Source organism: Microcaecilia unicolor, chromosome 1 (genome assembly GCF_901765095.1).
Source record: "Microcaecilia unicolor chromosome 1, aMicUni1.1, whole genome shotgun sequence".
Lineage (NCBI taxonomy): Eukaryota > Metazoa > Chordata > Amphibia > Gymnophiona > Siphonopidae > Microcaecilia > Microcaecilia unicolor.
In genome coordinates, this window is record NC_044031.1 from 542,557,180 (window position 1) to 542,629,268 (window position 72,089).

General features: G+C 42.6%; 1 pseudogene; it reads right to left on the minus strand.

The window, feature by feature from the left end:
- Positions 1–1,522: 1,522 nt before the first annotated feature.
- Positions 1,523–50,342, minus strand: LOC115459924 (annotated as a pseudogene).
- Positions 50,343–72,089: the final 21,747 nt, after the last annotated feature.

The following is a 72,089-nucleotide window of genomic DNA, read 5'->3' on the forward strand; positions in this document are numbered from 1 at the left end:
CCCCACTAACTACCCTTCTCCATTGAGAATTCTGACCATTTAACCCTACTCTCTGTTTTCTATCTTTGAACCAGTTTTTAATCCACAGTAGAACACTAGCTCCTTATCTATTTTTGTAGCACCAATGCTAGCACTGCCCATTTACCACCCGGTTAGCGCAGGAGCCCTTACCGCCACCTCAATGGGAGGTGGTAAGTGCTCTTCCCTGAAATGGCCGCGCGGCAAGTGATTCACTTACCGCATGGTCATTTCTTTTCCAGAAAAAAAGACAGCGTTTTACCCGCTGCGGTAAAAGGGGGCCTCTTCGCACATCAAAAACACATGTTGATGCTAGCGCAGGCCCCCTTTTATCACAGCTTAATAAAAGGACCCCCTGATTAGCTGAGATGTTAGTTTTTATTTTTGTCAAAATTGTTTGGTAGGATTTATTTGATGTATATATTGTTTTTCATGACTGTGTATGTATTTTTGTAACCTGTTCTGGGTGTTATTGGTGGAGCAGGCTAAATACATGAATAACTAACTTAATAAATATTCATAGTAATTACATCTTTTACTAAAGTAAACAATTGATAATTGTCTTGTTACCATGCCGCCTTACTCTTATTGTTGAAAAACACACCTCTGTTTACTGCATTGTATTATTCCCATGAATCTTTAAAAGTGTATTTCAGTTGTAAATTACTTTTTACAAATGTTTCTTGAATGTAAGCCACATTGAACCCGAACCTGTTTGGGATAATGTGGGATACAAATGTTATGAATAAACATTAGTCTGCTATTGAGATAGACATGGGGAAAGCCACTGCTTGTCCCTGGGATCAGTGCTACTATTTGGGATTCTGGCAGGTACTTGTGACCTGAATTGGCCACTGTTGGAAGCATTGATCCTCAGGAGCTTAGCCAAGATTGGATAACAGAGCCGGTAGTGGGAGGCGAGGCTGGTGGTTGGGAGGCGGGGATAGTGCTGGGCAGACTTGTACGGTCAGTGCCCTGAAAAAGACAGGTACAAATAAGGTAACGTATACACAAAAAAGTGGCACATTTTTTGGGCAGACTGGATGGACCGTGCAGGTCTTTTTCTGCCATCATCTACTATGTTATTATACTGGGCTAAATGGACCATTGGTCTGACCCTGGGGCGGAATAGCATGCCTCTTGCGCATGTTTTTGAATAGAAATCTTTTGTTTCCAAGCTGGTGTCTCCATAGACATAATTTTTCTTTTGTATGACTCACACTGCTTCTCCAAAGTCTGCAATCTCTCAAAGTGCATCTTACAATGTTTATCTCTTTCAGGGAGCTCTTTTTTGACTGTCTCCAGCTGGCATAGCAGCTCTTCCTTGCCCTGACATATTTTCTGCTCTTTTGTGGTGTGTAGCTGACCCAAGGGACACCTGGGTTCTGATAGTTGCTAATGTGTCCAGTAAGCTTAAACACGGGCTTGATATTTGCAAGAAGCTTTGTAAGCCGAGACGTCAACACTTCCACTAGTATAGAACATTTTTAAACAATCAAGAGGCTCATAAGATGAAGGAAAAGAAATCAGCTTTGTGGGTAGTATGTCTGGAGCAGGTTTTGCTGGGCTTTCCATTTTGCATCACCACCACCTTCTCTACTTCCTTTAATATTTCTGGGGATACAGTTTGTCACTTCTTGCTGCTTCTTACACTTCTTGGCTGCTTTCAACACACCAGGATGATTTTGTGCAGCAGCCCTTCCAGTAGATCCTTGATTTGATTTTAACGTTGGCATTGAAACAACCTTCATCATAACCTTCTTGGTTTTGGTGATGTTATGTTGCCAGTTGTTTTCCTGACGTTTAAAAAGGTTGGTAAATATTTTGTCTACATCATTGTTCTGAAAGCTGATCATATCCCAAAATTGATCAAAGTCTGTGCAAGTTGTCTCCAAATCACTTTTTAATTTACAATTATTCAGCAGCCCTTCAAACTGTTTAAACCTTCCCATCATTAGAAGTCTTGTTTGACCAACATTTGTGCATTCTCTGGAATATCCTCTTCAGTTCTCCCCTTCCACTAAATAAACAGTGATGTCAGTCTCTGAACACTGAATGTCTCGGAAGTAAGGCACATTGTAGCTTAACTCCTCTAACATCAATAATTTTTTTTCTTATATTGAGGGCTTTTAAATCATTTCAGGCACAGAAAGCTCTGAACATATAGGTACACTTGAACTTTCCCCAATGCTGGCTTTTACTTCTTCAGGGCAGTCTTTTTCTGGCACTGACAAAGAATCTGTATCCTTTTTCAGTTCCTGGTTGTCAAAGTCTGCATTTTCTTCATCTGTAAAAAAAGATGAATATGGACTCAATTTATGTCTTCACTGGGCTTGCAGTTTCTTCAACAGGATTAACTGCAATTTTTACAGGACTCCAGATAAAACAAGATGGCAGGAATATATTAGAACTATGAGGTGTCATATGTTTGTCTCTGTAAAGATGACAGACTATTCAATGGTTGAAATATAAAACTGGGGGGGGGGGGGGGGGGGGGGGGGGAGCCTTTATTTTCACCAGTAGGAAGTGGGTCATGTTTTTGACAGGAAAATGCTCCTTTGCATTGTTGCAGCAGATTTTTTTCATTCGATTCTTTTCTGCTTAGTGGGATCAAAGTATTTTCAGAGGGTTTATGGGAAAATTTCTGAACATTTTCCCATTTTTCCTGTGCTTGCTTTTTGTTGTTTTTTCTTTTAGAATAGCCTTTCTTTGTGCCTGGATACTTGCTATTGTTAACATCTAAAAAGTTCACTTATAGGAGAGTGAATGGATATACAATAAAGAAATAAAGGGGTGCTTTTACTAAGCTGCGATAAAAAAGGCCATGAGGAGGAGAGCATTTACTGCCACCCATTAAGGTGGTGGTAAGGGTCCCTGCGCTACCGTGGCAGTAACCCCCTACTACTACTACTTATCATTTCTATAGTGCTACTAGACGTACGCAGCGCTGTACACTTGAACATGAAGAGACAGTCCCTGCTCAACAGAGTTTATAATCTAATTAGGACAGACAAACAGGACAAATAAGAGATAAGGGAATTACTAAGGTATGGGGTGATAAAATAAGGGTACTGAACAAGTGAGTAAAGGTTAGGAGTTAAAAGCAGCATCAAAAAGGTGGGCTTTTAGCCTAGATTTGAAGACGACCAGAGATGGAGCTTGATGTATTTGCTCAGGAAGTCTATTCCAGGCATATGGTGCAGCAAGATAAAAGGAGTGGAGTCTGGAGTTAGTGGTAGAGGAGAAGGCTACAGATAAGAGATTTACCCAGTGAACAGAGTTTCCAGGGAGGAGTGTAGGGAGAGATGAGAGTGGAGAGGTACTGAGGAGCTGCAGAGTGAATGCACTTGTAAGTCAATAAGAGGAGTTTGAACTGTATGCGGAAACGGATAGGGAGCCACGTTGGGCCAGCAGTAGTTCCTGGTTGCCACATGGCAACTCTTTAGTAAAAGGGCTCCAAAATTATGAAATCAAGAAAGGGAAAGAAACACCCTTCCAGCCAGTCAGCTCCATTTAAAGAACTTCACAGATCTAAATAAATCAGCTTTAGAGCCTTTTTATGAATCTGTCTTCCTTTCTAAATGGAACCATTCCAGCTGCAAAGGTTCTATAAATGCATAATTAACCCCTTTAAGAATAATCATGCATTTACATGGAAAATTCAGGAAGAAGGCGATACCCAAAGAAGGAATTTCAGTTTTTAAAGTTCAAAAAGGTTTCCTGCCTGTCTGAATTAGATGTGCGACAAACACAGAAGAAAACAATCCTCCGCACTGGTCAAACCAAAGAACGAAGTCACAGCGAAGTAGACAGAATGGATGATGTCAAAAAGCTTCAACTGGACTCAACGAAGTTCACAGCAAAAGATTTATTCCTAAAGAATGTGGACTCTTTAAGGATAAATCTTTTGCTGCAAACTTTGTTGAGTCCAGTTGAAGCTTTTTGACATCATCCATTCTGTCTCCTTCGCTGTGACTTCGTTCTTTGGGTTACATGTGCCACATCAACAAATATTATTTGTACACAATACCCACAAGGCAAAGATTTATTTTCCTAAAATATTTTTTCATAATCTCTTTCTCCTCCTCCAAAGAAAAAGTAATAAGGAGGGTAGCTCTAGTCAATATAATATCCTGAGAGCTTTGCAAAATCCAGTTAATCAAAACTGTTTGCAGAAACCAAAACATCACACCCCTCTTCACTCGAGACCCCCTCATAGACCTTATTAGGAATATAGTATCAATTTGACCATGGCAAACTATCAAGATGAGGAAATACTTAGCACTTCTTTGAAATACTTCCTGAGAAGTATTTCCACAGATAATGAAGGAATAGAAAATGCAAAAGGCACAAATTTATATTTCCATAAATTCCAATTTAAAATGTATTGAATAGAGAAGCTCTAATTGTACTGTCTGTAGTGAAGTAAGTTATAGCTTCATCCCTGAGACACGCTTATGCAACATAGCAATTGTATCTATATCTTTAAATTTAGTCACTGACTCCAGGGTGAAATTTCTTAATTGAGAAATAGATCCCTGGAACATATTCTCCATCCTAGTCATTACTTGTCTTTCAAGGAAACTCCTTAACTATGGAAACTGAGTTCAAAGGCATAATCACATTCGGTAATAAAACCACCTTAGGCATACAAAGCTCAGCCTTAGCTAAAGACTTCACCATCACTACCAGGCGAGTCAATACCACAGGTGTTGAAGCATTAGCAAGGAAGTTCAAAATGATATTCAGTGAGACAATAGGAGGAGGAGGAGGAGCTCTTTCAGCAGAACTTAGAGGGACCTTCCTAAGGAGGACACAGAAAGCACAATCCTTGCTTAACTCTGTCCTAAAGTCACATGTTTATCCGCCAGGCCTTAAATCTTCCCCAGATGTCTCTTGCCAAATCTCACCAGCGCTCCAAAGGGGCATTCCCCTTTGGGCATGCACCAGCAGAGTCAGCATTAACATTTCCAGGCTTCCCTTGGTACCTGCAAAATCTCAGCACAGGGCTTGCTCACTGCCAAATTGTAAAAGCCTCTAGCTTCATGCTTCTAAGCTGCCCAAAATCAGCCACTCTCTGCAACAGGGTTAAAACCTTTGTCTTTGGAAGTATTTTTTATTATGTGCTTGAAATATACTTTAACAATGAGAATAAATCCTAAATCTTAATAATAATAAATGGAAGCTGTTTTGATGACAACAGAGAAGCCATAGATGAAGCATGAAGCTATCCAGTCAGCTTTTTTCTATTTTTTTTCTTTTGCCACTGTTTTTCTTTGTGCAAAATCTATCTTTTTTTTCTGGTAGAGCTGTTCTATGAATCATTATCCCTTGCCACAAGTCTTCAGTGCCAACTAAGGAGAGTCTCTGGGTGAGTCATTAACCTTTTCAGTTGAGTACAATCTTTTTCTCTCGCTCTCTCTTTAAGGAGAGAGTTCTAGTTCTAGTCTTTGGCTTACAGATATCCACATTATCCCCTACACAGGGACCCAAAGCAGTTTATATTATATAAGTTAAAATATATCAATACACTCTAGTATAATGCATAATAAAAATAATTTAAACAATGCTTAATACCTGCTTTGTTTATGGAAATTTCCTGTGGCAGATTTTTCCATATTCAGTGGCAAATATATAGCAAATTATTATTAATTTGTATATATTTACATACTAAGGGGTATGTTTACTAAGGTGCATTAATGTTTCTAATGCACCCTGAAATGTAAGGCTCATTAAATGCTAACGCGCCTATACATTTATATGGGCGCGTTAGTATTTAACACACGTAAACCATTTACGTGCATTAAAAACGCTAACTCGACCATAGCACACCTTAGTAAACATAGGTGTAAATTAGATTTATTTCTTTTAACTTTATTTTTAAAAGTTTTTTTTTCTGTCATTGTTTGTGTCCAGTTACGTTTTTTTTTGGACACTTTATGGTTGTGTATTGGGTAAGGGAGAGGGGAAGAGAAAAAGGGATTTTAGTGATCAGTGTTTGAAATTGAGGAAGGGAGGGGGGGGGCGGGATGGGGAAAGAGGGTTAAATCTAAGACGAGAGAAATGGAAAAGAGGTTTTGGGCAAGAGGGATAGAGACATGAGAAGATGGGGAGAATCAAGGAGTAATGGAAGGGTAGAGAACATGGGGGGGGGGGGAGAGGAAGGAAGAGGTACTGGAGGTGGAAGAATAAATAGACGAACTAGGATCAGGGAGGGAGATCCAGGATCTGGATAGGGGGAGACATTCTATTTACAATCTTCGTCCCTACACTGGTTCCTTTGTTTAAAAAAAAAAAAAATCTTTATTGCCGCTAGAAATTGACTGAATTTTGGTTTCAGATTCAACATTGAAACCAGACCAAAATCCGGATTCATGTTTCAGATGAAAATGCCTGTGCAGATTCTACTATATTCTACCACGCATTTCCCAGACAGGCTACAACACGACCATGGCAAGATTCTTCCATCTAGTTTATATATTCTTTTCCAGCTCTAATCTACAATGGTATTCTAATTATGAGGTTATTCCACCTAGGGCCCTGGTCAGCAACACACCCAACTTACAGACCAGGATACATTTGGTGTCTAGTCAGAACACTTCATATTTATTTATTGGGATTTATTAAGTGCCTTTATAAAGAGATTCACCCAACCACATTGCCTTCTGTCACTAGCCCATAATACTGACTGTTTCTACAGTCCTTAAACCAGGAATAGCATTCCACTTCCTATCTTATTTCAGGTTCTGACCATTAAGCCTGGAACATTCCTCATCTATGGGATCCCTCCCAAACTTTTCTTCTGGCTGGATGACTGGCTAAAGCACCCCTAGCTTGAGATCCTCTCCCCTTTGTCTCCCTCTTTAAAAAGGTTTCCTCTGTTTACCAACAACACAGTTAACTGGCCCCAAGTGTACCACATGGTTTAGAGCATGACAGTCTGACTTGGAAAAGAGGGAAAGAACATGTTTTAAAGCACAGGATTCTAGCTGACACTTCCCTTGGTGATGGTATTCAGTTTGTCTTGGTGATTCTGTAGGGAACAAAACTGCAGGAAGGGCTGGATTTTACAGCTTTCCTGTGGCCAAGGAATTGCAATGAACTGGGGTACTGGCTGTGATGATATACTATATGTAGGATGACAAAATACACACTGAAAAACTATATTAAAATTAAGCAGTTTCTTTACTGTACTCTGTCTCTGTGCTTCAGTATAATTTGGCTCATCTTTGGTTACATGGATAACTCTAAATGCACAAATGACGCTCTTTCAGAAAGTATGTTTGAATCATCTTTATTAGCACACTCAAACAAAGTTAAACAATGCGTGTGAACTATGAACAAGTGGCAATAGTACATAGATACAATTATTGAGGAATGTTAACAACCTTACCCTCCACCTACCTTCTCATACCCTCCCTCCCTCCTCGCCCCCCTGTATATCTCAAATTCTAAGCACAAAATGAATCACCACGAGGAGTAGTTGGATCACTAAAAAAACAAAACAAAAAAACAACAACAACTTGTACCTTTTAAGGCTGATTAAGAATTCTGCTACATGCCATTGGTTGCAATGTGGCCCAAAAATGCTCCCATATCTTTTGAAAGAGATATCTTTGACCCCACAATGCTCCAATTTAAGTAAATCTGTCATATGGGTGTGCCACATTCCAACCGTAGGCACACGCAGCTCTCGCCAACACAATAAAATAACTTTTTTCCAATTAAGATGGGTTGCTGAAGGAAATTACTACATTCTGGGTGAGTCGGTTTTGAATATTGATATATATCAAACAGTATCAAAGGATGCAATGCAACTCGACATCCCCAGTGTGCATATATTACAGATAATATCTGTGACGAGAATTTGGTAATCAAGGGGCATGTCCAAAACGTATGACTTAGAGTAGCACAATCTTGATTACATTTTGGGCACGCCCCTGTGGAGCCAAATGCAGCTTGATATGTTCGAATGGGGGATATATACAGATGTAGAGCAAATGTGAATTGCAGCTCCCAGAAGCTTACAAGAGGAGAACAATATTGTGTGCCCAGGATATAAGCCTTCAACTGCTCATCAGTCAACCCCACCGCTAACTCTGGAGTCCAGGGTTTTTGCGAGCTTCTTGTAATCAAGATCCTCTGTGGAGTCTAACAAATATCTGTGTTGATATTGCAAAGGTACCACATTACGTGATCCCAATGTGAATGCTGTGTTCAGAGTGTCCTGTATGTCTTCACAAAGATTAGTCCATCCTAGTGCGGTGACATAATGATGCAGTTGTACGTACGCCCAAAATTCCGAGGATGGCAGTGTATATTCCAGCTGTAGGTCTGTAAACAATTTTAGCTTACCTTCCTCGTTCAAAAGTTGAAAGAAATAATGTATTCCCAGTCTCCTCCAGTGGGCAAAAACAGGAGAGGTCGTGCCCACTGTGAACTCAGGGTTGTGAAAAATAGCCAAATAAGGTGTCGCTGCAGCCAAAACATAGTGATGTCTGCACAACCACCTCCAGGCCACTCTCGCTGAAAGAAAAAGTGGATTATGATGCAACACAGGGTCCGATCTACCTGGAATAGTGTGTAAGAGCCAACTGATATGTATTGTGGGGGAGAATGTAGATTCTAGGGGAGTAGCCGAAAATGTATGCATCTCTGTGAGCCAATCAAGTATGTGTCTCATGGAACAGGATACGGTTAAGAACCCCCCCCCCCCCCCCCCCCAGTTAAGAAGTCCCAAACCCCCATGGGCCTTAGGCTTCTACAATGTAGATACAGAGAGTCTTGGGCACCTTCCCCTCCAAAGAAAACTATGAACTGCTCTATTCAACAGACGTTTCTCCTGCTTTTTCAGAAATAGAGGTAACATCTGAAACACATAAAGCCAATGGGGAACTAACATCATGCTGAACATTGAGATGTGTCCCATCAGGGAAAGAGGACAGGCACCCCAGAGTTGCAACAACGCCTGGTGTCAGCCAATAGGGGGAGTACATTCCTGACATAAAGCCTCGACAGGTCAGCTGGAATGTGAACTGCCAGATATTTAATCTGCTCAGAAACTTACTGCAAGGGGAATTGTCCTTTCCGTTCATTATGAATAGATAAAGATAAGGAAAGTGCCAGAGATTTGGTCAATTGAAAGTGCCCCATAACAAACATTACCTGAAGTAGATGTGAAAGGGAATGTTGTGGATCATCTAAAATTAAGAGTAGATCATCAGCATAAGATAACACCTTAAAGGAGTGGCCCCGGAAGTGCACACCACGTATGTCATTATTCATCCTTATCCTATGTAATAAAACGCACCTCCAACATTCTGAAGCCAAGAAAGTGAAGCCTTCAAGCCTTGAAGCATTCCTGCAACGTTCCAGAACTACGTGTCATCCATTGAGGAGATGGAGCCTTACAGAGCGCACAAATGCTTCAAGGCTTGAAGGCTTCACTTTCTCACACACACACACTCACTCTCTGTCTCTCACATACACTTTCTCTCTCATACACACAGACTCACACACACACTCTGTCTCTCACACACACTCTCTCTCTGACACAAACACACACACACTCTGTCTCTCTCTCACTCACACACACACACACACTCCATCTCTCACACACACACACACTCTCTCTCAAACATACACACTCCGAGGAAAACCTTGCTAGCGCCCGTTTCATTTGTGTCAGAAACGGGCCTGTTTTACTAGTCATACATGAAAGGGGCTCTAATGAAAGGAGAAATAACAATGGAGATAGTGGGCACTACTGCCAAGTTCCCTGACCAATTGGGAAATCGGCCATTTTGATGCCATTCACCAGTAGGTACCGACCCTGGTGGCCAACCCAGCGCAGGGTAGCAAACAAAAAGGGCCATAGGATGCAGTCAAATGCCCGCTCTGTGTCAAGACTCACCACCATATAGGAGGCCCCTGTCACGTTCCCCTGCAGCATTGCCAATACTAGCTTGTGGACATTAACCACTGATTGGTGTCCCTGCACAAAACCAACCTGATCCTCTGCTATCAACTGGGGTAATAGGGGTGCCAATTGATCTGCCAGAATGCACAATAGCGTTTTCACGTCCACATTTATTAGGGAGATTGGTCGGTAAGAACCAGGCTGGGTAAGCTCTCGTTCAGATTTGGGTAAAAGGCTAATAAGGGCAGTGTTAGCATACAGAAGAAATCTACCAATCTAGGGGGGCCCAGAAGCTGATGCTGCAAAATTTAATAGAACTCCCCTGTAAACTCATCTGAGCTGGGTGCAGAGAAAAGTTTTAATGCATGGAGAACCCGCTGTAATTCTTTTGCCGAGAGTGGTTGATTAAGAAATTCCACTGCGTCTGTGGAGAGACTAGTGTGATAAACACAGGACTGCCCTACCCTGAGGAGGACGCCAGAGGGCGCTGTCCTAGGGAAAAGACTGGAAAATGCCCTGATCTTGTCACTAGAGGGAGCCAAAAGGGGTACACCAGTGGAATGACCTGAAGGGACAGCTAGGGGTGCTCATGGTATAAGACCTGCCCTTTCCTGAAGAGGCCACCAGGGGGAGCTCTCAGAGTAGGTGAGGGAATGGAGAGAGTTCTGAGCCTGGACCTTTCTGGAACCAGGGGGAGGGGCCTAAAGAGGGGGGGAGGATTATTAGCCACCCTATAAAGAGCACCCTCCAAGAAGAGAAAGAGGAGAGGAGAGGAGATGGGGGCCTGGAATGCCTGAAGCCTGCAGGTGGAGATACTGTCAGGTTCTCAGGTTCAGAGCCCGCGGGGCCGGGCTCTGGAGCAAACATGAGCCCTTGGGCTGCTGACGAGGCGTGACAGCAGCAGGCAAAACCCACCAACCAATGCTGGGCAAGCACACCGGCACCGGCAGGGACTGCAGGCACCGCCCAGCAACCAGAACACACGGACTGGAATCCCCCGGACTGGAGGACACTGGACTGAAACATTGGACTGGAATCCCCCGGACTGGAGGACACAGGACTGGAACACACTGGACTGGAGCACACTGGACTGGTCCGAACAGCTTCACCTGCACTTAGCTACTAAGCCCCCCAGGAGTTGAGCTCCTGGGTTCGAGTAGCCGGCAGGACTTACTGGATACCGGATGACACAGGGACCAGGACTGGAAACAGAAGTACTCCTAAACCTAAACTGATCTACGTGCTCCCAAGCCCTAAACCAGCAGGAGTGTTCCTAACAGTAAACTGCCAAAAGGACTTCCTAAGCGCTATACTAACCAGGAGCTCCTAAGCCCTGCTCAAGAAGGGGACTTCCTAAGCCCTAAACTAACCGAGCAGGGAACTAAATACACAAGCTAACACAGGTGCTACTAAGCACCAAGCTACAAGCAGTGCTCTACAACTCCAAACAACCAAAAGAGCTCTTAGCACTAAAAGGGAAGACAGGGAAGGCACAAGGAAAAAGCAGGAAAGCAAACACATGCTAGCAAAGGAGCTTCCTAAGCCCCCACGCTACAGCAGTGCACCACCGCACTAACCTAACCCAGGTTCCACTAAGCACCAAGCTACTGACGTACTTCTCACAGCGAACTGAAGTGCCTCTAACAGCACCAAACCCAGAAGTACTTCTAACAGCAAACTGAAGTGCTTTCTACAGCACCCAAAACCCAAACAGCAAAGACTGCAATGCTCCCAATAGCACAAACACCAGAAGTACTTCTAACAGCAAAATCTGTAGTGTTCCTAACAACACCAAACCCTGAAGTACTTCTAACAGCAACAGAGCTTCCAAAGCCCTACACACAGCAATGATTCCAAAACAAGAGGGAAAAGCAGGGGAACCACAAGGGAAAAGCAGGAAAGCTAAACACACAGTCACCAGTGCACACTGCACTACACTAACCTGGACCTTAGCAAAAGCAAGCAGGGAAACTAGACACAAAGTCAAAAGTGCACACTGCACCCCACCCTACCTAAAGCAAACACCACCGTTGCAAAGGCTCTGAAGGAAACAACACCACTTCCTTATCAAGGCCCTCCCTGATGATGTCACACTCCCTAGACCTAGGCAAAAGCACACTGACCCAGAGAGGCCCAACCCACACCAATGCAACACCGTGAAGCACTTGAAGCCAGTACACCCAAAGAGAGGTAGAGCTGACTCAGTCCACCCACACAGCTGTAGTAAAGTAAAACAATTAACCCCATGCTGCTGGAAGCTGCCAGCACAGAGAGACAGAGCCAGCTCAGAAAGGACAGAGAAAAGAAACAGAAGCCAGCTAAGAAGCTGACCCCCAGGAAAGAGGTAAGTTTGAGAGGGGTTCTGACCCCAATCATAACAGATACCCTGGAAGTTGAGAGAGAAGGATCCCTCTAAAAAAACCAAGAAGGAACTTACCTGGTATGGGCATGGTAGTAATGGAACTGTGTATTACTGGAAGTTGAATGATATGCTGGAAAGAAGTTGTTCCCCACAAGACTGGAGCAGGGTGCTAATAAAGTGGATTTGCATCTGGTATAGAGTGAATTTGTATATTGATGAAAGCTGAGAAACCGGGGTTATATTCCCAAGAAGGGTGACAGAGGGCCCATCAGGGGTACCGGAAAAGTGACCTGTTACCAGAGGATACAGCAGGGAGGCATGTCCACAAACTGGTGGTAAATGACAGAGTCAACCTGAGTTTACATTGAGACTGAGTTTACAGGTTACCATAGAGGAGCCTTGTCTCTGAGCCTTTCTCAGAAGCAAAGCACTAGTGAGCCCTGGCTGAGGACCTGTGAGGCTGGACAGGAGCCACAAGAGGGCCCTCAGCACATGAGAGTACCCATGGGGGATTACACTAGTAGGCATGCAAGCAGTCTGCAAGTATTTTTGTATTTTTGCTTCATCTTTTAGGCCTGGTGCTTCTGAGGTATAGAGTAGCAAAATGCTGACAAAAAATCTCTCCTATTTCCTCATGCTTATTGAAATAGACCTTTTCTGATTACACAATGCTGGTATAAAATGGAATTTTTGACTCTGTTTCATGATACATGCCAGTAACTCCGCCAGTAACTCCCCTGCTTTTTCCCTACGTTTGCTAAAATTTAAACTTGCGATACAGGAGCATTCTTGCTGTCTGTTCATGCAACAAACTATTAAGGGCCATCCTAGTAGCCTTAAGAGTCTCATACCATAAAGGGGTCAGTTGTCGGGCATAATGACATTTAATTGCCTGCAACTTTTGTTCCAAATCTACTATCCCTTGAGCAATGCTTTGATTTTGCGTGCTAACATGCAATTATCAGGCTTATTTTCGAAAGTGAATGGTGCCCATCTTTCGACACAAATCGGGAGCTGGGCTTCCTACTCCTATGGTCGCCCAAATCCATAATCGAAAGCTGATTTTGGGCGTCCTCAACTGCTTTCTATCGTGGGGACGACCAAAGTTCATGGGGGCATGTCGGAAACACAGTGAAGGCGGGACTGGGGCATGCCTAACACATGGGCGTCCTCGACCGATAATGGAAAAAAGAAGGGCGTTTAAGGGTCCATTGATGTAAATATTCTGATATTCTTCATATGTTGTATTGTTAGATGTAAGGTTTAGGAGGGGCTGCACATTTATTTATTTTATTTATTTGAGATATTTATGTCCCACATTATCCCAAACAAATTCAGGTTCAATGTGGCTAACAGGAAACAATTATTATAGTACAATGCAAGCAATGTGAACATTTAGGCTATTTATTGATATTTTGGATGCAGTGGGTATGGCTAGTGTTTCTATCCCATTTTTTATATTTTACAGAAGAAAACTGGGAGGAAAGCAGAGGCAGATTGACAGTGATCTGGGCCCCCAGGCAGAAGGGGCCATTGGGCATCCACCGCCCCCACCTTTGTTTCTAGCATCCTCCTGCACACTGCAGTCCCTCGGGCCTACCTTGAAGAGACCTGGTGGTCTTTCCTGCCCGCCACCGCTGCTCTGCCCGGCACTGCTACTTCTTCTTAATGGCTGCTGAGACTATCTGCGGCAGTCTCATGAGTCTCAGCAGCCATTTTGAAGACACATCGATGCCGAACAGAGCATCACAGTGGGCAGGGAAGAGTGGGGTTCTTTCCTGCTCCTGAAGAGGCCAGTAGATCACCAGGGCCCTTCAAAATAGGCCTGGGGAGGGCCCACTGAGGCTCAGAGGGCTGTAATGTGCGGGGGGGGGGGGGGAGAGAGAGGCATTGGGCCCTCTAGACTCTCTGGGCCCTCAGGCATTGCCCGGTTGCCCATATGGTCAGTCTGCCCCTGCAGGGAGGAAGCAGTAGGTACAAAGTTATGTACGCTAACTCCTACTGCTGATTGGAAGACAATGCACAGGAAGTGGGAAGAACAGACAGACCTTTGTGGCAATGGTGACCGGGACAAATTGTAGAAAATATCGGCCTGTGGGATGATTTTTTTCCCATACTGGCCCATAGAGTATCCAAATACATTGAAATTGAACTAAAATATTTATTTCTATACATTTCTAGACTTTTTTTTGTGTACCAGCTGATTGGTGTGCAACATTTAATATAATAGAAATAACAATAAAAAGTATGTGTACTTAAATGAAAGTAAACTAGTACTGTTCTTACAGCACATTCCCAGCCTCATTTCCCTTCTCTCTTTTCCTTCACAGACTTATCCCTTCCCCTCTCATTCCTCCATAGCACTTTGAATGTCCTTTCCCCAGTCCCAGAGGTGTAGCTGGGGGGGGGGGGGGGCACCAGGGGAGAGTGGCCGCTCCCTCAAACAGACTTGTGCCGGCGCCTATTTTTTATGCGATACGTTGCATTTAAAACATGCGCCGTCAGCGGTCAGCTCCCCCCATGCCTTCAACTTGGCTATGCTTCTGCTCAGCCCTCCAGATAATTCACATTACCAACCCTCTTCAGCCCCATTGTTTTGACCCCCATCTCACACCTTCACTCATAGCCTGTAGTCCATCTAATACTCCCCACTCACATTCACTTAATTGCCAAGCTTTCACTTCCCCCTTTGATCATTTTCAGAATCTAGGTCCCCTCATCTCCAGGTTTCTGATCTGTTCTGTTATGCTGCCTCTGAGTTTCCACTGTACTCTCAATCCTCGAGCCCCCATTCGTCCTCTGCTTTTCTCCTCAGTCCCATATTCCTGCTGATCCCTCAATTCTCACTGACTCCTGAGTTTTTTTATTCTTTTCCTCTGCTCACCCCCACAAAACATCCTCAAGTCTTTCTTTTAACTTGGCAATACTTTAGTCCCAGAGTCCCCCTATTCCTCAACTCCTAACTTTCATTCTCTCTCCTGTCCTTCCTCTAAGGCACTCCAAAATGGCTACTGCTATTGTTGATTCACTGTTGATTCCCAGGCATCACCATTTACCTTGCTGATCCTCCTCCTCCTACTGAGCACTGGTGATTTTGGTCCGTTCAGTGCTTCTTCGGGCCTTGGCAGCAGTCTCTTCCCGCCAGCTCTGGTGTTTTCAGTTAGTTTAAAGACCCTTCAGTAACAGTGCAGGTTGTTTTTCCAAACCCCCTACAATGTACTTATGCCATTCAAATGTCATCTGTTTAACCCACGTGGCACTCTGTATCTGCAAAATCCCATGAGGATAAAACAGCTGACATTTCAATTGTTTCCATAAGAGGCTCAGAGAAACCATGCTGTTAAACTAACTGATAACACTAGAGCTGGCAGGAAACTACTTCTGAAGGAGCCTTAAATGGATTAAAAACACTGGTCCTTGGTGGGTGCAGGAGACAGGTCATGGAAGCATGCAGCTGGGCCCTACTGATGGTCTCTGTGTTCATGTGACCAGATTTCATAGACCTGACCTTCATCTGATGGACTTCAGTGGTTCTTTTGCTCTATTTTCACTTTGCCAGCTAATCAGTTGTAGAGATATTCTGGGACCTCTTTTTCAGCTTTAAATAAGTAGCAGTCAACCAGCCTGCTTTGCTAGATTTTTATTAAAGAGTTGTAGCCAACAAGGTATTTTTATGACCCCATTCCCTTCATTGCTTGTAAATATACTGAGTGGAGCTGATGAACCATTAACAGAAGGCCATATACTAGCATAATTAATAGTATCTACAGTAATACTACTGATTGTAAAAGCTTCCTTTGATCCCAACCTAATCGACCAGCTATTGACCTGTTGCTAATATCCTTTCTTTGAAAGAGCTGCAGAGACAGTACTTTTTGTTCAAATGATTGAGAGGCTGATGCAATAAGCTGCATTATCCTTTAGCACCACAGTTTACTCAGGATTTGCCCACACTAATATTCATACCTGATGGTAGTAAAGGTTTTAGCATGGAAGCTTCTACTGTGCAGTAAAACCACACTACATTAAAGGATAGCAGGCCATCGTACAAATACATGATATCCAAGCAACATAGCTGAGGTCAGCCTCTGTGGAGTAGATTTGCAGAACTGTATCATGTACATTATTTATTTATTTATTTATTTATTTTATTGCATTTGTATCCCACATTTTCCCACCTATTTGCGGGCTCAGTGTGGCTTACAATACATTGTGTTAATGGAAGTACAACTTGTTACAACTCGGTTATGGTTACATTGTGAGGAGTTAAGTTAAGACAAAGTCTACGTATTGCAAGGGTAATAGAACAATGGAACAGAGCAATGGAACAATGAAAGAACAACAGATATTGATAGGATTACAGAACAATAGCTAGAGAATGTTAGGTTATGACATTTTTAGCTGTAGATTAAGGTTTAGGTGTGTTAGAATTTCGAGGGATGATAGTACTGATGAAAATGTATTGATGCATTTCTAACAGTGTGCGTGGACTTCATGTGCTTTGATCCTTTCCATAGATTTTTTCGAAGAGGTAAGTCTTTAATGATTTGCGGAAGTCGGTCAGCTTGTAGGTCGCCTTCAGGTTGCGTGGCAGTTTGTTCCAGAATTGCATGCTCATGTAAGAGAAGGTTGATGCGTGCAGCACTTTGTATTTTATGCCTTTGCAATTTGGGAAGTGGAGGTTGAGGAAAGTTCGGGATGATTTTTTAGCGTTTCTGGGTGGTAAGTCTATTAAGTCAGACATGTAGGCTGGGGCTTCACCGTGAATGATTTTGTGGACTAGTGTGCATACTTTAAAAGTGATGCGTTCCTTAAGTGGGAGCCAGTGTAGCTTCTCTCGTAATGGTTTCGCACTTTCATACTTTGGTTTCCCAAGGATGAGTCCGGCAGCTGTGTTCTGGGCTGTTTGAAGTTTCCTCAATATTTGTTCTTTACAACCTGCATATAGTGAGTTGCAGTAATCCAGATGGCTGATTACAAGTGATTGCACTAGGCTGCAGAAGATGGATCTTGGGAAGAATGGTCTTACTCTTTTCAGTTTCCACATGCTGTAAAACATCTTTTTGGTTGTGTTGTTTGCGTGAGTTTCTAGTGTTAGGTGTCGGTCAACAGTGACTCCGAGAATTTTTAAGGTGTCTGAAATAGGAAGATTTAGTTTTGGTGTGTTTAAAGCGGTAAATTCATTCGTGTTGTATTGGGAGGTAAGTATCAGGCATTGAGTTTTTTCTGCATTCAGTTTCAATCGAAATGCATCTGCTCAGGTGTTCATGATGTGTAAGCTTTGGTTGATTTCATTGCAGATTTCTTTGATGTCCTGTTTGAAAGGGATGTATATTGTTACATCGTCGGCGTATATATATGGGTTAAGGTTGTGGCTTGATAATAGTTTAGCCAATGGAATCATCATTAGGTTGAAAATAGTTGGTGAGAGGGGTGATCCTTGCGGTACTCCACATTCTGGTGTGCATGCTGCAGACGTAGTTGAGTTTGATGTGACCTGGTATGATCGCAGGGTTAGGAACCCCTTGAACCAGTTTAGGACATTTCCTCCGATGCCAAAATATGCAAGTATGTGTAGGAGGATTTCGTGGTCAACCATATCAAAGGCATTAGTCCTATATATTCACATTTCATAACTGTATGGAATGGGATTACTCACATAACAGTTGGTTTGGTTAATTGGTCATCAAGAATCTCTTAGAGGTAATTTGTTCCCAATGTAAAAAACTATACTAAATTCTGGCACTATTTTTTTATTCTTCACCTCGGAGCTGAATCTTTCTTACAGTCCTGAGTGTATGTCTAGTAGCGCGATTAGTAGCAGTAGTAGCTGTAGTAAAAATTCTAGTGCAGGAGTTAAAAGTAGGGTGTGACATGGTAATGGCTACTGCGTTAATACCGAGGTAATGGGAAATAATTTTAAAAATTACATGGTAATATCACGGTTATGGTAAAGGGTTATGTGGGTGGAGGAAGGAGTTGCCGTAGCATGCTTTGCGGGGACCATGTAAGTATTATTGGTCCAAGGGAATGCCACAGCTCTGGGGGCTCTCTGGCTGAGGGTCATTTTGTGCTGGGTGCCCTCTTTGGTTCAGGAAACCTCCTTAAGAGGGAAGATTTATTTTCTTTCTACTTTCCTGTCAATACATTAGCCAGTTCCCCTTCACTTGTAAATACTGAATGGGGATGGACTCCTGCACTCACGCATAGGAGCCGACTCTGTGGGTGCTATGGGTGCTTGAGCACCCCCAATATTGAGAAAATTCCTTGTATGTGTCCAGGGAGGGGTTATTTCCATTGGGCTTAGCACCCCCAATAATTTTGAAAAGTTGGCTCCTATGAGTAGAAGGACTTCTGTTTAACGCATAAAAAGGTGTATGAAGTTTTTCTGTCTGTGCACACTTTTTAATTCTGCATTAATATGCATGTCATTAGATATTGCATCAGGAGTAAAAGTTCTTATTAGTGCATGCATTAGGAAACTGTACTGCAGCTTATTAAGTTAGCCCCTGAGTCACAGTTTTGGGTCTTTTATAATTTGGTTTCAGTCCAAATCCACGCTGACTACCTCATTGGATGAGCTGCTTTTATTATCACACTTGAATTAACAGCAACATTGGATTGGGTCCTTATGGATACATTGCAGATCACTGAGATCAAGAGAAAAGTCTTGGCTTGGTTACTTTCTTTTTGACAGGACACAATAAGTGATGCTTGATGAGTTTTGCTGCAATTAGTGGCAGCAGAACTGTGGAGTAAACCAGTGCTGATTACTGTCACATCATTATTTAATATTAATTTGGCTCCCTTGGGGATAGTGTTGAAACAAGCATGTTTTCAGTAATATTTCTGTGTGGGTGACCTGTAACTAGTTATTCTATTAAGAACTTATCCAGCTGAAGCCATTACAAAACTTAACTCAGATTGATGAAAATGACCAAATGACTTAGAGCCAATCAGTTTAAATTAAATCCTAAGAAATCCTAATTTATGTGAATAGGTAAACAGGTCCCTACCATCTGTTGTACTGGAAGGCTCTGAAATATGCAGTTTTGATGTGTAACTTGACTCTTTCCTATCCTTAAAATGTAAAAAAGGGGTATATTTGGAGAATTACATTAACCTGCACTGTAAGGTTTAAGGACATGTGCTCAGAACATAAAGATAAGATATTTACCTTCAAATGTTTATTTACAATACAGGTAATGCAATAATGTTAAAAGGCAGCTTTTAGGGATTTTACACAAGGGAAATATGCCACATAATAAATATTGTTAGACAGTCTGAATTATTAATTAGGCTGGATTAATAGTAACTCACTTTGAGGAGGCTGCTGATTGGAGTGGTGAAGGAGGTCCTTGCTGGAAAAGAAATATTTTTGTTGCAGAGTTGTTGCTGGAGCTTGAAGAATGTCTTATCTTAGATGTGTGTGAAATCCATCAAGGTCCAGGGATTCAGTGAAGATCCAGAGAGAGGAGAGGAGAGGAGAGGAGAGGAAGAAGCATCATGGCTGACTGAGAATGTTCCAGGGTTTTATAATTTCTTGTTGGATCATAGGCTGAAGTCAGGTGGGGTCTATTTGATCCAAGCTCAGCTGAAAGCCAGTTCCATCTAGTTTTGAGATGGAGCATGGTGGTTGGTCACATGTTTAAATGACATCATAAGAGTTCATGACTGGCTATCTGCTATGATATACACCCAGAAGGTATTTGACAGGATAAAGAGTCATTGTCTGGAGTAGATGGACTTTCTTTTGTCAGATGGTCTGGGAGTTTTGCTGTCGTTTTTTAAACTCCAGTCTCTGTGATTGCTGTCAATATGCAGACTTTTGTTCTTTGGAGATGTGGTTACACTAGTATCAGTGGTCTTCAGGGGGATAGTGAAGGTCAGGCCCATTTTTCTGATACTGCTCCAAGAATGCTACACATTAAGTTCTGAGTTCTGGGACAATCTAGAGTATAGAACTTGTATCATGCTACAAAAACATATATTTGATTTTGTCATTCAGTCTGTCAGTTGTGTAGCACTTGCCTGATCAAACTCTTTCAGTTCTACTGCTCTCTCTAGCATCATTTATGCTTTGTCAACAGTCAGCTAGGCTACTACAACTCTTTTACCAGTTTTCCTGACAAATATATTAGGAGATTGCAATATGTTCAAAATACAGCAGCTAGGTTGTTGACTGGGAATTCTGCAATAGAATAATACTAGACCTAAACTGGTTACCCACAAAGTTTTAAATTAAGTTCAAAACATTAATGTTATGGCCTGATATTTAAACACGCAGTGGTCAGTGTTTTTTATGGCTGCTGCCAGCGTTATGCCTGAATATTCAATGCTGAATCATGTCCAGGCAGCGGCTTTGAATATCTTGGTTTATTCATCTGGATATCTCTTATCCACTTACGTGCGATATTCAGCACTTAACCACCTAAGTGAAACCAGATAAAGATAGGACTGTGTTATATGCAATCTGAATTGTCCAGTTAGCTTAAGTTAAGTGATGATTATCGGCACTTAACTGCTTAAGTGACGACTCCTCTTCTGAACCATCTACAAAATAGCTGGTTTTCAGTTTAGTGGTTAATGCTGATATTTGGTGGCACTAACTGGTTAAGTGCCACTGAATATTTATTTATTTATGACATATATATATCCCACATTATCTCAAATAAGTTCAAGTACAATGTGGCTTACATTAAAACAGATGTAAAACTGATATTCAGTTCTTGTTACATAGAACAAATAGATACAAATTCAAATAACAAATTAAGAAGTTGAAATGACAAAATAGTTGTAGTATTCAAGATAAGATATGATTAGAGTTGTAGTTATTATCTTCACTAGTTTATTTAGAGGATTTACTGTTTGTTTCTGTCATTAGTGATCAATCTTATCAGGTGTGTCTTTAATAGTTTGTGAAATGTGAAATAGTCTTCAATGTGACGTAGTTGTTTGGGCAATGAATTCCATCTGGTGATACATTGGTAGGAAAATCCAGTAGTTTTATATTTTATTTTATTGAGGAAAGTAATGTAAGAAAGTCTCTGGAGGATTATTTTTTTAGCATTATTTGTTGATAGCACTATAAGGTTCGGCATATGGGATGAAGATGAACCATAAATTATTTGGTGGGCAAATACACATGGTTTGAATGTAATGCATGCATTTATAGGGAGTCAGTGTAATTTAAGTAGAAGCGGGGTTGCTTCAGAATAGCAGGGAGCTCTAAGTACAAGGCGAGCTGCTATATTCTGGGCAGTTTGTAGTTTTATGATTAATGAAGTCTTAAGTCCTCCATAAACAGCGTTGCAATAGTCAAATTTGGATAATATTAAGGATTGGGTTAGGTATCTAAATATTTTGTTTGGAAATTGTGGTCTTTTTAATTTCCATAATGATTTGAATGTTAGGCAGTAGATTGGATACTTGTGGTTCAAATGAAAGATGTAGATCAATTGTTCCCAGGATTTTCAAATTATTCTCCAGTAGATAGATTATCAGGCTCATTTTCAAAAGATGGACGTCCAAAAAGTGACATAAATCGGCACTTGGACGTCCATCTCACAGAGGCATCCAAATCGGTATAATCAAACCCGATTTTGGACGTCTTTCTCAGAAATCCGTTGCAAGGATGTCCAAATCTCAAGGGGGCATATCGGAGGCGTGGTCAAGGCGGGACTTGGGGGTTCCTAAGACTTGGACAACTTTGGGCCATAATGGAACAAAGCAAAGATGTCCAGGAGTAAAACTTGGACATTTTCACCCAGACCTGTGTTTATTTTGAATAAGGCACAAAAAGGTGCCTGAAATGACCAGATGACCACTGGAGGGAATCGGGGATGACCTCCTGTTACTCCCCCAGTGGTCACTAACCCCCTCCCACCCTCAAAAAACATGATTAAAAATATTACTTGCCAGCTTCAGATGTCATGCTCAGGACCATGACAGCGCATGCAGGTCCCTGCAGTAGTTTAGTAGTAGGTGCAGTTCACGTCAGACAGATGGATCCATGGCCACATCCTCCCTACCTGTTACATTTGTGGAGGAAATGGTGAGCCCTCCAAAACCCACCAGAAACCCTCTGTACCCACATATAGGTGGCCCACTTCACCCGTAAGGGCTATGGTAGTGGTGTACAGTTGGGGGTAGTCGGTTTTGGGGGGCTCAACACACAAGGTAAGGGAGTTGTGTACCTGGGAGCATTTTATGAAGTCCACTGCAGTGCCCCCTAGGGTGCCTGATTGCTGTCCTGGCATGTCAGGGGGGATCAGTGTACTAAAAATGCTGACTCCTCCCACGCCAAATGGCTTGCATTTGGATGTTTTAGACTTAGACGTCTTTGGTTTCAAAAAAGGCCGAAAATCCAAGGACGTCCAAATCCAAGGACATCCAAGGTATTTTCGAACACAAAGATGGACGTCCATCTTTTTTTGAAAATGACCTTTTCCCTGCCTCCAAATTTGGACATTCTACAAAGACGGCCAAATTCCAACTTAGACGTTTCTTTCGAAAATGCCCCTCTATGTTGTCAATAGTAAAGGTCTTGGAAGTTTTCAGGTGGTAAGGATTTGTTAATATTAAGAATTTAGTCTTCTTTCTGTTAAGTTTCAGTTTGAAATTGTTTGCCTATGATTCCATTAGGTCTAGACCAGATTTTACATAAGAACATAAGTGTTGCCATACTGAGACAGAGCAAATGTCCATCAAGCCCAGCATCCTGTTTCCAACAGTGGCAAATCTAGGTTAGAAGTAACTGGCAAGATCCCAAAAGAGTACAATGCATTTTATGCTGCTTAACCTAGAAATAAGCAGTAGATTTTCCCCAAGCTCTTCTTAATAATGGCATATGGACTTATCTTTTAGGAAGTTATCCAAACCTTTTTTAAACCCCGCTAAGCTTTTACCATATTCTCTGGCAACGAATTCCAGAGTTTAATTACATGTTGAGTGAAGAAATATTTTCTCCAATTTATTTTAAATTTACTACTTTGTAGCTTGATTGTGTGCCCCCTAGTCCTAGTATTTTTGGAAAAAGTAAACAAGTGATTCATATCTACCAATTCCATTCCACTCATTATTTTATAGACCTCTATCATATCTCCCCTCAGCTGTCTTTTCTCCAAGCTGGAGAGCCCTAGCCACTTTAGCCTTCCTCATAGGGAAGTTGTCCTATCCCCTTTATCATTTTCTTCGCTCTTCTCTGTACCTTTTCTAATTCCACTATATCTTTTTTTTGAGATGCGGTGACCAGAATTGCACACAGTATTCAAGGTGTGGTCATAGCATGGAGCGATATAAAGGCATTATAACCTCCTATCTTATGACTCTCCAATTTCCTCTGGAGTCTTTCATGAGGTACTTTGTCAAATGCCTTTTGAAAATCCAGATACACAATATCGACCGACTCATCTTTATCCACGTTTGTTCACCCCTTCAAAGAAATGTAGAAGACTGGTGAGGCACCCTTCATTAAATCCATGTTGGCTTTGTCTCATTAATCCATGCTTTTGAATGTGCTGTGTAATTTTGATCTTTATAATAGTCTCTAACATTTTGCCAGGCACCGACGGCAGGCTCATCGGTCTATAATTTCCCGGATCTCCTCTGGAACCTTTTTAAAAAATCGGCGTTGCATTGGCCACCCTCCAAACTTCCGGTACCATGCTTGATTTTAAATATAAATTGCATATTACTAACAATAGTTCTGCAAGTTCATTTTTCAATTCTGTTAGTACTCTGGGATGAATTAACTGGTCCAGGTGATTTTCTACTCTTCAGTTTGTCAAATTGCCCCATTACATCCTCCAGGTTTATAGAGATTTCATTTAGTTTCTCTGACTCCTCAGTTTTGGATACCATTTCTGGCACCTGTATCTCTCCCAGATCTTCCTCAGTGAAGACTGAAGCAAAGAATTCATTTAATCTCTCTGCTGTGGCTTTGTCTTTCCTGAGTGTCCCTTTTACTCCTTGGTCATCTAGCAGTTCAACTGATTCTTTGCCAGCTTCTTGCCTCTAATATACCTAAGATTTTTTACTATCAGGCTTATTTTCGAAAGAGAAGGGCGCCCATCTTTAGACAGAAATCGGGAGATGGGCATCCTTCTCTCAGGGTCATCCAAATCGGCGTAATCGAAAGCCGATTTTGGGCGTCCCCAACTGCTTCCCGTTGCGGGGACGACCAAAGTTCCCGGGGGCATGTTGGAGGTGTAGCGAAAGCGGGACTGGGGTGATAATAGAAAAAAGAAGGGCGTCCCTGACGAGCACGTGGCTGACTTTACTTGGTCCATTTTTTTCTTACGACCAAGCCTCAAAGGGATGCCCCAACTGACCAGATGACCACCGGAGGCTGCTTCAACTCTCGGCGGCCATTTTCAAACGCTGAGAGCTGGACTCATCAGGACAGGAGGATGCAGGGCAGCTAGCAGCTCCGGGCAGGAAAGAGGGGGCTCTTTCCTGCCCCAAAGAGGTACCTCTAGACCACCAGGGATTGGGATAGCAGAGTAAGGGGAGGGGAGGGGGAGGAGAGATGACAGGGGGGAGGTGAGGGCGTGGAAGGGGCGGGATGAGAAAGGGGCAGCTCCCCCCCGCAAAACAACACCTCCCCCCCGGTGCATCTTTACCTGCTGGGGGGGGGTGGCAGTGCGCGTCTGTCAGCAACTCTCGTTCCTTGCCGACAGACGCGTGGTACCCCCCAGCGGCATGCACCCGGGGCGCACCGCCCCCCCCTTAGTACGCCACTGCTCAAGAGTAATAAGTAGTCGGAACACTTGGCTTGGATATTCCCAATGTTGCCCAGTGCAGGGTGAACTGCAATTTGAGATGATCAGACCAGGGGGTTATATTCCATCTGATGTTATCCAATTTGAAAATCAAGTCGTCAAGGAATTTATAGGAGAGAAGATCAAGCGAATGACCTCTTGTGTGCGATGGGTACATACTGGGACAAATTAAATCCCAGAGTTGAAGGAATGCCAAAAAATGTTTAGTAGCCAGAGAGGTTGGATCGTCAAGATGCAGATTAAGATCGCCTAGTAATAATATATTTGATTGAGCCAGACATATGGATGAGATGAATTCTAGAAGGTCAGTTTGACAGCTAGACCAGGAGATTGGAGGCCTGTAGAATAAGATACAGGCCAGATGGTTTCGAAGAGTGCAGTGATGAATTTTTACTGCAGCAATTTCGAGGAATGGGGTAATTAGTTCTGTAAAGGCTTCGACAGACAAGTAGGATTGATGTGTTACCGCTATTCTTCCTCCTCTTCTCTCTGTCCTATCCCAATGCATTATCTTATATCCAACTGGACAGAGATCTAACACAATTGGATCATTGGGTATTTGAAGCCAAGTTTCAGTTATGAAGAGGAGATCAAGACCATCTGTTGTAATCCAGTCTGCGATTAATTCAGGCTTATTCTTCACAGAATGGGCATTAAAAAAACCCACTCAAAAGTGACGAGAATAATCTGTTTCACTTCTAATCTGGCAAACGTTTAAAAGGCATCTCGCATTTGCTGTAGTAGGCTCTGTTGAATTCTGAGTGAAAGTATGAGAGAAATGATAGGCTGAAAATCGTCTACTTCTTATGATAATGGGAATGCAATTAGAGGTTGTTTATTCTGTAGTCAGCGTTGAATGTATTAAAATAAAAGTAAAAATGTTTAGAAGAAGGGTTGAGGAGGAGGACATGGTAGATACAACTTAGGGATGTTCACTGTACTTAAGAGTTATGGTTAGAGACAGCAACACAGGAGATAAGACATCTGTCAGGAAACCCAATGGATTAGTGAAGGTGAATGGCAGCAGTTCAAGGAGGAGAAACAGAAACTGTCCTAAATGCAGCAACAAGAGGGCTCCTCCTTCGGGCTGTAGGCAGCTGCAATAGGCTGGTTTCTCAGAAGGGCTGATCATGTAACACACAGTGCTGAACTGAAGTGCTCCTCCCCTAAGGATCCGCAGCCAATCTAGCTCGATGCACCAGGACACATTGAAAAGGGAGAGGCTGTCTGTCGGGGGATGAGTCGGCCCGCCGGAAACCCTGCGATCCGAGGAGAGTTACGAACCAGCCATCCATGTCCCTGTTCTTGTTCTATTGAAATGTTAGAATTTCCAGTTTGTAAAATGGTTGTTCATGCTGGATATGATCTGCACATAGATATCCATTTCTCCTGTATTTTAGAACAGGCTGTACCATTGGCAGATCTTGTTTTAAACTACAAGTGCCACCAGCGAAATATCAACTTGAATGTCCTTTCTAAAATGCTGTTCCACATGTCTCAAATGTACTTGCCCCTTCAGCTTGCTATTAAGATGCTTAATTATTTTGTACTGACATTGTGAGCATCCTATCTGTTTGAATATTCTATTGCATTTCTAGTGAGGTATGTCATTTGTATTGTGCTGACATCAAGACTATTATGTTTTTTATATGAATGTTCTTCCATGCTATCTATTATAGTATATAATTTGTATTCTGCTGACATTTATCATATTTCTGTTATATGAATGTTCTACTGTGCTGTTTTAATAGTTATACTTATCATGTCATTGCTATTACTAGCAATTAATTCGCCTGTTTCCAGATTTACCTCATAATTTGTATTGGTCATTTATAAATGGCACTCAAAAATGGGCACCAGAAAAGACTGGCGCTAAGTGTGATTCTTTAACGGGTGCATGCCTTTATAGAATCGTGCTTAGCGCTGATTCCCCTTCCCTAACTTTAGGTGCCAGACTTATGCCTGCTGAAACCTAGTGTAAATGCTGGTGCCCAAATTTGTGCGCTGACTCGGAATTCTCTAACTATGCATGCAACTGTTTGGAATGCCGCTGACATGCCCATGCCCCTCCCATGGCTATGCCCCTTTTTAAGATGTATGCTAAACTGGCAAGAGTTTGACGCACTGCCTTATAGAATAGTGCACAGCCAGATGCGTACACAAATTCTAATGGGTGCCAATTAACTCCCAATTATCGATGGCCCTGAGATCGTTATTCAATTAATTTGTGCTTGCATCTCAGAAGTATGCCCAAATTTGAGTGTGCAAATTTGGTCACCCAGATATAGAATCTGAGGGTTACTGTTGTTATGCTGTTAACATTGATTGATTTTCATTGATTAACCTATCAATCAACCAACCAGCCTGCTAGAAAATGTTGCAAAATTCCAGCTGTGCAATGCTATCCAGCAGTATTGTGAATCTCAGTCAGGTGTGCACAATATGGCAACCACTGGACTGCAAGACATAACATTTATGTTACCTGGCACATTGCATGCTCTGACATGATTAACAAAATTAATGATCCAGTTCAGTTCATTTACTATATAATTTCTTAAATGTATGCAGTGACAAAGCAGGAATTTCCAGCCCTCTTCATCATCCACCCAGCAAATCTATAATAATACATGTGTATTCAACTAAATTTGCTGCCATAAGGAAATTTTATTTAAGATATTTCCATAACAGTATGGTAAACAGAAATTAAAAGTCATGCCTCTATGTCGTGTAATACAAATATTATTTTATTATATATTTTTTAAAAAAGCATTCAATGGGCCCTTTTACCAAGCTGCGGTAAAAGTGGCCCTGCAGTGGCATCGACACGTGGTTTGCTGTGTGTCAAGGCCCCTCTTACTGCAGCAGGTTTTTGTTTGTTTTTTTTAAAGGGAAATTGCGGTGCGGTAAGTACAAACTTGTTGTGTGGCCATTTCCTTACTAGGAGGCAGTAAGGCCTCCCGCGCTAACCCAGTAGTAAAAATAAACAAAATATTTACGGTCACACCAGAAATGCTGTGCAGTGGGGGTGGCACTACCATCAACTCCCACGGTGGGCTGGCAGTAGTGCTGATTTGGCGTACGCCAGTGCCATGGTGGCTCTACCACGGCGTTGTAAAATGGGCCCCCTTAATATACTGCTGCTTATACAAGATATCGAGGCATTTGCATAGTCAAGAAGCCAAACTGTAAACATGCAATACAATAAAACTACAATAAAATCAACTAAAACCATACAAGTAAATGGAAGGACAAACGGTGTCAGTAATTGCAATTATCTCTGATACCCCTTTGGGTCATAGTATCAAATTCTATCCTATAGGTTTGCAAGCAGATGTTCAGAACCCATTTTTTCAGCATATCAATCTGCAGTCAGTAAGCTCTGCACACTATTTTGGCAGTCTTTAATCTTTCTTGAAAAGTAGCACTGTGTCTGCATTAAATCAATGTTAAGGAACAATATCATTCTCCAATATTTTGCTTTCAATTTCTGCAACTCTGACTCACATTTGTGTTCCATATCTTCCGTTTTGTTTCTTTATTTTAAAATTTATGTTAAAATTCTGTTACTAGGTGCTCCAGGGTGATCAAATTTTGAGATGGGCATTCAGCCCAGGTTCAACTGTCAGTTTCGTTTACTACAAGGTTCAACTGTTGGTTTCGTTTACTATAACTTACAGTATGGGTATCAGATAACTAAATCACACAGTTCTAGTTCCCCTGATACTTGCTGAGGATTAACTTCATCATTTTTTAAAATCAGTAATAGATTTTCACTTTCAGATCTTGCTGATAATCATGCCACCAGTTGGGGGATACAATGCAGTGGTAGTTCTTCACCCTGTCCTCAGGGCATATCTAGCAGATTGGAATAGCAAAGAGGCTCTGAGTGTCTAGCAGTGACAGAAGAAAAATAGAAAGCAGACACTGGAAGTCTAAACTGTTTCTTTATTTGTACAGACCCAACGTGGCCACGTTTTGCCAAGTAAGGCTGCATCAGGGGTAGTAACATAAAACAGCTAATAAAGAAATAAAGGATATATCACTAAAGGATAAACAAAACAATAAAAAAACAGCATTTACATAAAAAGTCAATTATAGGATATATGAAAAAAATATAAAAAGCACATCAATAAAAATCTTTAAGTTCTTAAACATCACATTTATAAATCAGAACAAAAAAGACTAAAAGGTTAGGCTCATTGAGCAAATAATAAAAGTAAAAAATACTAAAGGGTTAAAAATCAGAAATTATTCATCTTTAAAGCACGTGTACATGGTTAGGTATGTTTGTTTTGACTTTTATTATTTGCTCAATGAGACTAACCTTTTAGTCTTATTTTGTTCTGATTTATAGGTGATGTTTAAGAAATTATTAATTAAAGATTTTTATTGATGTGCTTTTTATATGTTTTTTGTATACCCTATAATTGGCTTTTCATGTAAATGCTGTTTTTTTTAATTGTTTTTTTTTCATTTTGTGATATATCCTTTATTTCTTTATTAGCTGTTTTGTTATTACCCCTGATGTAGCCTTAATTGGTGAAACATGGCCATGCCAGGTCTGTACGAATAAAGAAACTGTTTGGACTTCAAGTGTCTGCTTTCTGTTTTTTATCAGGGCATATCTAGCCATTCGAGTTTTCTGGATGTCCACAATGCATATGTATGATAGATTTGTATGGACTGCCTCCTTTGTATGCAAATCTATCTCATGCATATTCATTAATCTACCACTATCAGGCTCATTTTCGAAAAAGGACGTCCATCTTTCGACATAAATCAGAAGATGGACGTCCTTCTCCCAGGGATGTCCAAATCGGTATAATCAAAACCCGATTTTGGATGTCTCCAACTGCAGTCCGTCATAAGGACAGCCAACATTCGAGGGGGCGTGTCAGAGGCGTAGCGAAGGTGGGACTTGGGCGTGCCGAACACTTGGATGTCCTTGACCCATAATTGAAAAATACAAGGACATTCCTGACCAGTGGGGGAGTAATGGGAGGTCATCCCCGATTCCCTCCTGTGGTCATCTGGTAAATTCGGGCACCTTTTTGTGCCTTAGTCATAAGAAAAACATGTCTGGGTGAAAACGCCCAACACTGTGTACCTGGGAGCATTTTATGAAGTCCACTGCAGTGCCCCCTAGGGTGCTCGGTTAGTGTCATGGCATATCAGGGGGACCAGTGCACTACAAATGCTGGCTCCTCCCACCAAATGGCTTGCATTTGGACGTTTTTGACATGGACGTCTTTGGTTTCAAAAATCGCCAAAAGTCAGAAACGTCCATGTCTAGGGTTGTCCAAATCTAAGGACAGCCATATTTAAGGCTTTGGATGTCTCTGACGGTATTTTCAAAATGAAAGATGGACGTCCATCTTTTTTCGAAAATACGGGTTTCCCCGCCCCTGGATTTCACCGTTTTGCTAGGATGTCCAAATCGCAACTTGGACGTCCCTTTCAAAAATGCCCCTCCACATGACTAATATTTGTCTCATACACATTATCAAAAAATCCTTATTCATACTTCATAAATTAAATTTGTAAAACCAACACTATTCCTATACAAAAAACATGATTGATTAAACTCCTATCAAAGTTATATTCATAAGACAGCTTCAAATCAAACATTCAAAATAGAATTATGCACTTTGATATTATAAACAATTTGTCTCTCGCAGTCCGTTAGATGTACTGTTGATAGACCATTAGTTATTCCAGACACTGTCCATTCCTAACTATAGGAGCAAATAGAATTTATCCAGATTAGCTCTTCTTAAGAAAATCATTGAAAAAATAATGAAGGATAAATCATCTTCCATAAAGAGTCTTTCAATTGTCTGCTGCTGAAATAACAAACTGATGAACTCCTTCTATATTGCTGTTGCCACAACTGTTTATATTCTCCAAATGCCTAACCGCTATGCAAATGGCAATGATGGGCTAATCAAAACCTTGTTCTACAATCCAGACAGATTTCTCAATCAGAAAAGTCCTTATATTCTACACAGAATCAACCCTTTGGGTCTCACAAATATTCAGGTCCTTTGCGATTCAGCTTCTATAACAATTTCAAAACGCTTGCTAGCTTGCTTCGATAGCAGCAGTATTTGTGCACGGTCCACAGTTTTGTATTACAGCAGGACTGTGGTCCTGAGCTCCGCTCTGGAATTTACAAGTTTGACCCCTGATGCAGACGCCTGTGTGCGTTGAAACACAGCCCGTGTTGGGTCCTTCTTTTTAACTTTATAATAAAGACTGTTGGATTCATATCTCCGGTGGTGATTCGTCCTTTGGCAGCCTCTACTCTTGTCTGTTGCGCTCTAATAGACCTGCCTTTAACATCTGAGGCTGTCATAAAGGCTGGTAAGGCATATTTTTATTTACATTTTTGGGGGGTGGGAGGGGGTCTGACCACTGGGGGTATTGGGGGGTCACCCCTGATTCCCTCCAGTGGTCATCTGGTCATTTAGACCACCTTTTTGTGCCTTATTCATTCTGAAAACAGGTGTAGAACAAAACATCTTGGTTTTAGCCCTGGATGTTTTTATTTTTTTATAGTTATAAAATGTCCAAGTGCTGGGCACGCCCTAATCCCTCCTTTGAAATGCCCCCAACACATCTCCTTGTAATTTGGATGCACTGCAGACGAATTGCTTAAATAAAATGTCTGCAAAATAGGTTTCGAAAATACCGATTTGGACATTTTGAGAAGAAAAACGTCCAAATGGTGTTTTGTCATTTTTTGGACTTTTTTCTCTTTTGAAAATGAGCCCCATAGTAAGTGATGGCAGATAAAGCTATGAATGGTCCATTCAGTCTGTCCAAAAGTCCCATTCATTATCAATTCAAGATTAAAATCAACAATGAATGTGAGATTATATACTTGACCATGTTCTTTCTTTGGTGTTTCTGGGACATAGACCATAGAAGTCCACCCAGCTGATCTATCTTATACAAAGTTTTGTAATAATCAGTGCATTTTGTCTAGCAAAAAAGGTGCCGGTACTCGAATACCAGGCCATCCTTCAGGGGTGGGGTGATCACTGAGGGACCCACCCCACAATAGTCAGCCCCCCTGCAACCAGTCACAGAATCTATGACAAGGCAGAATTTGTGTGTACAGCCTGAGCTCTTTCATTAAAACTTGGGGGCCATGGGTCAATTTTAGCAGACAATGGAAAAGGTGCCGGTACTCAGTACCCCCAAGTACCCCCTCAAAAAAAGCCCTGGTAAAAATAGAATAGTTCTTTGCATGTATCCTAAGTTCCTTCAGAAGGTAGTGTCAGAATTCCATCTTAATCAGTCAGTGTCCTGCCAACATTCTTCCTGAAACCTCATGCCCATCTTGGCAAAAGAGCATTACACACCTTGGACTGCAAGCGAGCCGTAGCCTTCTATTTGAAGCAGGCTAAAGCTCATAGACAGTCCAACTAGGTTTTTGTTTCTTTTCACCCAAACAGGATGGGGGCAGCCATCGGTAAATGCACTTTATCTAATTGGCTAGTAGGCTGTATCTCCTTCACTTTGGCTGACTCTGGAGGATCACATCTTGGCTCATAATGTCAGAGCCATGGCTGTGTCAGTAGCCCATTTGAGGTCAGCCTCCATTGAGGAGATTTGCAGAGCTGCAATTTGGTTTTGGTCTACACATTCACATATCACTACTGCCTTGAGCAGGATTCTCGATGCAACAGCCGGTTTGGTCAGACAGTTCTGCAGAATTTGCTCAGGTTCTAGAATCCAACTCCACCCTCCTAGGTCCATTTTATTCTGTTCCAGGCTGTACCTACTAAATAGGTTTACATAACAGTTTAGTTTGATTGGTTTCTGGTTGGCTTTGCCTGTTTCAAGTCCCTATTGACCGTTTGTTCTTTTCAGTGAGCCTGGTAGCTAGGGAATCTTACATGTAGAAAATGCTGTCCTGCTTGTCCTTGGAGAAAGCAAAGTTATTCACCTTTAGCAGGTATTCTCCAAGGACAGCAGGACACGTATTAACACATACCCTCCCACCTCCCCTAGGAGTTGTAGTCACTAACTGTCTGCCTCTGCACGATTGAGGCAAGTGTGAAGGCATACACGCATGCATGGTTGGGGGCTGCGAAAAGCTTCTAGTAACAGAATGCTGGGTAGTGTCCATACTGGGCTCAGTTGGATGACATCACCCACATGTGGCAATATGCATTTTCCGTCCTCAGAAAAAATCTGCTACAGGTGAGTTACCTTGCTATCTGTGTAATCCCTCCCTACTCCTGCATATAGAGCAACTGATAGTATTCATGAAATACCCCTCCAATCCTCTCAGAAGTATTTAAAAATCTCTCCCTTGAGTCCTTCACTGCTGTCACATAGTGTTGCCCCTGTCAGCCTCTCAGACGTGTAAAGACATTTATCCCTATAATTAACTAAAATTGATTATACAAAAAGGATTACTTAGCTCTCTGATATACTAAGGTGTTTTGGGATTGCCAGGGACGCCTGCAAGTAGTTTGTGAATTGGGGAGGCTGGATCAGGGTGAAGTGGTGAGTGGGAAGAATGTTGCTAATCTTTTATACATAATATAATACCACTCATAGAGCTGAAGGGGGTGGGCCTCTGAGCCAAAGGCATATCTCCCCAGGAATGCAGGGAGGTGTGATGGGAGGGTTAAGGGGGGGGGGGGGGAGAGCAAGGGGTTAGGAGAAGGTAGTGGAAGAGGTAGGGAAATAAATCTAAAAATTGTTTGGTAGTTGCAATGGAGAATTTGAGAGTTTTGATGTAAGTCACTATAAGTTGCACTTGCAGATATGCATTGTTTTATCTGTTACCAACAAAGAGATCTTGAACTAAAGCACATATATTAGTAATACTTTTAATAAGCCATGTACATATTTTAATTAACACATATGGTCATTAGTGGCTGCTAATAGGAATGGTGGAGTAGCCCTTGGCCTGGATTGGCCGCTGTCGTGGACAGGATGCTGGGCTCCATGGACCCTTGGTCTTTTCCCAGTGTGGCATTACTTATGTACTTATGTAGTTAGAGCACAAGGCTGACAAATCCCTCTGCTGCGCCTTGTGATCTTGGGTAAGCCACTTAACCCTCCATTGCCTGAGGTATGAACTTGGATTGTAAGCCCTCCAGGGCCAGGGAAATGCATAGTGCACCTGAATGTAGCACACCTTGAGCTCTTACTAAAAATAAGCACATGCAAACCATTTTTAGTCAAAGAGAAAAATAGGCAGTGATTTCACAACTGCTTTATGTAGGTCAGGACATACAGTGCCTGGATATTTCTGGGGTCCTTTTACTAAGCTGCGGTAAAAAGGGGCCTGCGCTAGCATCAGTGCATATTTTTGATGTGCGCTGAGGCCCCCTTTTACCACAGTGGGTAAAAGGCTGTCTTTTTTTTCTGGAAAAGAAATGGCTGTGCAGTAAGTGAACCACTTGTTGCCCAGCCATTTCAGAGGGGAGCACTTACCGCCACCCATTGAAATGGTGGTAAGGGTTCCCTCGTTAACATGGTGTAACCGTCTGAGAAGCTGCCTGATTATCGCCAGGTAAGCACCAGCATTACAAAAATAGAAAATATTTTTGTAGAGCCAGAAATGGCACACACTGGGGGTGGGCTCCAGCTGTAGTTCCAGATTGAGATGCGGCAAGCCTGTTGCCACGCACCAACCCTTTAGTAAAATGGCCCCTCAGTGGGGGACTACTTGCAACATGTAGTTTGCAACTGGTTGCCCATCTGTAAATTGATCCATGGCTAGAGTGGATTAAGCCGTCATTTATTACCAACAGAGTTTCTAGGAAGGTTCTTTCTATCTTGTCAGCAACTTGTCTGGTTTGTTTTTCTCCTAACAGATATCATATCCCACTTGTTTGTCCAGTTGAAATGTGCACACTGAATTTTAGCTTATTTGAACTTTCTTCTCACTTTCTCTGCTCTTACAAAGTAGCCCATTCCTTGTATACATTTAAGCTGTGAAAGCTGGCTGTCTTATATGGTGAGAAACATCTAGCATGTTCCCTACTAACATATGTGACTGATGTCAAAGCTTTTCAGTCATGTTCCAGTGCACCACCACAACCCACAATATCACAGCACAAGTGGGAATAAATAGTGCTTTACTAGCATGAGAAAACCAGTATTCTAAATCCAGAGGTCTCTATTCCATCCTCATTCTTCTTGATCTTTCCGCTGCTTTTGACACTGTCGATCACAGCATACTCCTTGATATCCTGTCCTCACTTGGATTCCAGGGCTCTGTCCTTTCCTGGTTCTCTTCCTACCTCTCCCTCCGCACCTTTAGTGTTCACTCTGGTGGATCCTCTTCTACTTCTATCCTTCTGCCTGTCGGCGTACCTCAGGGTTCTGTTCTTGGTCCCCTCCTCTTTTCTATCTACACTTCTTCCCTTGGTTCATTAATCTCATCCCATGGCTTTTCCTACCATCTCTATGCTGATGACTCCCAAATCTACCTTTCTACCCCTGATATCTCACCTTGCATCCAAACCAAAGTTTCAGCGTGCTTGTCTGACATTGCTGTCTGGATGTCTCAACGCCACCTGAAATTAAACATGACCAAAACCGAACTTCTCATTTTTCCCCCCAAACCCACCTCCCCACCCCCCCCACCCCCGTTTTCTATTTCTGTTGATGGCTCTCTCATTCTCCCTGTCTCCTCGGCTCAAAACCTGGGGGTCATCTTTGACTCTTCTCTCTCCTCTGCTCACATCCAGCAGACTGCCAAGACCTGTCGTTTCTTTCTTTACAACATCCGTAAAATCCGCCCCTTTCTTTCGAGGCACTCTACCAAAACCCTCATCCACACCCTTGTCACCTCTCGTTTAGACTACTGCAATCTGCTTCTTGCTGGCCTCCCACTTAGTCACCTCTCCCCTCTCCAATCGGTTCAAAACTCTGCTGTCCGTCTCGTCTTCCGCCAGGGTCGCTTTACTCATACTACCCCTCTCCTCAAGTCACTTCACTGGCTCCCTATCCGTTTTCGCATCCTGTTCAAACTTCTTCTACTAACCTATAAAGTGCTCCCCAGTATCTCTCCACACTCGTCCTTCCCTACACCCCTTCCCGTGCACTCCGCTCCATGGATAAATCCTTCTTATCTGTTCCCTTCTCCACTACTGCCAACTCCAGACTTCGTGCCTTCTGTCTCGCTGCACCCTACGCCTGGAATAAACGTCCTGAGCCCCTACATCTTGCCCCTTCCTTGGCCACCTTTAAATCTAGACTGAAAGCCCACCTCTTTAACATTGCTTTTGACTCGTAACCACTTGTAACCACATGCCTCCACCTACCCTCCTCCTTCCTGTACACAATAATTGATTTGATTTGCTTACTTTATTTCTTGTCTATTAGATTGTAAGCTCTTTGAGCAGGGACTGTCTTTCTTCTATGTTTGTGCAGCGCTGCGTATGCCTTGTAGCACTATAGAAATGCTAAATAGTAGTAGTAGTAGTAGTATTCTCAAATTGTACAGAACATTGATTTAAAAGGCTCGGTTTTGGTGGATATTTGTTGAAATTCTCTCTGGTGTCTTACTTATTTTTTAAAGATGTTTTCAATGTTAGCTGTTGTTCCAGGCTAGAACAGCAAACTGCTTCTGTAGGAGCTGGCTCAGTGGGTGCTTGAACACCCCCAACTCATTGACTGTGTTCAGAGAGGAGTAACTTCCATTGGGTTTAGCACCCCAATCTTTTTGAAAAGTTGGCTCCCGTGATGCTCAAAACTCTCTAATGAAATACTGGAAATCTGCATTACTGCTGTTTTAACATATGTGAATTTTATGGGGGTAAAGGGGAAGGTTTAGGTGAGCTAAGATCCAAGAGATCAGCATTCAAACCTTGTTTCTTCCTCTGACAGTCCTAGTGATCTTAGGCAAGTCCCTTTGGGGCCCTTTTACTAAACCGCATTAAGTACTAATGTGTGTTTAATGCAGGAAAAAGGCCTACTGCAAGATGTGGTAAAGCATCTTGCAGTAGATTTCCTGTTTGCATGTGCTAATCACGTGCTATTTATTTTTTAAAATTGTTTTGGGAGGGGGCAGGGCATGAGCGTGGAAGCACTATCCAGCTAGCGTGTTCACATTAGCTCATGCTAACTAGTTAGCATGGGGGGGTTAATGCATTCCCGCATTAATATTTTTGCAAGTCTTGCATGCTAATGGAAAAATTAGTGTGGGACCTGCAAAAATAAAATAGAAAAAAAAAAAGAAAAGAAAAAAAGCCCTTTTTTGAGATGTGGTAAAAATGGGCTTAGAGCACGGGAAAGTCCTGGTTTAAGGATGCACTACGCCAAGATTTTGCCACAGCTTAGTAAAACAGCCTCTTTATCTTCTATTTCAGTGAGTACTTTTTTATGCTATAAGCCCTTTGGGGCAGGGACTCCTTGGACTTGCATGAAATTTGTTGAATGCCACTGAAATCAGTGTAAAGTTACAGCATTAAAAAGCTGTTTGGACCCCTGGGTAGAAACAGGAGGACTTTTGTTCTAGTGGAAACCCTGTATAAAATACCAGATATTTGCATTTCTTTACATATCTTTGTAAATGAATTGATGCTGCCTCATTACATAACGCAATTATCTCAAGATAAGTTGGTTTAGGTTTGTCTCTGTTGTCTCTGTCTTTACTACAGTGCACTGAATGGAAAATAACCTGATTAAAAAGCCTCACTAAAAATGGGCATCTTTGAACCTCAAGTTACTTAATGAAATAGAGAGAGAAAGAACAGGAGAGACAGGTTAACCAGCTTCCAAGAAATTAGTTTTGTTTACTAACAATTCAGTCAGTCAGTGATATGCTACTGCATGTGCATTTCACAGAAGAGTACAAAGGTAATTATTTTTTAACTAAGATCTGGAGTAAAATAAATAGAAACTTCTCAAGATATCTTTCAGTACAATTCAAGGTGACTGATTAATAATTCTGAGAAGAACAATGTTGTGTAGTACATAAACACTTTGTACAGTGGGTGATAGACTTTATTTATATTTTTCTGTGTGATCTTGTTAACTGTAGGCTAGCAGGTGGCAGCTTGAGCTTGTAATAATCTTTTCTTGCTAAATCCCCAAATGCAATTTATATTAGGTCACAGGCATCAACAGCAACTGTCAACAAAATTGGTTTAACTGGTGTAATTACTTTTTTTTCCCTCCAAAACATTCAAGGGTTTGATTCATCCACATTTAGTCCCTGGAAGTGTTTTAGTCAGAAAATGTATGACCATTTGGGTGAAGCCAAATACAAATAATTAATGAGCCTTAACAAAGTCTCAGTCGGCTTTATGTGGCTTTTTGGGTTGCCCTCCCTCCTCTGAGATCAGATGGTATGGCAGTGTTGACAAATAGTGATTGCACTGTTTTTAAGTTAGATGTGTTCCTATATGCTGGCTGGCATGTTTTTTCTTGTTTTGTTTTTCAAGGTCCAGGGGACCAGAACACTGATGGAGCTTGGAAACACTAAGCCCAGGCAGGTACTAGGAGGCAGCTCTGATGGGCAACCTGTGGAAAGATGGTAAGCACATAGGGGCTCAATATTTTGCCACTGGCAACCAGTGCTTTTGCTGCCTGCTGCCATCATTAAACTTGGATAGTCAATGCTACTACTCATTTCTAGAGCACTACTATATAGATTCAGTACTGTACATATTATATGCAGGTACTTTCTCTGTCCCTAGAGGGCTCACATTCTAAGTTTATGTACCTGGGGCAATGGAGGGTTAAATAACTTGCCCAAGGTCACAAGGAACTGTAATGGGAATCAAACCCAGGTTGCCAGGATCAAAGCCCACTGCTCTAAGCCAGTGTTGCCAGGTGGGCGGTTTTACCGCCCAATTGGGCGGTTTTCCGCGACCCGCCGCGGGAAATTTTTGCCCGCGGCGGGTTGCGGTTTTTTGGGCTGTTTTTGGGCTTCAGGGCGGTTTTTTCGGCCGCGGGGGCGGGGTTAGTGACATTTCTGGGCGGGGTTAGTGACGTGGGAGGCGGGGCCGATGACGTAGGAGGCGGGGCCGATTACGGGGAGGCGGGGCCGGTGATGTGGGAGGCGGGGCTGGTGACGTGGGAGGCGGGGCCGATGACGGGAAGGCGGGGCCGGTGACGTGGGAGGCGGGGCCGATGACGGGGAGGCGGGGCCGGTGACGTGGGAGGCGGGGCCGGTGACGGCGGGGGCGGGGTTGATGACGGCGGGGGCGGGGGTGATGACGCGGGGGTGGGGGTGTCAGGGGCAGGGTTTGTGTTTGGGCGGGTTTTGGGCTGTTTTTTGGGCTGGATTGGGCTGGAAAAAAATTTTCCACCTGGCAACCCTGCTCTAAGCATTAGGCTACTCCTCCACTCTGGTGACTGGCATTGAATATCCAGGGTTTTTTTTAATTGCTAAAATGTTAATTGGTCATGCTGATATTCAGTGCTAACCAGTTAACTTTTTAGCGGTTAAAGGGGGAAAGGCAAATGGGACTTGATATACTGCCTTTCTGTGGTATTTTGCAACTACATTCAAAGCGGTTTACGTATATTCAGGTACTTATTTTGTACCTGGGGCAATGGAGGGTTAAGTGACTTGCCCAGAGTCACAAGGAGCTGCAGTGGGAATTGAACTCAGTTCCCCAGGATCAAAGTCCACTGCACTAACCACTAGGCTACTCTTCCACTAGCAACAGTCCATGTAGAAGCCTGCCCTTGCAGATCAGCAGTGCGGCCGCGCAGGCTTCTGTTTCTGTGAGTCTGACGTCCTGCAGGGGGAAGACAGCCTGCGCAGCTGATCTGCAAGGGCAGGCTTCTACATGGAATGTTGCTAGTGGAATAGCTACATTCCATGTAGAATCTCAAATAGTAGCAACAGAATCTCCAATAATAGCAACATTCAATGTAGAATCTCAAATAGGGAAAGGGAAATGGGACTTGATATACCGCCTTTCTGTGGTATTTTGCAACTACATTCAAAGCAGTTTACATATATACAGGTACTTATTTTGTACCTGGGGCAATGGAGGGTTAAGTGACTTGCCCAGCTGCAGTGGGAATCGAACCCAGTTCCCCAGGATCAAAGTCCACTGCACTAGCCACTATGCTACTCCTCTATTCCGAAAGATAGGACAGCTATTTATACAGTCCTATTTAACCCTAAACCTATCCAGTTAGATGCTGAATATTGGCACTTAAGAGGATAAGTTGTGCAATATAACCAGTTATGCGTTAGATGCTAACCAGCAATGTTCAGCAGAGATAACTGGTTATCTCCTGCTGAATATTAGGGGTTAGTCACCGATATGCTTTTTAACGACTCAGCAGCCATGTCTGCCCAGTTAAATAGCTTTGAATATCAGGGGATAGCTTTTTTTTTTCCCTATTCTACCGAATCACTGTATAACCATGTGTGTTTATCTGGCTGCAGGTATTAATTCATATATTGGTTTGTAGGTTCCAATCAGGGGTGTAGCTACGAGGGGCCACTGGGGCCTGGGCCCCCGCAAATATCATCCGGGCCCCTGGTTTGGCTGGTAGGGGTCCCCAACCCCCGCCAGCCGAAGCCTTCTTCAGCGCCAGTCTCCGGTGCAGCAGCATTCGCTGCCTGCCCTTTGCTCTTCTTTCTTCTTGCTCCTCCTGTGCACGCTGACGCTCAGCGGTCTCCGGCACAGCCGCGTTCGCTGCCTGCCCCCTGCTCTTCTTTCTTCTTGCTCCTCCTATGCAGAAGAGCAGGGGGAAGACAGCGAATGCGGCTGCGCCGGAGACCAGCGCTGAAGAAGGCTTCGGCTGGCGGGGGTTGGGGACCTCCACCAGCAAAGGTATTTGTCTGTGAGGGGAAGTGGCGAGGAGGCGAGGTGGTGGGGGGGCAAGGAGGCAAGGTGTGGTAGTGGGGGGGGGGCAGTGGGGTGTCACTCAAAATGTGCCCCCAACCTCGTGCCCCCTCCCATTGTGAGGTCTGGCTACGCCCCTGGTTCCAATTGCAAAATTCTGCATCTTGACAGTGGTGTACAAGGGTGGGGGGGGGGGGGGTAGGAGGAGTCCGTGGAAGGGCACATATAAACACTGGTCCCTGCCAGAGACCCATAGTATGGGTCTTGGGATGAGCAGAACTTTCTTTCAAGATCAAGGCTGGAGTGGGCTTCGGCAACTCCGGTAGTTGGGAAGATGAACCAGTGCTGGGCAGACTTCTGGGCCCCAATATTGATAGAGACAGAGATTGAGTATACCAGTGTTTAATGATGAAGAAGAGGAACCTGTGCAGACTGCTAGGTTCGACTCTGGCCTCCTTGAGTGGACCGTGCGGATCTTTGTCTCCTGACATTTACTATATTACTATGTTCTCCTTATGAAGGAGGAAAGCTAATCATGTTTTCTTTCCCACATCATCAAAGAGCAGGCCACACTGTAGCAGCTTCTATCTTTAAACCACTCAGGTCTTTTACTAAGCCGCAGTAGTGTTTTTAGCTCAGAGTAGAAATCAGCTGGCGGTAAAGGCTGAGATGCCCATTATATTCCTATAGGTGTCTCAATGTTTACCACCAGCTGATTTCTGCCACGAACTAAAAACACTACCGCAGCTTAGTAAGACCTGTAAGAAGCAAGTTGCAACTTGCTTCTTACAGGTCTCCCACTTAGCCATCTCTCTCCTCTTCAATCTGTTCAAAATTCTGCTGCACGACTAATATTCCGCCATGCTCATATTAGCCCTCTCCTCAAGTCACTTCACTGACTTCCTATCCATTTCCGCATACAGTTCAAACTCCTCTTATTGACCTATAAGTGCATTCACTCTGCAGCTCCTCAGTACCTCTCCACTCTCATCTCTCCCTACATTCCTCCCGGGAACTCCGCTCACTGGGTAAATCTCTCTTATCTGCACCCTTCTGCTCCACTGCTAACTCCAGACTCCGTTCCTTTTATCTTGCTGCACCATATGCCTGGAATAGACTTCCTGAGCCGGTACGTCAAGCTCCATCTCTGGCCGTCTTCAAATCTAAGCTAAAAGCCCACCTTTTTGATGCTGCTTTTAACTCCTAACCCTTATTCACTTGTTCAGAACCCTTAGTTTATCATCCTCACCTTAATACTCCCTTATCTCTTGTTTGTCTGTCCTAATTAGATTGTAAGCTCTGTCGAGCAGGGACTGTCTCTTCATGTTCAAGTGTACAGCGCTGCGTACGTCTAGTAGCACTTTAGAAATGACTAGTAAAAAAGGCCCGTTTCCGAAACCAATGAAACGGGCGCTAGCATGTGTTTTTTTTTTTGTGTGTATGTGTCACAGAGTTATTTTGTGTGTGTGTGTGAGGGTGGGGGGTGTGTGCAGGTTGTTGATGTGTCTTTTTTTTTTTTTTGCTTGGGGAGTTGGGGGATGTGCTGTGCTGGCAAAGTGTGATGGATTAGTGTGTGGCTTTGAGGGTGTGTGTCTGTTGTATTGTGTGTGTGTGTGGTTTTGTCTGTCAAGGAGGTTTGTGGAGGGGGGGTCTTTCTGTTGGTGAAATGTAAATGTGGTTGTAGGGGGGTCAGCCTTTGCTGAGTGGTGGATTGTTTTTTCCGGTCTTTTTTTTTGTGTTGTGCTGAGGCAGCAGTGTTGTTTTAGATGGGCGGAAGGTAGAGGAGCATGTTCTTGGTCTGTCGGTATTTTTTGGCCATTTCAGGGCTGCTGTAGGGGAACACTGGAAGAGAAATGTGCTGTGGGAAGCAGCGCTGTCTTTTTCCGTTGGGCTGGGGTTCTGGGCATCCTGGAGGTGGGAGACGGCTTGCCTGAGGACGGGGATGGTTGTTTTAAGTTGGCGGAAGGGAGAGGAGCACGGTCTCGGGCCATCGGGTGGTGATCCGGTATGTTCGGTCCATTTCAGGCCGGCTGCAGGGGAATGCTGCAACATGCGCTGCGGGAAGCTGCGCCATCTTTTTCCGGGTGCTCGGGGAATCCCCGAGGTGGGAGACGGCTTGCCTGAGGCTGGGGATGGTTGGGCATGGCCGCTTTGGCAAAAGGGGAAGAGGAAGGGGGTGGGGAGTTACCTGTAGCTGCGTGAGAAAACGGATATTCTTTGTTTTGTATTATTAGTTTGCATTTCTGTTGAAGAAACAGTGGATGCCTTTTGAATGATGGAGGTGGTGCGTCGGTGTGCGGTTGTTTCGTTAGTTTGGCAGCCAGTCTCCAGCAATTCCTAGGCAGGGAAGGAGTAGGGAAACACGCTCCGCGTGTTTCCCTACTCCTCCCCCTTCCTTGGTCACTGTTTGCTGCTGGCTGGGTCGCGGGTAATCCTTCCAGCTGGGCCGCAGCTTGTCCTGTTCGCCCACGTCCCAGATGGTGATGGGCACGTTGTTTTCCGGCTCCTCTGACTCCATGTCAAGCGATCCCAAATATAGTCTTTGCTATGGGTCCTCTGGCACTCTTCAGTACTGGCATTAGGCATTTAAAAATTTCTCCCCCCCCCTTCCCCGGTCTATTTTTGCACATACCCACAGCAGGAATATTCTTCTCTCGTTCCAGCGGTGGTTCTGTGCTCTCCATGCTGCACAGATAATGAGCCATTCTGTTGGGGAATGCTCCTCCCTTATTGTCATGTAGTTTCCTCTGATTGGTCCGTCTTACGCTGCCTAGTGTTGCCTGGGAACGGTGTTGTGATGGTCCTTTGTGTTTCAGAATGTTGAGAGTGTTTTTTCTGATTGGTCCGTCATGCGAGGGCGGGGCAGAGAGACATGGTCAGTGTTGTGGCTTCACCACCATGAATCCTTGAACCCTTCAGGGAGTGACTGAGTGACTTCAGAATGTTGTCTTCAGAACGTTGAGGGTGAGTTTTATTATAGTAGATAAGTAGTAGTAGTAAGACCCCTAAACCTCTAGGGTACTATACCTCAAATACTAACGAAATTATAAAAACCCTCCTATTTGGGATGGCTTCTGATTACAGGTACAGGGGAAATCTGGAGAAGAATGGGAAATTCTCATACCTATATTTAGGGAAATCTCAGAGGTCGTCTAAGGGATCTTAGCATTTGTTGACAGTCTGTGTTTTGTGCTAGACTGTAATTTTGGAACAAGCAATTTTCTGTTTCAACTACTTCTTGCCATTTGCATCAGTAAAATATCTGGAAAGCTCATCAATATATCATATGGGGATGTCTACACTGGTTATTACTGTTGATTTTGACTTGGACTGAGACTGGCTATTCAAATTATTCTTCAGAGCCGAGGGCTCTCTATTTATTTATGTATTTTTAAATTTTCAAAATACTAACCAAGTAAACACTTGTGTCAAGGGATGTGGTTTCAGTAGTTAGCATATCTGAGTTTAAAAAAAGGTTTGGACACCTTCTTGGAGGAAAAGTCCATAGTCTGCTATTGAGATAGACATGGGGAAGCCACTGCTTGCCCAGGGATTGGTAGCATGGAATATTGCAGCTATTTGTGATTTTTGCCAAGTACTTGTGACCTGGATTGGCCACTGTTGGAAACAGGATACTGGGCTATTATATTCTGGATAGAAGGGACCTTTTACAAAGCTGTGCTAAAAAGTGGTCTTAGAGTGCCCTTACACCAGTGTTTCCTGCACACTAAGGCCATTTCTAGGGCAGCCGGAAAATGACTGATTTTTTTCATTTTCCAAATGAATGGCCATGCACTAATTTTGCCATGCACACATGGCCATTAAAATAAATTAGTGCATGAGACCTTACCGTCACCTCTTTTGTAGGTGGAAAGGGCTTACACACTAATCACATGCTAATCAGTTAATAATCAGAAATGTAGACATGCTAAATGATTAGCGTTGAAACATCCACTCTTCACCCCCAGACATGTCCCCTCAGTGAAAAAATAAAATTTTTAGAGTGCAGTTTATGTGCATGAATTGCAAAATTACTGCAGGATGCCTCAATACATCCCGCAGTAAGCCTTTTTCAGCTGCGGTAGGCACGAGCTAGTGCTTACTGCAGCTTTGTAAAAGGAGCCCTTAATGACTGTAAGTCAAATAAAAAACTAAGGTGCCCTTTTACTGAAGTGCACCAAAATCTGGGCTTAACACAGGATTTTAGTGAGTGCTAAGCCCAGATTTAACACGGCAGTTTTATAGGGTACTAGTAAAAAAGGCCCGTTTCCAAAACAAATGAAACGGGCGCTAGCATGTGGGTTTTTTTTTTTTTCTGTTTGATATTAAGGGATATATTTTTTTTTAAAAAGGAAAAGAGGGTTTTTTAAAGTTGTAAAGTCTGTATGAGTGTTTGTGGTTTTGAGGGGGGGATGTGGGGGTCTATGGGTGTATGCTATTTTTTTGGGGGGGGAGGGGTGTTTGTGGGGTAGGGTAGGGTTGTTCTGTATGAGTGTTTGTGGTTTTGAGGGGGGTTGTGGGTGTCTGTGGGTGTGTGTGCCATTTTGTGGGGGGGGTGTTTGTAGGGGGGTGTTTGTGGGGTAGGGTTGTTCTGTATGAGTGTTTGTGTTTTGGGGGGGGGATTATGGGAGTCTGTGGGTGTTTGTAAGAGAGAGATGTAGGTTTTTACTGTTTCAGTTTTTGTATTAAGGGGGTTGGGGGAGGGAGTGTGTGTGTATGAGTGTGAAAGCAAGATGTTGTCTGTCCATGGCAGTGTGTGGCATTTTGGGTGGTGGGCAGTTTGGTTGTATGTATGTGTGTTAGTGAGTGATGCTGATTGTCCATATTAGATGTGGGTTTTTTTTGTGGCTGGTAGGGGGTGATTCTCTGCGTGTGAGTGTGATACAGTAATCTTAATTCAGCAGGGCACTCTGATGTGGTATTTGTAGGCACTTGTATTTTTGTTGAAACCAGAGGGATCCGTTGCAGGCAGGCAGTAGGAGTAGATATGGGGTTTTTTCGAGTGTGGAATGTGGGTGGTGTTCTGTAGGGGGGGACGGGGCTGAGGGCGCATGTGTCTGGAGGTCTTGTAGGCACTGATTTCAGCTGGGCACTCAGGTGGGCTGTGATCCGTTTTTTTTAGGGGAGGTTGGGCGCCGGAGGTTTCCGTTTGGGTGGTTTTTTGGGGGGGGGGGTTGGTTTGGTTTTAGTGTGGAATGTGGGTGGCGTTCTGTAGGGGGGGCGGGGCTGAGGGCGCATGTGTTTGGAAGTCTCTGTTGTAGGCACTGAACGCCGGCTTGGAGACTCACCGCATGAACAGCTTGCAGAGTAAGGTCCGCGATGTAGTGGTTGTTTAGTGGCGTTCTTCATCCGCGCTTTCCTCGTGGTTGGTCCCCGTGCTGGTAGCTACCCCCTCCTCAGGAAGGGGCAGGACTCGTGTGTGTTTGTTTGTTTTTTTCCTGAATGCCGCTGCATTTTCTTCGCTGTCCCACTCCTGCTCCTCTGCAGCACCGGTCCCATTCAAAGGCTTGGTGGTTTCTAAGTCCATGTGAGTGTTTGGGAGGTGGAACCGTACTTTGTGTGCATCACCTGAGGCACAGCCAATCAGCAGCGCGTGGGCGGGGCAAACACTGATGTTCAAAAAGTGGTCTCTGCCGCCTCACTTTAGAACGTTGGGAAAGTGAGGCTTCATTAGAATGTTGGCGGTGCGTTTTATATAGAGATTTTTCCATTTTTTTTAAAATTTGGGTCATGTACTAATAGAAACATTACAAAAATGAAGACAGAAAGGGATCATGAACCTGATATTCAAGGGATTTATACTCCTAACTTCCCCCCTGTTTACAAAGCCATGCGGCAATGCCAACACAGCCTATTCAAAGTGAATTAGCTGTGTCGGCATTACCATACTGACAGCCACTAGCACGGCTTTGTAAACAAGGGGGTTTGAGAGTTATGCTCATAAATTAGTCTTTTTGAACATTTACTAAGGCTGAGTACATAAAATTTACTTAAAATTTCACTGAACTCTTAAATTTAGGAGCATAAAAATTGGGTGGCAACAGGGAGCGGATTTAGGGTGAGGAAAAAAGTTAGGAGCTTAGCACTGATTTTCAGCACTAGGCTCGTATCTAAGCAAATGAATGGTAGTTCTAAATTTATGAGCATAATCTTTGTGCTCCCTTTTTTATTTTCATCTGTGTTTACAAAAGCGCGCTTTAGGCGCGTTAGCATTTTTAACACGAGTTAAATGTTAATGCGCATCAAATAACGGATCTGTAGGAATGTATTGGCGCATTAGGATTTAACACGATGCCTCTCTCCTTACATTGAGAAGGTAAATCTTATCCCAGTTGTGCATGCCATGGTAACATCAAGACTGGATGTGCAATGCACTATACAATGGTCTGACTACAAAGGGCCTGCACCAGCTCCAGTTGATTCAGAATGCAGCAGCAAGACTCATAGAAGGTTGCAAGCGACGTGACCACATCACACCATTTTTGCAAAAACTTCAATGGCTACCAGGACAATACAGGGCTAAATTTAAAACTCTATGTCTGATCTTCAAGGCCCTGAAAAGAAATGGCTCCAAGTATCTGAAGAATAGGATGATCCTTCACACACTACCAAGGACACTAAGGTCCTCCCAAGGACTTTCACTAACTACACCCTCTCCAAAAGACATTACATGATGTGATACCCGCAAGCGAGCCTTCTCTGGAGTAGCCCCCACACTCTGGAATGCATTGCCTGAAAGGCTCCGCTTAACACAAGACTACCTCTACTTCAGGAAGCAGGTGAAAGTTTGGCTGTTCAACCATGCCTTTAATGGAAGAATTAACTAACTTGTTTAGTCTCACTCACATACACAAGGATTGACTCGGGCTGCACATACTGCAGTGGGACATGTTTATCCACTCCTACCCTAGCTGAGATAATATTTAACCATCTCTCTGACCTCATGTGCAACTTTCTTCAAATCAATCACCTTACTTTCTAATTCTTCCTACTTTCTTACTCATCTATATGTTACAACATTGCCTTACCCGTCACTACCAATTATAATGTTCTACTACATATTGTGTTGTCATTGCAAGTAGTATACCATGCCATACTTTGTATTGTTGTTCAAATATTTTTACTGCTGTAATTGCCTATTACTCATGTTTGATTTATTCTTACTGTACACCGCCTTGAGTGAATTCCTTCAAAAAGGTGGTAAATAAATCCTAATAAATAAATAAACATGCCTTAACTTTAAAGGCACGTTAAAAACGCTTACACACCTTAGTAAACATACCCCTTTATTTTTTAATGCAATTTTACAATATAATCCAATATTTATTATTTTAGATTTTGCTCACACTTGTACAGAGATATTGAAAATCCAATAAGGAAATATTTTGAAAAATTAACATTAGAAAGGAAAATAATAAAACTATTAAAATCCGCAAAATACTGGGGGAGAATATCAATAGATAATCAAAGGAAAAAAATAATACAAATCATTATCATATCAACAATTATAGAGATTAATAGCTGATTCATGGCAGAAATCTGACCTGATAATCCTTTCCCTAAATTGGAGATTGCAGTCAAAATTGATTCTAGAGTAAACGTCTGAGGCCATACCAAGGAGAGTTCAGGAATACTTGCAACCATCACCAACTCAGGTCGCTGATCCGCAGAATTGGACCCCAGCTCTTGAACGAGTGGCACACCTCCCACCACTGCTGACTTCCACTGACCTGGAGGGGAATCAACCCACACCTCTACTGCTCCGGAAGCCTTACTCCTGACTGAAGACATGCTCTGCACTTTCTGCTGGGCCTGCTCAACAGGTTCCATGGGGCTTGCCATTTTTAGCATTAAATCTTAGCTGCCAAATTCTGGACCATTATTCAAGCTCTAGGTCCTTCCTCGTGTTATCCACACTATCGGGGATTCCTACACTAATGCAGAGTTTGGTATCATCTGTAAAGAGGCAAACCTTACCCAACAGTCCTTCAGCAATATCGCTTGCAAAATGTTGAAAAGAACTGGCCCAAGAACCAAACCTTGCGGCACACCACTAGTAACATCCCTTTCCTCATAGTAAGCTCTGTCACGAAGTTCGACTTGAGTGGTAAGAGTGTGCCCTTAGTGGCTACCCAAAGGGTGGTTGAGCCAACAAGCAAGGTTTTTCTCCTGAACCAACCGCTGTTCCCCTTGGGTTGAGCCCTTGGATGCAGGTGGCTAGCAGGGCTTCAGGATACAGTCAAGGGTCGGAGTTCAAGCAGAGGTCAGAGTCCTGCAGCAACAGGAGAGGCATCGATATCTCGGCAGGATCAGGTCAGGCAGGAGGCAGTAGAAGCATCGGTATTCAGGCAGGGTCAGGCAGCAGGTAGTAGATGCATCTGTATCCAGGTAGGGTCTGGTCAGGCAGCAGACAGGAGCAGTGTCAGTATTCAGGTCAGGTCAAGAAGCAGGCAGTCAGTCAGGCAGCAGGAGAAGTTTCAGTGTCCAGGCAGGGTCAAGTCAGGCAGCAGGAAGGAGAAGCACTGATGTCCAGGCAGAATCAAGGTAGAATAGATTAGACAGAAAACAACTCAGACAGCACAGGAGCAGAACCACAGAGAACAAATACTGAGGTGCCGAGTAAAGGGAAGCGGTAGAAGTTAAAAGGAAGGCGTTTGACATCATAGCTTCTCCTCCATCTGTCAAGCATCTGCCCCGAGGCACCCAGATGAGCAACCCAGATAAGCGCAAACCCTGGAGAAGCCAGAAGCACCATCAAGCCCTGGCCAGGAAGTCCCCAACAGCCCAGTGGAGCCCGACTGCCGCAGGAATGAGCATGCTCGTGCACCCTGGAAGTCAATGGGATGGTGCCGCATCCATGTGCGGTGGAGCCCAATGGTACATGGCTGACCATGGCAGAGGCCCGCAGGGGCGCTGCCGTTAGTTGGTGAAGTGCAGTGGAGCTGGTATGTGACAAACTCCATTTACCACTACCCTCTTTTGCCTTCCACTTAACTAGTTCCTAACCCAGTCAGTTTCTTTAGGGCCCATACTGAGGGCACTCAGTTTATTTATTAGTCATCAATGCAGAACCATGTCAAAGGCTTTGCTAAAATCTAAATACACCACATTTAGCGTTCTCCCTCTATCCAACTCTCTGGTCACCTAGTCAAAGAAATTAATAAGATTTGTCTGACAAGACCTGCCTCTAGTGAAACCATGCTGTCTTGGGTCCTCCAATCTATTGGATTCCACTATTCTCTGTTTTTAAAAGTGTTTCCATTAATTTACTTCCCACAGAAGTAAGAGTTACCAGCCTGTACGTCCCAACCTTTACTTCCACTTTTGTGGTGAGGGACCACACTCCCCCTTCTCCAGTCCTCTGGGATCACTTCCAACTCTAGAGCATCATTGAAAAGGTCAGTCAGCAGAGCTACCAGACCTTCCTTATGTTCCTTCAGTACCCTCTGATGTATGCCATCTGGCTCCATCGCTTCGTCCACCTTTAGTTTAGCTAGCTCCTCATGAACACAATCTGCTGAAAAGCATTCAGAGTCTATTACCCCTCCGTTCCTATTTGTGTTTGCCTTTTGCAGTCCTGCTCCTGGCCCTTCAGCTGTGAGTACAGAACAGAAATATTTGTTAAGCAATTCAGCCTTATCTTTACCAGCTTCTGTATATTTCTCCCCTTCACCCTTGAGTCTCACAATGCCACTTTTGCATTTCCTCCTACCACTAACATATAAAAAAAAAATGTCACCACATTAGTGCATGGTATCTGTAAAAAGTTAACATGGGAGTGCTTAGCACCTCCAATTTAGGAGGTGGTAAGCGCTACCTTATTAACTCAATGTTAGTTAGCACAGATTAATACAAATGTGCTTGCTGGTTAACACATCCATGCCCATTCTTTGCCATTGGCATGCTCCCTCCAAAAAAATATTTTTGAAAAATACCTAATGTGCAAGTTAGTGTGTGCAAAAAGGCAAAATACCGCAAAATGTTTAACGAGAAGCTCCAAGAAAAAACAGGAGCAGGCACTGATAAATGGATGAGTGGTGACAAGGATACTAACTGGCAGCAGCCAGATAGTGGTGCTGAATATTTCCTCTGACCACAATGAGACCCTGTGCTAAAATAGCTTAACATTTGTTAAAATAACCTGTCTTAACGGTAGACCACGTTGATAACTTCCCTTCTTAGTAGCCAGAAAAGTAGTGAGCTGTGAACAGTTAGTTCAGTCCACCACAGTTAAACTTCTCCACTTTGCCCAGCGCTTTGATCACGTCACCCCCCTTCTGCAATCCGAACAATGGCTCCCGATCTCTGCTCGCATTAAATGTAAAATACTTTTACTGGTGTATAAATTTCCCTTTGCCCCTCTTTATCTCAACAAACAGCTCATCCCATACTCTCCCCTCCGCTGCCTTAGATCTGCTGACAACATTGTTCTCACTTTACCTCCTCCATCTCTTATCTGCCTCAACAACACCCATGACACTGCCTTCAGTTACTTGGACCCAAAGCTTTTGGAATGACCTCCCTTGCCATATTTATTTATTTATTTGTTGCATCTGTATCCCACATTTTCCCACCTATTTGCAGGCTCAATGTGGCTTACATAATTTTGTTATTACATTGTCATTCCAGGCTATCAGATACAGTTATTAGTAAGGTGTAGAGATTTAGTAATAGAAGAAAGAAGGAAGTAATATCTGTGATCAACTCACCATCTCCACCTTTAAGCAGGCCCTGAAAACTCATCTCTTCATTTCCTCCTACTCACCTACATCATAGTCTCCCTGTGTGCTTCCACCTTCCTTTCTGACCTCCCATTCCTCATTCCTCTTTTATTCTCTATGGCCATGCATTCAGATTCCTAGCTGGAAGCACAGAAATTTTTTAAAGCTCTGTAACCATCTCTCTGACCTTATGTACAACTTTCTTTCAATTAGTCACCTTACTTTCTAACTCTTCTTATTCTCTTACCTATGGACCCTGTTTACTAAGCAGCCTTATAGGCGTGTTAACATTTTTAATGCGCGTTAACCATGTACATACCTACAATATCCCTATAGGCGCCTACATGGTTAGCGCACGCGCTAAGTGTAGGCGCACTATAAACATTAACGCACCTTAGTAAACAGGACCCTATGGGGCTCATTTTCAAAGCACTTAGACTTACAAACTTCCATAGGTTACTATGGAACTTTGTAAGTCTAAGTGCTTTGAAAATACACCTCTATATGTTCCATCTTTGCTTATACCCTTCACTGTCAATTAAAATGTTCTATTATGTATTGTGTTCACATTATAAGTAGTATATTATGCCATACTTTGTATTGTTGTTTGAATATTTTTACTGCTGTAATTGCCTGTTGATTATGTTTGATTTATTCTTACTGTATACCTGAGTGAATTCCTTCAAAAAGGCGGTAAATAAATCCTAATAAATAATATAAATAAAGAATGAATTACCTTGATTTTCAAATGTTCAGTCAGCTACTTAAAGGAACCTATGGCAGTTAAAAGTAGACAGTAGTCACAAACTGAGAAGTTAGAAGGGTCAGAGTATTTCTTTGTCAGCTGAGGAATTGTCTTCACTTAGGGGCTCTTTTACAAAGGCGCGGCAAGCCTACCATGAGCTTGCCATGTGCGAATCCGTCACTACCACCGGCCTACCACAGGAGCCGGTGATTGTACTGCTGCCCCCACCGCATGCCATTTCCAGCATGGAAAAAAAATTTTTTTTTTGGTGCCGTGGGCTTGCTCGGCAGTAATTGCTGCCCAGTTACCACCAGGTTAGCGTGGGAGCTCTTACCACCTCCTAAATCGGAGTGTGTACTTAGTGCACAGCCATTTGCTTTTTTTAAAGAAAATACCTGCTGTGGTAAAAGGAGCCTCAGCGTGTGGCAAATCCACACGTCGATGCCACAGCAGGGCCCCTTTTACTGTAGCATGATAAAAGGACCCTTTAATTAGTTAAAGCCTAATGTATCACTAAACATTTGGCCTGATTAACAACGTATCCAAACTTCTGCACCTGCCATACTCACTTTTTTTAAAACTATTTTCAATCTTTTAAGATCATCAAATAAATAGTAATTATGCATTACAATTTGCAGAAATCCATTGTATTTAACCTTGTACCATGTAGAGGTTGTCAGTTTCTGTTCACTTAGGGATTCATTGAAGCATATAGTCTTACCAGGGATGCATATATTTTGCACACAACTCAATGTGTTGTTTGAGCCTGTATGGCTTGGTTCTAATTCTTGGTTATTTGTTCTTTTGATTGTGGTTTGGATTCTCATTCATTCATTGGAGACTGTGTAGTTGTTAACTAGTTTTGTTTTTTTTAAATTTAGAATTGTAATGTTTAAAACTAAAGACATAATTAAAAAAATATATATTCCTGCTCCCCCCCCCCCCCCCCTCACCAGTTCATATCTGGCCCCATACCCATTCTATCCTACCCTCCTCTTACAGTGCCATTTTTTTTTTAACTTAAATTACACCCTGGAAAGAGAAGTTGTAATTAGAGACTAAGTAGAGGAGTGTGGTAGCCGTGTTAGTCCACTCTTAAGGTTATCAATAGAAATCAAACAAAATAAAACATGGAAAAGAAAATAAGATGATACCTTTTTTATTGGACATAACTTAATACATTTCTTGATTAGCTGACGAAGAAGGGCAACCTTCGAGAGCTAATCAAGAAATGTATTAAGTTATGTCCAATAAAAAAGGTATCATCTTATTTTCTTTTCCATGTTTTATTTTGTTTGATTTCTATTGATAACCAATTAGAGACTAGAAACAAGGGGGCTAGAGGAAAAGGAAAGCTGCAAGGAAGAGAGAGAGAAATGGGAAATAGGAAGGCTGGCAAAGGGAAGAAGAGAAGGAACAGAAGAGTAAATGGAAGGAAGAACAGAATAGAAAAGAGTGGAAAAAAAGTTAAGGGGTCCTTTTACTAAGGTGCGCTGAAAAATGACTTGCGGTAGTGTAGGTGCGGATTTTGGGCACGTGCTGATCCATTTTTCAGCGTGCCTATATAAAAGGCCTTTTAAAAATTTTTGCCAAAAATGAACATGTGGCAAAATCAAAATTGGCACTTGTCCATTTGGGTCTGTGACCTTACCGCCAGCCATTGACCTAGCAGTAAAGTCTCACGTGGTAATGGGTGGTAATGACCTGCACACATCAAATGCCACTTGGTGCATGTCTAAAAATAAAAATTATTTTTCGGTCGCGCGTATTGGACACGTGCCAAAAATGAAATTACTGCAAGAGCCATGCGGTAGTCGAGAGGTATCTCTATCTTGGTGCGCATAGACGCTTACGCAGCTTAAAGGGCCCCTAAGTGACTGGAATCCACAGAGGACAACAGTAATGAACATGAGACAGAGCAATAGGAGGAAAAGAGTTTACTGTAAAATGCTGTATTCAGGGGTTATGCTGATACCTTTGCTCAATTTTACAATGTTTTTTTTTTAACATGGAAACAAAAAACTAACTTCCAGTAGCTTTAAAAGGGAAACACTGTCAAAATATTTTAATTGTCCATGTCCCAATATATCTGCTATCATTTCTTGTATAAGCCTTGATATGGAACATTTTATAATTATTTGAACACAAAAGTGCTAGTTTTTTTAATCCCATCATCCACCATTTCCTAGTATGTTGCAGAATCATCTGCTGTTACGTGGAGAGGTAGCAAGCTGGGAAACAAAATAGCCAAGAGTTCAAATCCTGATTCAGCCACTGATGCTTCTTGTGATCGGTAAGTATCTCTCAGGTACAGCCTTATATTGTAAGCCCTCTGGAGCAGGGAAATGTCTGAATGTAATTCACCTGGAATGCTGATTTAGAAAGGTGAGTAGTTAAACCAAATTTTGCCCATTTTCAGGTATGTGAATGTAGATCCAGAAGCTGTGCCTGAGAAACTTCCCTGTTCCTGTGACGCTTTTCCTGGTTCCTGGCTTTACATCTCCCTGGTTGTAGTAGTTCTGTAATATATTTTATCCTTTATCAGTCCAAGAATATTAGGGGCTGCTGAACACTTGGAGGAAGTTTGTATTTAATGGTACTTCTCTGTTCCGTTTGAAGAAAAGGCACAGGAAAAATTGCAAGCATATTTTGATAATGAAGGGACCCCTTTTTACTAAGCTGCGGTAAAAAGGGCCCTGTGCTAGTTTTTGCTACACGCCATGGCCCCTTTTACTGCAGTGGGTAATAAGCCCGAAAAAAACAATTGGTCATTCGGTAAGCTTGCACTTTCTGCATGGCCATTTAGGAGGGAGCACTTACTGCCACCCCACTGAAGTGGCACTGCCTGATTACCGCCAGATTAACCCCTCTGGAAAGATTTTTAAAATATTTCCGCTAGCACTAGAAATGGCGCGTGCTGGGGTGGAACTACCGCCAGCACCCGCATTGGGCCGGTGGTAGTTCTGGGTTGCCATGTGGCAACCCTTTAGTAAAAGGGTCCTGAAGATATTACTATGCCACACAGGATGGAAAGTGGTCTAATGGTTAGAGCAATGGGCTGGCAACCAGGGAAGCCAGGGTTAAAATCCTGCTTCTGCTACTGGCACTCCTTATGGCCTTTGGCAATCAGCTTATCTTTCAGTGCTTCAGGTACACACTTTGATTGTAAACTCTTTGGGTTATGAACGTACTACAGCTAAATGTTTATCAACAATGTACAGTACTGTGTATGTCCTGTAGCACTGTAAAGTTGAGATGTATTATTATTATTTTTGCTCAGAGAGAGTATATATGTGAAAATTAATGATTATAAAACAAGACATTTGAACACAGCATCACCTTAAACAGGGTGACTTGAGCCCAGAAAAAGAAAACTGACAGGATAAGTCAAAAAGATTTTAAAGAACAGCAAATTTCTTCCAGCAGTAAATTGTTCAAAGCTAAAGTTAAAAGACGAAATGTGCAGAAAATCTTGTCAACTGGTAAGGCTCATGAAAAGTAAAACGTAAAAGCATCATATTTGGTGACTTCTGGACTGTTATAACAACAAAAACAGTTATAACCAGAAATATGAAAATTACCATGTGACAAGTAGCTGTTTTTGGAATTAGGATTTTATAAAAGCAGAATCCAACTATTCTTTTGTCTCATGTTTGGAACAACAACATCACAACTAGAGTTAGGAAAGGAAAGGAGATAAAACAGACTTTGTGCTACAATAGCCATATGACCTTTTGAGAGTCTTAAGACCAGTGTGTTTTTTCTAGCAAAAAAGGTGCCAATACTCAAATGCAAGGTCACCCTTCAGGGGTGGGGTGATCACTGTGGGACCTACCCCACAATAGCTAGGCCCCCTGCAAGCAATCACAAAACCTATGATAAGGCAGAATTGGTGTGTAGAGCCTGAGCTCTTTCATTAAAATTTAGGGTCTCTGGGTCAATTTTAGCAGACAATGGAAAAGGTGCCGGTACTCAGTACCACCGAGTACCCCCTCAAAAAAAACCCTGCTTAAGACCCACAAGTCTTTTTTTAGTACACTGTCCAGGATAGCTGAAGTAGTATCATCTTTACAAAAGGAAGCAAATACTTTTCTGGTAAAATAAATATGCAGATATTTTCTCTTATTCTTTAAATGAGCAAAATAGATGAGAGTTTTGGACCTCAGGCTTAGTCTGAGGGATAAAAGACTAATACTACTGTCTTTATCTTCCTTTCTTTAAATATAACTTAGACTGTATCAGTTACCATGGTGTCTGGTTTCCTTGGTTACAACTTTTGTGAGAGGGCAATGCAGCCAATGAAGGCCTAGTAGCATAAAACTGATCATTCAGGGGTTTTCCTAGAAAAAGAAGAAAAGGCGCTAGACATTTTCTGAGAATGTGTGACTACCACTCTCTGCAAGGGTGAAAAGAACTGCCACTATCATTTTTCTTAGAAACTGTTGTAGATTTATTTAAAAGCAACAAGCTGTTAAAATATATCTCGAGTTGACTCTAGAAGGTCTTATAGTAAAAGAACAGAGAATAAAACAGAGAATATTACAGTGTGTCTGCATCAATCTGTGGGGTGACCGCACCTTAACTGTTTGTACAGTTCTGGTTGGTTACCATACTTCAAAAAAATATATAATGGATGTAGAAATAGTGCTGAGATAGGCAACAAAAATATCAAAGGGAAATCTCATTTACAAAGAAATGTTCAGCAGTATAAGGCTCTTCAACATTTTAAAATTACAAAGGTTGATTTTAACTCACTTAAAATGATTTTGAAGGTAGATGGGCTATACATGATTAAATGGAACGAAAAAGTGTAGGAAAGTGATTCTTGGGTTGAATGGTTATGCAGAATACACTTTTAAAAAGACCCTTGGGTGTGTTGCTTATTCTTATCATATTTCATAAATTTGAAAAAGGCTATAAAACTCTGACCTGAAGATAAATGAAGCACAACCTAGCCACACCACAGGTTCACACATTACATTTGGTTACATTGACCCCAAGAAAAAGAACACAGGAATTCAATTTGTACTGCCGGAGCAAAATAGGGAAAGTGCTGATATGAAAGATATGATATGTTTTTACATTAGTCTTTTTTTCCCTAAGTTTCATTATCTATTAACGCTGCAGTTAGTGCAGCCATCGTGTACATTAACCGTTCAAGTTTTATTGTGACTTGATATATTGCCCTAGGAACAACCTTTCAGAGTGATTTACAAACAAAGAATTGACATGTAGAAAAAACCCCACATTATAAGAACATAACATAAGCATTGCCATACTGGGACAGCCCAAAGGTTCATCTAGCCCAGTATCCTGTTTCCAAAAGTGGCCAATCCAGGTCACAAATACCTTGCAAGATCCCAGAACAGTAAAACAGATTTTTATGCTGCTTATCCTAGAAATAAGAGCACCAACTTGTTCAAGCTAAGTGCTGCATAAAATTAGATGATAGCATATAGAAAAATAGAAAGGCATCTTTACATATAAGATTAGTAAAGGTTGGTGGAGGTTAAGTCAATGATTAGACAATACACACTGATAATACACCCAGTTATTGGGTGAAAAATCAAACAATTTTTATCGTGTGTTATATATGAGACTACTCCACTTTCAACAAGCTGAAGAAGCAACAATACACTTGTATTCATGTGTGTTTAAACATTTTGTTATATCCTAGAAATAAGCAGTGGATTTTCCCAAGGCCATCTTAATAATGGCATATGGACTTTCCTTTTAGGAAATTAACTAAGCCTTTTTTAAACCCTGTTAAGCTAACTGCTTTTGCCATATTCTCTAGCAACTAATTCCAGAGTTTAATTATGTGTTGATTGAAGAAATATTTTCTCTGGTTTTAAATTTACTACTTAGTAGCTTCATTGTAGATTTATTTTCTATCAAGTCCCTCTACTGTGTCCTTGCCCCACCAAACCCTCACTGCCATCAAACACTCACACCTCCCTTTGTACCTCCTTACCTGCTTGTACTGTATTTCTCCTTGTGCCTCTGTGTCTGTCCAGTTCCATTCCCACAGTGTGCTATGAGAAGACTCGGAACTCTTGAATCAAAATCTTCTTTAATGCATCAATCAAAGTAGGAAAAACAGTTCAAATGTGCTGGACAAGAGCTTGATAGCATCACAGTAGCTTGAAGGGGGTCAAACAACAAAATACAGCATAGGCAGTTTCAGGTCACAGAGGAGATATGCTGCAGACTAACTCTTATATACCCAATGGAGAGAGGGCGGGGGGGGGGGGGGCAATTAGTCCAGGCAGTATGCAAAAAACAAGGTAAGTGAATAGAAAGAGTTCCAAAAGACACAGGGAGCTGGACATGTGCTTTGAGGGAGCCTATCACAGGGAACTACAGGATTAGAGAAAAGGAAAGGGAAGGGGGATAGGTTATGATTATATACCACCTTTCTGTGGCTACAATCAAAGCAGTTTACATATTATAGAACGTAACATAAGAACATAAGTATTGCTACTGGGACAGACTGAAGGTCCATCAAGCCCAGCATCTTGTTTCGAGCACCGGCCAAACCAGGTTACAAGTACCTGGCAAGATCCCAAAACAGTACAATACATTTTATGTTGCTTATCCTAGAAATATCAAATTGATCCGAAGTAGAGCTTATGTTTAGACAGAGTAATGCCCGCTGCTGTGATATGTGCTCGAATAGCCACTACTAATGGAGGAGGAGTCTCATAAACTTACACAGCTGATTTCACTTCACCAAACGGCGAGTCTTAGCTTTCGTGTATATTTATAATCATCGACTCGCCTTCCTCTTCCCTGCTATCTAGTGACTTCTATTGTAATCACACTCTGGAGCGGTCTTAACAACGTTGATGGCTGCACTTTACTTATCTGTGTCAGCCGGTGTGCCCTCTTTCCCCGACAGGTGCCTGTTTCGCAAGAACGCTTTGTCAAGGGGAGGTCATAGCACCGGATCTGCAATGATGCAATTCATATAAGACTATGTAAAGTTTTATGCCATACTTATAACTCATACTGTATAATAATATAGCTCAAGGCTTACCGTTTCACCTCACTTGTGCCGTCTACACGCCATCTACGCATTTAAAATTCAATATGACGGTAGCCTCATTTTAACTTAAAACAAACCGGAAACAGCTGATTCAAAAACCATGCTGCCTGCTGCAACCATGAAACTCGCCGGAAACAGCTGGACTTACTAAACAATCGCTTCTAACAGCTCAAATGAAGCAGCCCCAGTGTAAATATGTGTTTAAACCCTCCGGCTCTAAAGTGTTTAAGTGATAGATCCAGTACGTCTCTCTCTGTAATAATCTTCTATTGTGATCGCCACCCCTGGGCATAGGACTGATCTGCTCTATCATCATGCACTGTAAACTGTCTATCAGGTGGTGACACCGCATACAATGCTAAACTAATGGTGCTCCCAGATTTTGAGCTAAGATCCTTGACTGATGCCCTGTCATCCTAGCGTGCAGTGACCTGGTCGATTTACCAATATATACTTTGTTGCATAGGCAATCAATGTACATAGTAAATCACACCTAAAGACCTACAGGTGGTTCGTTGTCTCAATTTGTACACTACCCCATTGTGTGTAAAATTATCTGTCTCAATTTGTAGATCACACGTTTTACAGTGTATTTTGTTACATTTATAATGGCCGGCTACTGGTATAGACGCGTTGACGATATTGTCTGGTAATGCTGCTGGACTGAGAATTTCTTTCAGATTTTTAGATTGCGAAAAAGCTGTTCTTAAATAGTGTCCATCAAAGAGTGGATGGGACTTCATAACGTCCCAGTGCTGCCGGATGATATGGGCTACAGCTTCACCTCCTGGTATGAACCTCATTACAAAAGTCATAGTGGGATCCTCATTATGGTCATTTGACCTAGGTTGTAGTAACAGGTCCCTATTATTAAATTTTGCCCTACGATATGCTTTCTTTAAGATCTTAACCAGGTAATTCCTTTGTGCAAGTTTCTCGCTGAATTGTTGAGCCTGTGTTTTGTAATCCTCAGGTGATGTACAAATTCTTTTAATTCGAAGAAATTGTGAAAACTGTAGACTTTCACGTAATGCTTTGGGATGGCAACTGCCAAAATCCAAAAAAGTGTTCTTATTCGTGGTCTTGGTAAACACTTTGGTAGTGAACACCTGATGCTGTAGTCGTACCTCTACATGTCCATGATGAGCACTTGGATGTTTTTCTCTTCAGATTTTGTGATGGGCCTCCTTCTCTTGGATGTGTTTTTCTTACGTGCCCGAAATGACCACGGTCGAGAATTGGGGACCGGAATGTGCAAGGACGCCCAAATCAAAACTATTTGGACGTTCCTTTCGATTATGCCCCTCCAGGTCTCTCTCAGCCAATCACAGCGAGTTTAGCTGAAGTGACAGGACGTGTATGAAGCCGTCTTTGGCATGCGCAGAGCAGCCAGCATAACGCTTGGCTGCTCTGCGCATGCTCAGCTGGCCGACTGGCTTCCCCTCCTTAGGAAGGAAATCGCATGCAAATGAACTAACAGTGAGCAGCTCATTTGCATGCGATTTCCTTCATGCATGCCCGTTTTTTACTGATTCGCTAAGGGATCAGTAAGGGAAGGGCTCTTTCCGTGGAGTTAGTGTATCTGGCTCTAGGTTAGAATTTTTCCTCCTCTTGTTGGCTCCTGTACCAGCTGCTCCATGATTTCATCAATGAATTTTACCTCCCTGATGTTACGCTTACCTAGTCAATATTGGGGTAAGTGAGAACTGGAATGTGAAGAAAATTTATGGAAATTGAACTGGACAGTAATATAATATAAAGGAACAGAGACAGACATCCAAAGTAAGTACTGAGTTTACAATTATTGGCAACAGTATTCTTTTCAGCTAATTCTGTATCCGTGAAAGGTTATTTTGTCTTTTGAAGTATATATTGTAACATTGGTGGAGTCTTTTTAATGACATGATTAAAAAGAGCCCCCTGTGTTCATGAAGGTTTATCTTTCAAATAGGGGTATCTCTTGTTTCTACTGAAGTCTTTTTTTTTTCTCCACTATTTTTTTGAGAATAATAATATAAGACGTACCTTGGGATACAGAATACATTCATGTAGAATTTTGTTTGGTTTGGGTTATGATATTGAATTGTACAGATTCCGTACAATTGAGGTAATTGAAATCACTCATTATTATTATGTTCCCCAGTTTGTTGTTTTGTGCCTGGAGCAGTAGAGGGTTAAGTGACTTGCCTAGAGTCACAAGGAGCTACATTGGGAATTGAACTGTGTTCAGACTATTGCACTATTAGGCTACTCCGCCACTCCAGGGATCCCTGCCTCCGTGCAAATGGGAGAAAGAAGAAAATAATTAACCCCAGAAATCACATACCTCAATGATTTTAGGCTGTAGAACATGAAAACATCAAAGTTGAGAAAAAAATTGCATAGTCCCATTCTACTGACCCTATAGTAAACAAAACTTTCAAAAATGAATGTTGTCCAAATTTATCCCTCCAGATTTTTATAGCCTTTCTCTTGTTATTTGTAACCCCACGTTTAGTATCTTTTTGCTCCTCCTGTCACTATGAAGCTGGGGGAAAGGATAGTAGGAAAAAATATGAGGAAATACTTCTTTACTGAGAGAGTATTTTCAAGTTTCAACATATTTATATCGTGATATGCCTCCCAAGAGCAAACTTTCTGAACAGTTTACAATAAGTCAATAAAGACTAATGTAAGGAAATAGAAATAAACTACAAATATTGATAGGAAAAACAGATTGGAAAGATATCTATAGGAGTAGATTAATTCTTCAGGAATGGCTGGTGGCCCGCTCTTCAAGAAGGGTGAAGGCAGAAAGAGGACAGATGTAATCGGCATAAATATGGACTACGTTTCAGTTGTGGAATGTGTTGCAAAATAAGAAGGTTTTCAGTTTCAATTTAAAAGTTGAGTGGTAAGGTTGTACTCTTAAGGATAGTGGCAAGGAATTCCCCAAAGTGGAAGCTGTTACACTGAAGATGTGAGCTCAAATAGTGTCTAAAGCTATGATACAAAAAATGGGAATCATTAAACAGTTTTGCTGTGATGACCTAAGGGACTGAGTAGGGACATAGGGGGTCAGGAGATGAGAAAGATACAATGGTTGTTCTTAGTGGTGGATTTTGTGGGTAAGGACTAGAATTGTATAAGTTATCCTATGGACAATTAATAACCAGTGTTCCTGATGTAGGAGAGGGGTTACATGATTGAATTTCCAGGAGTTAGTAATGAGTTTAACTGCTAAGTCTTTTGCACAATTTGCAAATGTTGAATGTCTGATGTTAGAAGAGCATTGCAGTAGTCTAGTTTACTAATCACAAAGGTATGAGTCAAGACCTGTAAGGCTCCATGAGCAAATAAGTGTCTCACAGAATAAAGCATCTGTGGTTTAAAGAAACAAGAGTGAACAATATTGGATATTTGTGGCCTAAAGTTTAAACGTTGGTCCAGAATAACACCCAAGACCTGACAGTTGATTGAAGTGCTACAGTAGATCCTGCAATACGAATGTGAGTTTTAGGTGTAGGATCACCTTTCCATGAAAATATAACACCCCGCGTCTAGCTTCAGTTTGTGAAATGACAGCCAATCAGCAATTTGGTCTAACTTATTATTTAGCACAATAATATCCTGAGTTGAATTGAGGCCAAAGTTACTAAGAATCTATATGTCAACCGCATAGACATAGGAAGTCAGATCCAGTGATTGAATAAGGGTAAGTAAAAATATTAAAGAGTGCAGGAGTGAGTATTGCACCTTGTGGCACCCCACAGGGAAGAGTATATGTCTGACAATGAAATTCCTGCGAAATAACTGTATTTGTATGATTTTTAAGATAGGAAGAGAACCAGTTGCAAACAGTACCATAATACCTATGTTGTGTAGATGATGAAGTAATAGATCATGATCCACTGAATCAAAAGCAGCTGATTGATCCAGCGAAAGAAGAAGCACGGTCTTATTTTATGCTAAGTGGTAGTTTATGTAAGTAGTGGTGCCTAGTAGTGTAGTTTCAGTGCTTTGGTGATTAGGGTGAAATGAATTTGTTTTTTCTAGAAAGTCATGCAATTGTTCATGAACTACAGAGTCTATTGTTTTTGACACAAACAGAAGGTTAGAAACAGGATGAAGATTAGAGAGATTGGAAGCTCCAAGAGTTCAAATTCAAGACTAGTGGTGATCATAGATGTAAGATACAAAGTACTGGAAAATTGTTTAATAAAATGTGAGGGGATAGGGGTCATGTGGAGTTGTAGATTTTCTGATTTTATTGAAAGTGCCTGATATGGTCATCATTGATAGAAGATTAAAAGTAGTAAACCTACTGGACAGTGAGAGATCAGCTCCTGGTGAGGTGTGTACACAATTGGGTGAGTTGTGAGAGGGTATAGGATGTGTAGTGTTAGAATACATTAATAAGAAAAGTGAAGAGTAGTGAAGAAATGAGTAGCAATGGAATCTACTGATGACATCTGCTTCTGCAGAAAAGGAAGTATCAGGGGGTGTTAGTGAATACAGAATTTCTTAGTCATGCAGAGTGTGGTGTCTTAAATTTGCATAGACAAATATTCCTTTTTTGCATGCTCAATGGATTTTTACATAAGAAGCAGCTGCATTCGTGGTAATGGGGGAAAGATTTTTCCTTCAAAGACACTCCAGATGTAAGAGCTGATGTTTCTGCAGTCGAAGAGAGTGATTGAACCAAAGTGCTACATTCTGATGAATGCTGGAGATTGAGGTGGTTTGGAGAGGTGCTAGTATATATTATAAGTGTCAAGAAGAGATTAGTTCCATAAAATGCTCGTTCCTCTAAGGATTTTGAAAGGAAGGCCTCGTGAGTGAGAGAAAATATTTGTTTAAAGTTATCTAGATTTAAATTATCTAGATCTCTATGGACCTTTGTTCTAGGAGTTATCTTTTCCTGTAGGGATTGGAATTTGAGACTAGCAGTAAGGAGGGAAGTGATCTGTTCAAGGAAGAGAGAACAGAGGAGCAAGAGTAATCTCTGAATTAAACTTGTGAGGCACTAATATATTGTCTAGAACATGGCCTGCTGTTTGTTATTGTTAGTTTGTACTAAGTTTAAATCATATAGGAAAGACTGAAAATCAGAAGTGTAAGGGCTTTGAGAGTCATCTAGATGAATATTAAAGTCGCTTAAGGTGAGAGTAGCAGATGCCTGAAATACAGTACCAGCAAAGGCGGGGAAAATTAGAACTGCAACAATGTACAGTGCCTTGTAAAAGTTTTCACATTCTTATACATTTATCACATTGGTCTTTCATGTGGAAAGTATAGAGTATGTTGTACAGTTGAATGAAGCAAACTCCTACGTTAAGAGGCACGAAGGCTCTGCCCTTTGTAGGCATTCAGAGATCTCTAGAGGTTCTACCAGCAGTTGACCCTTTTGTTACCCTAACTATTCTTGAACAAGGCATAGCCCTTCTTCCTGGATTGATAGTGGTAAGAAGAAACACCCCTTGGAGGGGAAACTGGAGTCATATAAATACCAAGCCCAAGAGGAGTTTTTTGTCTTTGGTTCCTTCTCCCTGGCCACTGCACCATTAAAGTAAGGGGAGCTCATGACTGGCTAGCCCATCCGAGGAGGAGTGTGGAAACATTAATAGAGCCAATTCAACTGCTGCACTGATTCCTGGTGGAACTTGGATGGGGACAAACTAACAGCACTGCCTTCAGAGGAGAAGAAGAATAGAAGCAGTAATGAGATCAGACTGAAGGAGCAAGAAGGGGACCTGAGGAGGGGCCCCATAATACCTACAAAGGAAGCAACAGCAGAGACCCATCAGGGGAAGGATCCCATCAATCAAAGGACTTTGCATTTGATGGCTCAGAGAGCTCTACTGAAAGATAAATGACATAGGGGCACTTGAGGAAGGGGCCCCAGATAGGGTAAGGCTGAAAGAACTGTGTTCTGGAACCTCTATTCAAAAGGTTTCGAAGAACCAATCTGCTAAAAGACTGCAAGTGTTAAAACAATTTTTTCTACTTTACTACTGCTCTATATTTGCTACTAAGCATATGTCCTGAATTTCGAGTGAATAATCCAAGTTACATTAAAACTTTTGTTCAGAATTTTCATTCTGGGCTGTGGTAGCCGTGTTAGTTATGTCCAATAAAAAAGGTATCATCTTATTTTCTTTTCCATGTTTTATTTTGTTTGATTTCTATTGATAACATTCTGGACTGGAATGCCTTATGGAGAGAAGAAGAGTGTTGAGTGAGTGGGTTGCAGTGCCAACCCATCTCCCAGCCATGATTTCCCAACAAACTGTAAAAATATATTAATATAACCCACCTGATGCTCAGCCAGGCGAGGAAGGGTTACATTAATGCATTTCTAGGCAGTAGAATATGAAAAAATTACATAGTTGAAAAGAATTTTATAAGGCACTATAAATGTTTGGAACAGAGAAAGTGTTACGGTCCTACCATGACTTGGAGCTGATCCATGCTGTCATCACTTTGGGAGAAACCGTCAAACATCTGAATTGCTGCCGGTGTACAGCGGGAGGGGTATCCCACACAACATTGTGGGACTGGCACTGCTCACGCCAGCAGATGACGTCAGACATTGTCTTCAGGAAGGAGGCATTTAACCTCACTGGACACCTGCTTTCTGGCACTTGTGGGTCCTGAGACGCTGTTTCTCCTGCCTGCCTGCCTTTTTTCTACTTCTTGTTTGAGCAGGTTCTTCCTGCCTTTACTTCTTGTGTGCTTGGGTTGCCTTGACCTTGTGCGTACTGGGTTGGTGTGTCTGTGTGTGTGACTTCCAGTATCTAGTCTTGCTACTTGTGTGTGTGAGTTCTAGTATCCAGTTTTGCTATTCTCTGTGTGGGTTCCAGCGCAGCATCTTGCTGCTTGCATGTGTGACTTCCAATATCCAGTTTTGCTATTGTATGTGTGGGTTCCAGCATAGCGTCTTGCTACTTGTGTGTGTGGATTCCAGTATTACACCTCATTGTTTGTGCCTGCGGGTTCCAGTATTCGCCTTGCTTGTGTATGTGGGTTCTAGTATTTACTTCTCCACCTGTGTGCATGGGTTCCAGTTTGGTCTTGCGGCCCATATGAGTGAGCTCCTGTTCAGTTTGACTTCCTGTGTACATGGGTTCCAGTTACTGCACAGGCTGTCTGTCTTGCAATTAAACTCTATTGTGTAACAGTAGGAGCAAAAGAGGCCCTACAATAAGGCACTATTCTATACTGTGAACCTGACTTTTAAGTTACAGACTCAGGCCAAGTCAGCTCATGCTAAGGCCTGTTGGCTCAGTAGGCCTTAGTCCTACTGAGCAATGAAAGAAACATTGCTGACATAGGAAAGCAAAAATAACTTCGTCAGTAACCTTGTTTACAGAAACTGGGTCTTCATGTTCAGGACCAATTTGCTCTTGGCACAAATGGCCCTGTTGTTTGGCTCTCTAAACCCAAGAAAAGGATATAAGAAACCCCTCCTTAAGTATAACGTTATCAGGGTATTATCTTGAGCAGTTCAAGTGGGAGCTGCCATCCATGGGACAGATGACAGCCCTGGTCCGAGCCAGCCACATGATGAAAATCATCTGAGTCTGATAAAACATGGCTACTGCTCACTTGTTCCGGCTCACATGCTGACCAAGGTTGCCTGCCTGAGTGACAGAACCCACTGACTGACCGTCCTGGGGAGAGAGAGACCAGCTGCCAGCTGTGGTTCCTGTATTCTCCCAAGAAATCCTACAGCCTATGCCTGCCTCCATCTACAGCATTCGTGTGTGGGAGAGCTGTCTGTCATCATTTCAGGTTGTATCTGTTTCTTCTCTTAGTGCCTTGGGGAGTTAGAAGTCCTAATCAGTTTAGAATTAGGGCATATGTGTGCGCTCTCTACCCTGCCTTGACAGGTACATAAATACTTAGTACTTTATAATCATTTTGGGTATATTAGCATAAGTGCATTTTCTCTGATTTACACTGTTGTACTGCTACCAAATAATAAATTAGCTTTTGTTTTTATATAACATCTGAGCCTTGTGTCCTATTCTTTCAATGTGTTCCTGGGTGTATAGAACTCTGTTTTGTAAGTGAGGGAAATCTGTGACCAATCTAAGTTCCAGAGTGCTAAATAACTAACTTTCAGGCTCATTTTCAAAAGAGATGGGCGTCCATCTTCCGACATAAATCGGAACATGGATGTCCATCTCCCAGAGTCATCCAAATAGGTATAATCGAAACCCGATTTTGGATATCTCTAACTGAAGTCCGTCGCAAGGAAGTCCATATTTCAAGGGGGCATGTCAGAGTCGTGCTGAAGGTGGGACTTGGGCGTGCCTAACACTTGGACGTCTTTGAGCCATAATTGAAAAAAGCAGGGACGTCCTAAAGTAAAACTTGGACGTTTTCACCTGGACATGTTTTTTTAATGAATAAGGCACAAAAAGGTGCCCGAAATGACCAGATGACTACCGGAGGGAATCGAGGATGACCTCTCATTACTCCCCTAGTGGTCACTAACCCCATCCCACCCTCAAAAAACCTCATTAAAAATATTGATTGCCAGCCTCAGATGTCATACTCAGGTCCATGACAGCGCATGCAGGTCCCTGGAGCAGTTTTAGTGGGTGCAGTGCACTTCAGACAGGCAGACCCAGGCCCATACCCCCCCTACCTGTTATGTTTGTGGAGAAAACAGCAAGCCCTCCAAAACCCACTATAAACCCACTGTACCCACATCTAGATGCCCCCCTTCACCCGTAAGGGCTATGGTAGTGGTGTACAGTTGGGGGTAGTGGGTTTGGGGGGGTTTGAGGGGCTCAGCACACATGGTAAGGGAGCTATGTACCTGGGAGCAATATATGAAGTCCACTGCAGTGCCCCCTAGGGTGCCCGGTTGGTGTCCTGGCATGTCAGGGGGACCAGTGCACTACAAATGTTGGCTCCTCCCACGTCCAAATGGCTTGCATTTGGACGTTTTAGACATGGATATCTTTGGTTTTGAAAATTGCCCAAAGTCAAAGATGTCCAAATCCAAGGACGTCTTTGGTATTTTCGAAACGAAAGATGGACATCCATCTTCTGTTTTTCGAAAATACGGGTTTTCCTGCCCCCAAATTTGGACGTTTTACAAAGACGTCCAAATCCCAACTTGGACGTTTTTGTCGAAAATGCCCCTCCATGTCATCTTTTGTACGTTCCCTCATTACCTCCCCTCTACATGAGGCCAAGTGGTTGTGTATATGCCCTATATGTCTGTGAAAAGTCCTCCCCAGCTTGGCACTTGGCTAGGCTCAAACTTGGTATGCAGCAGCTCAAAGACAGCCTTATACAGTCCCAGATCTAATTCTGGCCTGAACATACAGGATCAGGACTCTAATGAAAAAGACTTCTCCTACCTTGGCAATCTTCTATTCCCTTACACATGTAGTGGGGCATGGGTGGAGGGACAGTTCCCTTCTTCTTTGATTCCATCTTGGACTATGCAGCCCTTCCTGGGAACCCCTGGAGAACTCTTCCTCCTTGTTCTGGGCCTTCCTGGGAACCCCTGGAGAACTCTTCCTCCTTGTTCTGGGCCTCCCTGTTTTGTTCCCACTCTAGTGATTTTAACTCCCTCTCTGCCTGAGCCCTGCCCTCCTGGCTCAGCAGGCTAGCTCTGTTTCCCTTAAGGTGGCCCAATGAGGAGTGCATTTAAGGAAACTTGGGCTTACTTCAGGCACTCCATCATATTCAATACTGCTTTAAAGGAACGAAATAGTAACATAGTAACATAGTAGATGATGGCAGAAAAAGACCTGCACGGTCCATCCAGTCTGCCCAACAAGATAAACTCACATGTGCTTCTTTTTGTGTATACCTTACCTTGATTTGTACCTGCCCTTTTCAGGGCACAGATCGTATAAGTCTGCCCAGCACTATCCCCGCCTCCCAGCCACCAGCCCCGCCTCCCACCACCGGCTCTGGCACAGACCGTATAAGTCTGCCCAGCACCATCTCCACCTCCCGCCACCGGTTCTGCCACCCAATCTCGGCTAAGCTCCTTAGGATCCATTCCTTCTGAACAGGATTCCTTTATGTTTATCCCATGCATGTTTGAATTCCGTTACCGTTTTCGTTTCCACTACCTCCCGCGGGAGGGCATTCCAAGCATCCACTACTCTCTCCGTGAAAAAATATTTCCTGACATTTTTCTTGAGTCTGTCCCCCTTCAATCTCATTTCATGTCCTCTCGTTCTACCGCCTTCGCATCTCCGGAAAAGGTTTGTTTGTAGATTAATACCTTTCAAATATTTGAACGTCTGTATCATATCACCCCTGTTTCTCCTTTCCTCCAGAGTATACATGTTCAGGTCCACAAGTCTCTCCTCATACGTCTTGTAACGCAAATCCCATACCATTCTCGTAGCTTTTCTTTGCACCGCTTCAATTCTTTTTACATCCTTAACAAGATACGGCCTCCAAAACTGAACACAATACTCCAGGTAGGTTTCCCCTGGGGACTTAATTATTTCTATCAATAGCTCTGCACATATATTCAGAAGTAAAATGTCAACTCTTTCTCTGTGACTTCCCCCTCAAAGTGTAGTTCCAGGAAAACATATACACCTGATTATTTCTGTCAAAGATTTCCAGCTAGAAATAATGAGTGTGTACACCTTGGAACAGAGTTATCTGCAGCTGTTGTCATTGGAGTTGCTATAAAGCTCAGGAAGGTTATTTACTGCTTCTCTGATAAAACAACTACTTTACTGCTTCTCTGATCAAACAAGAAAATAACCCCCAAATCTTTCAGAGCAGAAGAGGGTGCCAGCCCTATCAAATTTCTCGGAAAGCTTCATAATTATACGGGCTAATAAAAGTTATTTGATCAGTGTTCTTATTACAGCAGGAGTGTTTTCCAAGAATGACAATAATAATAAACTGATTTATTTTTTTAAAAACTTGAAGCTGATTTATTAAAAAAAAAAATCTGTGATGTTGGTGTTTTCTTATTTTCTCTAAATTGTCAGCACTCTTCATATATTAAGAATCTAGATGTTCAGGGGGGATTCAAATTGATGCAGGAAGCACAGTTAGGACCAGTTTTTGGTCAGGTCAGAGCAAAAACTGTGCCTCACCTCTTTTCTCATTTGAGTGCCTCTCTAGTTTCACAGCATAGTGAGCTTGTCTTGCCCTAAACTTCTGCCAGTGTTTCCAAGTTTCACCTTAGGTCTGCCCATAGCAGCCTGTGCTATCGATGCTGCTGCTGCTTGTCTTGCAGGATCCAGCTCTGAAGTCACTGATGGGGGCTGGACTCAGGAGCAGGTAAGCCTAAATACACTTACCACAGAGGGGCTTCTACAAGGGCTGATAGAAGTGATGGGGCAGTTGGGCAACACTGACCAGATGGCAGATGCATTGAAGTACTTAGTCCAACTCCACCTTAACATCTACATGCCATAGGAGGACATCTCATCCTTAGTTTCCTGGTGTTATTTTAGTTTAGCTTATATTTTAATCACTAGCAGTTTCTTCACAATTCTCCTCTTCCCTTTCTTACAGTTGTCTTTTATAAAAATGTTTTGTATTTTCCTAATATAGTGAGTCATGGGTGCCTGAGTAACAGAACATCAGGCCTAACATACTTATGGTTACCAAATTTGCCCTGACAAAAAAAGAGGACACCATTAGCCATGCCCCTCCCCATCCCACCACGCCCCTCCCCACCCACTCTGCCACATCCCCTCCCCACACCCACACTCTGTCATGCCCTGTCCCCACCCTCACGCCACACAGTCACCTTGACGTGACCCCTTCCAAAAGAAAGCCAACCCCTTCTATATATTTCCCTCCCCCTCAAATTGTTTTCTAGCCTCCCTCCACCTACCTATTTTTTTACAGCACCCTCAGTTTCCTACCCTCTACCCATATTCCATATCCCCTCCCCTACCTTACCTTATTCTCCCCTGGTGGTCTAGTGGCCTCTTTGGGGCAGGAAAGGAGCCCACTCTTTCCTGCCCAGCGATGCTGCTGCCTACTTCAAAATGGCTGCTGACACTTCAAGCGGTGACCTCGCAAGACTTCTGGCAGTCTTGTGAAGCCACCGCTTGAAGTCTTGGCAGCGATTTTGGAGCAGCACCAGTAGCAAGCTGCAAGCCGCGGGACTACGGGAGACTTGCTTGTCCTCTTTTTGAGGACACTGTGGGATGTCTGATTCGAGCCTGCCTGTTTGTCTGCAAACCTGGACAAACAGGCAGGCTAGGAAAACCTGCCCGGATGTCCCACAGTGTCCTCAAAAAGAGAACATGTCCAGGTAAAACCGGACATATGGTAACCCTAAACATATTGGGGTTGTAGCAATCAGTCTCCTTCTACATCTGTGTAGTACATGGAGAAGAGCAAAGCCCTACCTTCATGGGATTTGGTCTTCCATTTTGGGCTGCACAAAGCTTCTCCTCAGGCGTGCAACAGAAATTAACTGTGCAGGCCAGTCTCAAATAAAACAAAATCTTGTAACAAGACATGCAAAGATAATCAAAATCTTCTCTATTTTCCCTTCTTTTTCTTTCCCTCTGGATCTCTTTTTGGCTCCACAGGTTCCTTGAACCTTTGTTTCTGCTTCTTCTGGTCTTTCTCCAGTGGCAGGTCTGTAAGACACAAACAGGCCTCTCCTTTCTTTCTACTTGTAGTGTCCTCAGGTTTGTCTGAGAATTCACCCCTCTAGCCCTTTGTCCACTAGGGCATTTCTAACCCCTACAGTGGC